Source organism: Helianthus annuus, chromosome 16 (genome assembly GCF_002127325.2).
Source record: "Helianthus annuus cultivar XRQ/B chromosome 16, HanXRQr2.0-SUNRISE, whole genome shotgun sequence".
Lineage (NCBI taxonomy): Eukaryota > Viridiplantae > Streptophyta > Magnoliopsida > Asterales > Asteraceae > Helianthus > Helianthus annuus.
Window position 1 is genome coordinate 172,920,359 of NC_035448.2, and position 67,977 is coordinate 172,988,335.

The window sequence follows — 67,977 nt, forward strand, 5'->3', positions numbered from 1 at the left end:
ACCTAACTAGTAACGAGGACCCCGCGCGTTGCGGGGGTTTGTAATTCTATACGTAATTTATGTAAACCACATGGACTATCCAATGTAACATGTGTTTAGAAATCTCGAAAATTAAGTTACCTATACTTAAAATTTAGTATGTAAAATGTGGGACCATATCAAACAAAGAAGAAACACTTGAAACTACCTATACATATAGATAAAGTTTGTAGGTCATTTTTCATTAGAGTAAATTACACTTTGTGTCCTTTAAGTATATTAGGAATTATGAAGCGTGCCCTTTAAAAGATTTAATTTCAGTTTAGATCCAAAATCACCATGTTATGTAATAGTTTATGTCCCTTGATTTTAATTGAGTTAAGTATACCAGTTATGTTAAATTCTCTTAGGGGCAAAATGGGTATTAATTACCTTTCAAAATCACTTTATCAGTCATCACTTCTTCATTAACCGGTAACCTTCCGGTCAATTAACCTGTCCATACCAAACAACTACTTTCAACCTTAACTCATCACATACCTTCTCTCGCAATCCCCCATGAAACCTGCAACTGACCCTTTCATCTCCAAATTCATCCTTAAAAACGACTCACAACAGGTCCTCCAAATCCCACAAAGCTTTCAAACAAGCTTCACACAACCTGCACCGAAACCCTAACCCCTCACAAACTGATAACAACACACTTGTTTCGACAGCATCCGCCTTTAATGCACTTCTCGAGCTCGAACACAAATCGGAATCAATCATATGCAACGACCCGCACCTTATTACGTTGTCTACTCACCTAACCGTTCCTAAAACTCTCATCTAGAGCTCGTGCAACACTCAACAACGTAAACACGGACTCATGGGACTCCGGTTGAATCTGAAATAAAATAGGAACTTATTTTAATCGATTTGATTAAAGATTATGAGGAATGAATTAGTAACGGATTCGATTGGAAACTGTAGGATTTGATTCTTAGATCTAAAGTTTTTAATAACCTCGAGTCGAGTTCTGGTTAGGATGTGGATGAAACAGTTATGATAAATGGTGCTGGTGGAGGCGAAAGAGGTGGGGGAGTTTGTGGTTGTGGTGGTGACGGTGACGGTGGAGATGGATGTGGGGCAGGTGGTGGTGGCGGCAGTTGGTGGAGATGGATGTGGGGTGGTTGGTGGTAGGTAGTGATGGTGGTGGTAGTAACTGGTGAACAAAGATGGATGTGGGTCTTACGCATTTATCTGTGTATTACCAATAATGCCCCTGCCATAAATAACCCTAACTGAGGAAATTAACTCAGTTTGGTGAAAAAGATGTAAAGTGTTATATAACATGCGATTTTTGGACATAAACTGAAATTAAATCTTTTAAGGGCACGTTTCATAATTCCTAATATACTTAAAGGAGATATGTGTAATTTACTCTTTTTTCATTATTAAAAACTAATTTTTTAAACATGTTACATTTAAAACTTATAATAACTATTTATATTTTTATAAAATTAAGTAATAAATTTAACAAAATACAAAAATAACATGTAAGAAATATTTAGACTATAACCCTTCTCTAAAAACCAACAAATATCACCAGTTAAGCCAAACAAATAATTAATTAAATATTCATTATGCCAACGTGCATTCCTAAAAAAACTACTTCCAACCCACCGACTCTTAAGAATTCAAATTTTATAAGTTTCATGAGTGCTGATGACTGTCGTAAAGGTCAATCAAAAACCTAATTAAAATACGTAGATAGCGTAAGTAGGGTATCGTATCCACGAGAAAGTTGTGGTCAGCGTAAAGATTTTACTAAAAACTAAAATTACCTAGATTGAGGGTTTGATTAATTGATTTGAAAAATAACAAACTGATTAAGAAAGTTGTGATCAAGATGAGAAAAAACATCACCCACCCGGAATCCTGATTTCTCGTTTTAACACAAAAACCCGTTTATAGATTCAAAACACCACATAGACATGGCCTTGGGATTAATGAATTTGATTAATTATTAGAGATAGTTTTTAAGATTCACCATACAATCTAAAAATCCATTTGATTATATAAATTACCCGTCAATTTACCAACCCGCTAACAACGCAAGGAAGTTGCCAATACGCTTGATAAAAAATAAACAATTCAAATATAATAAACATTTCACAAAATCAACCCAAGTAGTCAAGATTTACCAGTTAAAAAGAATCCACAAACAAAGTTCAATGCAAAATGAAACAATCGTTCATCCGGGTGGAAGTTACAAGCGTTTAGCCGCTCATAATCATCTTCACAGCTTCAGTTATCATTCCGAATCAATCTGACATGCACGAACAGCCTTGGAGATGTAATAAAGGTTCTAAATTCACCTCTAGGTTCGTTTATGATGTCTGGAATACAAATTATGAAAATTGGTGACCTAAAAATAAAGTTTTTGCCGTTTATAAAGGTTTCCCGCAATTGAATCTTGCCATGCGTCACGACAAGTAACCACACACCCCCCGCGTGTCGCGGAGGTCTCTTGTTTAACCGACTTGACTCGAGCATCCTGGCGTGTCGCGGAGGTGTCCCAAGAACCCGTCGCGTGTCGCGAAGCTTGATCAGGCTGACTTTTTCTCGTTACACATCCACATTGGCCCATTAAACCTATTTTTTCATCCTGTTTTTTCTCGTTAACCTTTGTAACACCTGTTAAGCAAAACATACCGACACATAATAAATATATAAACGAATACGACATAATAAGTTTAACACGCTAAAAACTAACACTAATTGTTGTAGGATCGTGTTTAGACCCAATTGAGTCTATTCAGAAGAACTTTTCCTGATTTGAGCGGCAGAAACAAACAAATCAGGTTCAATTCAGCAAGTATTCACCTTTAAACTGTTGATCTATTGATTTAAACGACGTTTACAATCCTGGCAACACTTCGGCAGCACTTCGTGACAGTCGGAATGACTCTGACCTTAACTACTACTCTATTTCGCTCTAAAAGACATCTATATATAGTGCATGTGATTTCGCTCCAACAAACATGAACAACAAGAGCGAAATCAGACATTTACATAACGAACGAAATCAGCATATAGCACTATGAGCGAAATCAGAACAATAACACTTCTCGGGCGAAATCAGCTTATTAGGATTTCGCTCCAAATGACAGCATGTCATTTGGGGCGAAATTACATTCTAATCTTGTTTCTCGAATTCCGTGCCTTGATCTAATCTATTTGATGCAAGACTCGATACAAGACGTAGTCGACAAATGTGGTGCACTAACAGACTCCCCCTCAGATGTTGACAAGTCGCACGTGTCGAGTCGTTGACAGTGTAGTGTCTTCGCATCTTCAGTCTTGATCAATCTTTGAGCTTTACTTCGAAGTATTTGACATTGTAAGCATCCTCAATCTCTATCTCTTCTCTTTCTCTTTTATCACCAACAAACTTCTTCTCTTAGATGTTGACATCTTTAAATTTATCATCATTAACATGCACTCCCCCTCAAATGTTGACTCATCCTGCATAAAACTCTACCACAAACATAAGTTTTCTGATAATAACTTGTAAAAACATTCTACCCATCTATTAAATCACTTGCAAGAATTATACAATCAAAGAATGATTTTACAATGTAGATCTTTGATGAACCTCTTGAAAGAATATATCTTTTCCAAAAACTTTTTATGACCATTTGTATGACATAACCTCTTAAAACACACTCTCCCAAACCAAATGTCATCATGTTTAGCACTTGGGATTTTGAAAATCAGCTTTTCAATATCAGTTGTCGAAAATCTTTTTGAATTTTTCAAAATTTATGCTAAAACACACCGAAAATCTTTTTGGAATTTTGTGAAATAACCAAAATGAAATGCAGTAAAGAAATATTTACAGACAATCAATCCTTTTTTTTGTGAGTTTGTGTAAGAGGATCATATCAGTTTATGAGACAAATCACCAACACCGTTAAGCTTCATTTCATTTTAAGTTCTAAACAATTCACCTAGATTGTCAGTATATTTGTCCACTTAAATTTTCACACAATAGTTCAACTGATCTGAGATATGTAATTAATGTTTTAAGCTCTTGAACTTATCCGTGTGTCCCACTACTTGAATATACTCCCGTATCCAGATCCCAATATTCAGTCTTACAGGTGAGTATACCACAACTGATATCTGTTCAGGGTTTAATTGCGAGGGCCGTGAGAGCTCAGGTCGATACTTTCGTATACGCAATGAGATGACGGCTTCGACTTTTCGGTGTGTCCCCTTTAGAGGATCTTTTGATTACAACAGCAGTGACTATCAATTTTATTGTTTCATCAACATGCTGAGGGTGAAGCTATATTTCAAGCTTTTGCGGAAAGCATTATCCGGGGACTAGGTCAGTACTTCCATACAGCAGAAGTCCCGTGATAATACCCCAGATATCACTGAGCATAAAGACCTAGTATCTCAGAATAAGGGACCTTTCAAACAAGATTTCAGGGGTTACCTATATATCCAAGAAGTTGCTAACCCACAGAATAATCAAGTTCGAATTTTTAGGTTTATATCTCGTCACAATATGTGTAAAAACCTACTGGCATATCCACAGTGAGATTGTTTATCACATTTTTGACTTTACATATCTTTAGCATGTTGTGACAGTCCACTGATATACTATCATTTCCTCTTTTTCACAACAAAACTCATTTTTGAATTTTTTCATGTTTTTGGCTTTTTCAAATTTTCTAATGTTTTTGGATTTTCTGAAATAATTTTCTACTCCCCCTAAAATGGAAACACATTTCAAAGGAAATTTGAAAACTATCTAAGCTCTTGACCCAATTACAGAAAAGAAAAAACTATACAAAAACTTGACAACTGACATCGAATCGCATCAATTCTCCATCCACTAGGCATAAACAATCAGAACTTCCCCTTTCACAAACCATTTTCTCATTTATATTTCAAAACACTTAAGTTTGTTTTAATCAAAATGATTTTTCCGGAAAATGAGTTTGTTTTACCACTTGTAAGCACTTGTTAAGTACGGGGATATGGTTCATCATCTTGTCTTTCAACCACTTGTAGGAAAAATGCAAGTGCAAATTAATGTCCCTGATTTACCATTTGCAGAAATGCACAATCAAATATTCTTACCACTTGCAAGTAAAACACAAACAAACCTTTTACCGTTTGTATGATAACATTACCGTATTAAATTTCTCAAGAAAGATGCCGATACCTGATCCACGATTACAAACTTGGTATCTCCGGCAAGTCAGGTTTTTAGTCAAAGAAAATATCCACCCAAGCCTGACCAGCCTTGGGTGTCACCGAGTCATCATCACTCGGTTTCTTACTTCCTCTCTTCGTAAAATTCTTTAACCCCTTTGACTTTTCGATCAATCATTTTACCAAAGATATGCTTTACCTTGGGGTTAAAGACCTTCTCAGCATCAAAATCCTGTTTGTCATTATAAAATTGGTTAGAAATTTCAACTTTACCAATTTTCTTCTTATAATTTTCAGCCCGAAGTGATGGAAAATCCTCATCATTCACAATCGGAACTGATTTTTCATCTTTTAAAATAGCTTCACTTTTTGAAACAACCTGTGGCTCATCTGACTTTGTGGAGTCAGATTCATCGCCAGAAGATAGCTCCTCTGATTTTGACCTATCAGAATCATCGCTAGAGCTTTCAACAGCTTTCTTAACAACCCATCTCTGATTGTCAGATTTAGCTTTCTTCTGGTAAAACTTGTTTGAACATTCACCAATTTCAAAAGTAGAATTTTTAAACAGTTTAGTTTTATCAACTGGTGGTTCAAACTCAACCACTTTCTCTTTGAGTTTACGAGATACTCCCTGTTTTGATTTTATTGCCTTAGAACACTCCCTGGCAATATGTCCAACTTTGTTGCATTGGAAACAGGTTCTCGTATCTTTCTTCTGCTCAGACATCTTCTTCATTTCATCTTGCTTCTTTATAAGGAATTCACTGTTTGACTGCCTCCAGAATTCTTTCTTTTCTTTTTCTTCAGCTGATGTACCTGAAACAAATGTCATCTTTGATTTAAAATCTCGAACATATTTTTCATTTTTCTGTTTTTCTGTTGGAATAAATCCCAATCCTTTCTTTTTGAAATTATGGTTTGGATTTGGTTTCTTGTGAAAACCTGAACCAGAACTGTAACTTTTTTCCTTGTTTAATCTCTGTTGTACTCTTGAGGTGTATTTTTTAGGTTTTTCATTAAGACATAAATCTTTTATTTCAGAAATATCAATTTCTGTGAGTTTGAAAACCTTATTTATCAGTTCAGTTTTGACACCTCTTATTGGAAATTCCTTATCAGAATATAATTTGTCAGAATCATTCAAAGTGTAAGCAACTTTAACCGATTCATCATCCAAATTAGATTTTGATAACAGAAATTCTTTGTCATAAACTATTTTGCCTTGTTTTTCTGTTTGACCCGGAATGCTTGACTCAGACTTTGACTCTGATACAGACTCTGACTTTGACTTCTCTATCTCATCATTATCTAACACATGATCCACGACTTTCTTCATCAATTGAGACTGTTGATCAGTGTCAGACGATGTATAAACGACATCAATGTTTTCTGGCAAATTGAAAAACGACTCCGACTCCCACTGCAAATTTGTTGCCTTTTTTGACTCTTTCATCATTTGGATTTCTAGCCAAATATCCATTTTCCAGAGGGGGTGGACACTTGTTGTAACTGACACCTTGTTTCTTACCAGATGTCGTCTCTACAGTGCCTTTCTTCTTTTTAGTCTTTTTCATTGGAGTCTTTTCTTCAATCTTTTCTTCTGAGACTTTCTTTTCTTCAATTACATCATTGTCCTCAAATGCCTTTAAGCTTTCAGCTGTCGGATAAATCCTGTCAATAACATAAGACGAACATGAGTAACTTTTCAACAAACGATTAACTCTTTTAGTTTCAATCCTCTGAAGTTCCAGTTTTTGTTCAAGAGCAGCACATATCTCGATATAATTGTTCACAACTTTTTGCTTAACCATGAACGCTCCCTGAAGTATTTTCATTGCTGTAGCCTACTCTTCACTTGTGTCGTTGTACATATTCATTGCCCTGTTCAACACATCATATGATTCTTTCAGTCTGTTCATGTTGTGGATCAATGAACTGTTCTGTTTCTTTACAGCTTCACAATTTTCACAAGTTATTGGACTCTTTTTCGCAATTGTTTCTTCATTAATCTCGAACTTTGGAACTTCTTTCACTTTTCTTCTCATTACCGACACTGTTTCATCGTCACTACTAACCGGTGTCTTTACCTTTTTCTTTTTCTTCTTTGCCTTCTCATCCTCACTATCGCTTTCTGCCATCATCTTTAGATGTTGTGCCATTTGTCTAGCATAATATTCAGTTCCATCATCATCACTATCTTCTTCGACTCTTGCAATGAAAGCTTTGTGAGCTGTATGGGCTATAGCTTGATCAGGAATATAGTTATCCCAAGTGAAATTCTCCCAGCTAAAACCCTCGGGTAGCTTTTCATCATCTTGATCGATCAAACAAGCTTTTCCATCAGCTGAGACATATTTATCCCAGTTGAATGGCTTCTTTTCATCCTGATTAACCACACATGCTCTCTTTCCAGAATCTTCAATTATGTTTCTTCCATGTGCAGTTTGTGCTTGATGTTGATGCTGTTGAGATGGTTGTTGAGCAACTTGATGGTAGATGGCTTTTCGGTAGTAATCATTGTTGTTGTTAAAAGGATTCTGAGCTCCACTTGCTTCGCGGTTGGTGCACTCCCTCTTAAAGTGACCTTTCTACCTGCAACGAAAACAAGTGACTTTAGATTTGTCAAAACCTAAAGTAGAAACATTAGCCTCACGAAGATCATCTCTCCCCGTGATCTGCTTGAATTTCTCAGCTCTCCTTAACACGCTTGCCAAACACCATTTTATGTCCATCAGTTCCATCTTTTCAGCATCTATCTGGTCGTAATCTTCCTTTGTTAGCATTGGATTCCCAATACGACCTGCAACAAAACAACTATAAGATTCTAAAACCATTCCCAATAAAGACATGTGGTCTTTAGCAACTTCCTCAGAATAATCTTGATCATTTTCAAGATTTAAAACAATATTGCACTGAAGTTTTCTCCCACTTTTTGTTGTTGAAATGTTTGGATCAAAAGATGGAAATGATGAGAAACTTGTGTTGCTGCTTGATCCTTTTGATGAACTTCCAGTTGAATTTTTGGCATTGTACGTAGTTTCTATTCTTGGAGATAAATTTGTAGGATTCTCATTCACCCCTGCTTTGTAGTACAACCCAATATCCTGTTCACCATCGAAATCTTTCATTCAAACAATCTTTCTTTGCTCCATCTCCTGAGCTTCCAACTTCTCAATGAATTTGCTCAAAGTTAATGTGCTAGATCCTTTCTTGTTCCTGAGCATCATCAAGTATGTGCCCCATGTTTCGTGTGGCAAAGCATCTGCTAGCTTTTCTATCAGTTCTTCATTGTCTTTGTTAATGCTTAACCTCTTCATATTCACCAACAAATTGCAATATCTTTCAATGATTTGCTTTGTGCTCTCATTCTTTAACCCTCGAAACAAATTAAACTCTTTCTTCAGAAGTGATTTCTTGTTCTTGACCATCTCCTGACTGCCAACAAACATTGATCGCAACGCTTTCCAAATTGAATATGAACTTCCGTTGTGTTGTAACAAGACCATAATATCTTCCTTCACAGCTTGTTGTAGCAAACTTAGCATCATTTTCTCATTTTTGTATTTCTTCTTGTCATCGGCACTCATATCTTTGATCGCAACTTCCTCTTCATCATCATTTAACGGTCTCACATATTTCGTTTCAACACACTCCCAAGCGTCTAGGTAATTAGCTTGGACCCAATTTTCGAAACGACCTTCCTATGACAACCCTCACTAAACCCGGTATCCGTACGATTTAATTAATAACTAATTGCTGCTTAATTACTGTGCTTACTTGAAATTACTGATGAACTGCTACTTGATTTCTGATACTTGTATGCTCCTGCATCATACTTTGATTTCCGTCACTACATTACTTACATACTGAACTCTAGTGACAAACATGATGCACAAAAGCACAGTAGCACTATGAACGGATAACCTAATGAACATGCTGATAAAGCCAGCATCAGGCAGACACTGCCTCTAAGGCCTGTATGAGTCAGAAATATTTTACTACACCCATAGTGAGTGTAGGGATACAAGGGTTGTAGAACTGCGTCTCTAGGAATAAGATATAATGGCTGGATGTGCCTAAAACGTACTCTAAGCACAAAACACAGCACTTTAATTAACATATCAGCTTCTGGCTAACTAGTAAAGTGCCAAAACATGAGGAAAATATTCCTGACACTTTGGGGAATAAGTTGTGTCACTAAAAATGGTATTAACGACACTTAAAGCTTTGTTAAGCACTTTAACGGATTACTATCCAACCGAACAACCGGACTATACCCGGAACATAAAAATATTGCCATAAATATTATTGGACTTTTTCTGAGCCAGTTAGGGCCCCTGAACACCCTAACACCTGCTTTAAAACACTACACGCAACTAACCAAGTTAATCCCTAAACTTAACTTAGTTAGCTTAACTAAGTGCCTAACTAGTGGTTAGAATTCAACTAGCTTACCCTTCCCCCCATGACCGATTTCGGTCCCCATGTAACAAGTCTTGTACCATTTTTCATTTTAATATTACTTGGTGTCCCATATCTAGACAACACAAGATCCTTTGGTCCTTAATTCCACTTTTGTCTATAAGTATGAGAGATGGCACTAGAGATCATTCACTCCAAGTTTCACAACACAAAACTCTCTCCCTTGCTCCCCATAGCTCACGGCCGAACCCCCTTCCCCCTCTACATCCATTTTTCGATTTTGTTCTTCACATTCCAATCATCTACAAGCTTCAAGGATCACGTATTAGGAAGCTCGGAGCAAACGGAAAGCGAAGGACCTCACTCTCTAGCTTTTATCCACCCGATTTACGTCTAGATTCTTCCCTAGCCTCGAGCTAGAGGTATAATACTTAAAACACTCTCTTGAACTAATCTAAAGTGGTTAATACGATGTGTAACGATTAAAACTCGGAATCTTGCAATTTGAAGCATTAAAGTCTACTAAAAACATGGAAAATGATGGATAAAAGCTCACTAGTTGTGTAAATGTTGTAGTAATTAAAAGTTGTGATTATTTAGACCCGATCTATGATGTGGTAGCTCGGATCATCGTTTAACCCGATTTGATCATGGTCATGGATCATGACATAAGCTTGTTTTGAATGAGACAAGGGTTAAAAGGTGAAACTCTACCACACGCGAACCATGAACTTGTGTAAAAGCGTCTTACTTGTGGAATGGTATTTAAAACTAGCAGATCTACGTATCTGCAAGTGGTATTTTCAAAGGACCAAGCGTCAAAGAAATCATGTTTTTCTAAAAATGGAACTTACACTAACAAGCATGATTTTTATAAACCACAAGTGTGTAAACACTTGTGAAACGAAAAGTTTCGACAAAATAACAATCTTTGTGAAAGAAGACGAGAAGTTGTAAAGATGGATTTACTCTAAAAACGAGGTTTTTATGAGATCAAATTACTTTATATAAAGATCCACAAAATATAATGGGATTTACACTATAGTTTCGGAAAAACTACAAGTTCATGTGATTATGCGATTTACATACTTGTCGACTAGTTTGATGTGTCGGAAATTGTTTGATTGATTAAAGAAATTGTTGAAATTGATTTGGTAAAAGAAAATGATACGCTTGAAAGCGTGGCCACCTCCAGTTACAGAGGAAACTCTGGCGAAATTTTTCTAAAACCTAACACTTAGAATTACTTACAAGTGTTAGAATTATTTTTGACATGTTTTCAAAATATATTTCGCCACGACTTTATTTACAAATATTCGGAGGTGGGATTTTCACAAAACTAAACGTGATAAATATATATTTGGTAAATATATTTTTCACAACACTGTTTATGATTATTTTGTGAAAAATACACAAATATTATTTTTAGAGTAAAAATAATATTTACGAACGTTAACAGATCCAAAATAATACGAATGCCTCTACGATAAACATATAAGTTACAACGGTAATTATTATTACCACACGATTGCTAAAACGTAACTTACGCATTATACGAAAATATTCATGAACGCGTATTTTATCGACGTATTATTTTTGGGAAATATTATGTGAAATGAAAATATAATATTTTGAGAAAAATATTTATATTTTGGAATTGGAAATGAATATATTAAGTGAGACTTAATGGTGTAATTCGAACGCACATGTATTAAATCCCTCATCCTTGGGAAGGAGATTAACTACCAAGTACATGCAAAATGTAAACACGACATAGTTGTCTAACTATTTCCCAAAAACTTAAACTATAAAGCTAAGGCACGGCCGTCCGTCTAATAGAATTAGCACATGTAGGTCGTTGCACAGCTGCCTGATTTGGAGTACTTGGTAGAGACGCACCGACTGTGAGTTCATGTCCCCCTTTTCTCTTAACTGTTTTCAGTTTTCTAAACTGCGGGGGTGAAATACATGTTACTATGATTACAAATATTTCTTACATGGTATGGTCAGCTAAGGAAGGAACTGTTAGGTTATGTGATTCGGGTAGGTGAAACCTTAAGAACATTAGTCCTCGTAGTACGATCGAGGGATACAAGTGATAGGCCTATTTGAGCATAACAAACCCCACCCATGCGCCCTAAGGTTGGACCATGTGGTGACCTTGTCTTAACACCACCCATGCGCCCGCAGGTTGGACCATGTGGTGACCTTGTCGTAACACCACCCATGCGCCCGCAGGTTGGACCATGTGGTGACCTTGTCGTAACACCACCCATGTGCCCGCAGGTTGGACCATGTGGTGACCTTGTCCTATCCCCTCCCATGCGCCCGCAGGTTGGACCATGTGGTTACACATTAACTGATATGTTTCCTTATTTGCTTTCATACCAGAGTTTACAAAATATTCACACTTACAATGGTTATAAAGGTTTATTCGCGCGCACATACTAAACCCATCAACTCGCTCAACATTATTGTTGATTTTTCAACTTACATGTATTTAAGGGAATTAAAGGATCTGGCACGGTATGCCACGTTTTCCCGCTGCACTAGTTTCCGAGGTCATCCGGGGTTTAGGGAATGTGACTCTTTCCTGGACAAGTCACAGTCCTTAAACTGTGTTTATGTTTTGTTTGTTTGTTGAACAAGATTATGGTTGTTAGGGTGTATTCCCGTTAAAACAATGGTACTGTATTTGGTTTTTTAAAAACTTAATGGATGATTCTTGCATGTTTTAATTCATATAGCTTTGTTATGATTAAGCTATGGTATTAAGAAGTCACACCAAATTAACCACGCTTCCGCAAAGCCAGGGTGTGACAGCTTGGTATCAGAGCTCTGATCATAGCGAACTAGGATTCTTTCTCGAGTCTAGACTATGATCACTAGGGCTCTCACGAAAACATTTTTACTGCATACCACTTAAGTCCAGATCCAAAACGTTTTTACAAACACATGTTGAGCACATTTTATTATTTTAGGCTCAGTCTTGAAGGCTGAGGCTCGGTCTTGGAGGCCGAGGCTCGATCTTAGAGATCGAGGTAGATGGCTAGTGAGACTAGGAAGAGTAGGCTCAGTCATGAAGGCTGAGGCTCGGTCATGGAGGCCGAGGCTCGATCTAGGAGATCGAGGTGGATGATAGAGCAGTCTTAGAAACTGGGAGGAATTTGGCTAGTGGGACTAGGAATATCAGTCTGGGAGGCTGGGAGGCTAGTGGGACTAGGAGAATTATTTGATTGCTTATTGCTGACTAACATGTTTATATGTGGATGTGATTGATTGTTATACGTATATGTGTTTATGTTACAAATGTCATGCTTTCATCATGTACAAGGAAGGTGGACACTACGAATCCCATGGCCATGGCATCAGACGACATAGTACATCGAAGCACGAGGTGCACATTTCCGATACTACCGGCACAGACAATGACGACATTCAGCCCTTTGCGCTGCCTAAAGTCGTAGCAGAGCCTACTGATGGCCATCTTGTTGGGAATTTGCCACTCGCGGTGATCCCTGCTCCTGTGCCCCCTTGCCGCTTATCCCATTGTTGATATGCCCCCGACGTGGCCTCTAACGATGATAACGATCTACTAGAGGAGGACCCATTCGAGGGCGAGGCCCTATTGCTGCTGGTATTAGCCTACTGCTTGCGGACGCTCCTGCAGGGGAAACCCATGACCATTTCCCTGTCCCAGACTCATTTGAGTTGCTGACATCCGCATTTTCGCATATACAGGGAGTGCAGCACCATTCACACAACGCCGACCCTGATACGGCATCATCGGCTGCACCGATTCCCGCACATAGCTTTGAGTTTGATCACAGTATTGAGGGTGATCCTGTTCTTCCATCTGGTTTTGATCTAGACCATGACCTTGAGTTCATACGCTTAGGCCAGCCCTTGGAGGATCCTGTAACCCCCCTGTGATGGTTGATCCAGCTGATTTTGAGATGGAGTTTGTTGATCCGGAGCCAGCCGTGGCCCCTGAGCCAGGCGTCGCTCCTAACACCGCATTAGAGCATGACCCTGTTCATGCCAATGCACCTGCTGTTGCTCCTTGATTGATCAGCTGCTTGGACGAGAGGAAATTTGGGGTAACTGTGCAAGACAATTTATTATTACGGGGGCCCACGTAATAACGACTTGTAGTGCACAGAAATCCTGGTGGACTCTACGGGTCAAGCTAATGAAAACCAATGTGGCAGGAAATATCTAAAACACGAATGACCAAGGCAAGGCGATGTAGCCTCGAGTTCATTCTATTACAAGCAACGAGCCAAATTGGCAAACCTATGTGAAGGCTCAGAATTTATTTCCTCACTCATACATTGAATATATTTTCGTGTGAAATTGGGTGGTTACATGATGGCTTATGGTGCTATGTATCTCCTAGACAATTGAGATGATGTCTAACCCGCTTCATGCCACTTCGGCAAAAGAGAATGCCACCCAGGCATGACACAAACACCAGTACGTTGCCAAGGATAGAAGCCGAGCTGCAAAAACGCAACTCACAGGCAATTGCACGACATGAAGCTCTCCGCTTTTAGCACAACAATGGCACTACTGGAAATAACTCCCCAACTGACCACACTTATAAGCAGTTCCTGAACTGCAAGCCTTTGAACTTCGACGAGATAGTAAGCGCCATTGCAAATGTTCGTTGGTCCGAAAAGATTGACTCCATTCTAAGAATGACTAACTGTTCACCCCAACAGAGTGTTACCTTTACCTCGGGGTCATTTCTAGATGGCACACTTTCATGATAGGATCTTCAGATTCAGACCCTTGGTACAGATGCTGCTTATGCACTGAGCTGGGATGAGCTCAAGGAAATGATTAAGGAGAAATATGGTTCTAAGATTGGAATAACAAAAGTTTGAGATGAAGTCCTGGAATTTGAAAATGGACGAACCAGAGATTCCTGAACCTGTCCAGCGATCGCACGACTTGCCTAGGGTCGCCACCTACTAAGTCATTGATGTTGTATGATAAAGTTGGGTACCTGTAAACCTTACATTCTTGTCTCGATTCGTGGCAATGCAATCGCAGTAATCTATTGTTTATGTTCTATAACATGAGATGTTATGTGATTGATTTGTTTATAACATGGGATGTTATGTGTTGATATTGTTGTATACTCACGTACACTTTACTTACTATGACCTGACCCATACGATCATCATTTAGAAGATGCCTCCAAGACGGGATGTACGCATACCCACCAACAAGGCGGAACTTCAGGGAATCATTACTGCAGTCATCGCATAATACGAGGCCCATCACTCCGAGCACAACGGAGGTACCTCAGGAAATAACCCACCCAACGGCTGCACCTACAAGCAGTTCTTAGGCTGCCAGCCCCTACATTTCGACGGCACTGGGGGTGCCGTAGCCTTCGTACGCTGGATTGGGAAGACGGACACTGTTTTGCGTGCGAGCAAATGCGCCCCAAGGGATCAGGTCACGTACATTTCCGGGCTATTCCGAGATGGGGCTCTGTCATGGTGGAAACTTCAGGTTCAGACAATGGGCGAGGCTGCTGCATATGCTCTATCGTGGGACGAGCTGAAAGAGCTAATGCATAAAAAGTACTGTTCGAGAACAGAAAGCCAGAAGGTAGAAACTGAGTTCTGGAACTTGAAGATGGAAGGTCCAAAAATAGCTGAGTATGTGGAGAAGTTCCAAGTTCTATCGCGTATCGTTCCTTACATGGTAGACCCGGAGTTTAAAAGGATTGAGCGTTTCATTTGGGGATTGGCACCCCAAATCATGAGCATGGTAACGGCATCAAAGCCTGCCACAATCTCTGAGGCCATCAATCTAAGTGTAGCCCTGACGGAAGAGGCAATCAGGATGAACAAATTTTCAGCCTCTGAGGAGAAGAAGGAGACTCATGTAGAGTCATCTGGGGACAACAAGAGGAAGTTGGCGAATTTCAAACAGGGTACCCAGTCGAGTAGCGACGACAAGGCCAAAAAGAGAAAAGAGTACACGGGTATCCTACCAAAGTGCGACAACTGTCGACGTCACCATAACGGGCGGTGTAGATATGGAAAATGTGGTAACTGTGGCAAGGTGGGACATGTCAAGGAAACATGTCGGCAAGGTACTGAACATGGAAATAGAGGTCAAGATGGTAACGGAAATCGCGGAGGAAATAACAACGACGACAACTATCAAGGCAGGGATGGTAACGATCAAGGCTGTGGCCAAGCATGTTTTAATTGCGGTGATGTGGGGCATTTCAGGAAGTATTGCCCTAAGAACACTCAGGCACGTGGATGAAAGCTCAACAGCGGGGATAGAATCCAAGCGTGGATATCGGTACGTCTCATAATAGTCAATGTTACGCTCTATTTGACAGTATTGTCAAATTTTAGCTTCAGAAAATATAGTTGTTTTAGTAGTAAGTAACCTAGATACCCAGTTCTCGATAGAACAAGCCTAACGGAAACTTCGACGTGGTAGTAGGAATGGATTGGTTATCGAGCAACAAGGCCGAGATAGTCTGTCATGAAAAGGTTGTCCGTATCCCAACCGATGATGGTGAGACCATTGTGGTTCACGGAGAAAAGCGTGAGACGCCGTTAAGAATTATTAGCTGTCTGAAAGCAAGAAAGTGTTTGCAGAAAGGATGTGCTGCCTTTCTGGCACACATTGCAGATAAGAAAGCTGAAGAACCAAAGATCGAAGACATCCCTATCGTGAGGGAGTACCCAGAAGTCTTCCCAGAAGATTTGCCTGGCTTGCCGCCTCAAAGGCAAGTGGAGTTCCGCATTGACTTAGTTCCAGGCGCCGCGCCTGTGGCTAAGGCACCTTACAGACTTGCTCCGTCTGAGATGCAGGAACTGTCGACGCAACTACAAGAGTTGTTAGACAAGGGATTTATCCGACCAAGCTTCTCGCCTTGGGGAGCTCCAGTTTTGTTTGTCAAGAAGAAGGACGGTAGTTTCCGTGTGCATTGACTACAGAAAGTTGAACAAGCTGACGATCAAGAATAGATATCCTCTGCCAAGGATTGATGATCTGTTCGACCAACTTCAAGGTTCAAGCTTTTACTCCAAGATCGATCTTCGATCTGGTTACCATCAGTTAAGGATACAGGAGGAGAGTATCCCGAAGACAGCCTTCAGAACTCGATATGGACACTACGAGTTTCTCGTTATGCCGTTTGGTCTGACAAACGCACTTGCAGTGTTCATGGATTTGATAAATCGAGTTTGTAAGCCGTACCTGGATAAGTTCGTGATTGTATTCATCGATGACATTTTGATTTACTCAAAGACGAAGACTGGGCACGAGCAGCATTTAAGAGCCATTCTAGAGCTGCTAAAGAAGGAACAGCTATACGCCAAATTCTCTAAGTGCGAGTTTTGGCTAAGAGAAGTCCAATTCCTTGGGCACGTGGTGAATGGAGATGGAATCCACGTGGATCCCACCAAGATAGAGGCGATCAAGGATTGGGAAACGCCAAAGACGCCAACCGAGATTCGGCAATTCTTGGGTTTGGCTGGCTATTACCGAAGATTCATTGAAAACTTTTCAAAGATCGCTCAACCATTGACGCTCCTCACTCAGAAGGACAAGAAGTTTGATTGGGGGAATCAAACAGGAAGAAGCATTTCAGATATTGAAAGATAAGCTTTGCAACGCGCCAATCTTAGCCCTACCAGAAGGAACAGATGATTTTGTGGTATACTGCGACGCATCGCGTCAAGGATTGGGTTGTGTGTTGATGCAACGCCAAAAGGTTATTGCCTACGCGTCACGTCAACTGAAGGTACATGAAAAGAACTATAGCACACATGATTTGGAACTTGGCGCAGTGGTTTTTGCTTTAAAGATCTGGAGACACTACCTTTATGGTACGAAGTGCACAATCTTCACAGATCATAAGAGCCTCCAGCACATATTCAACCAGAAGGAGTTGAATATGAGGCAAAGACGATGGGTAGAGCTGTTGAATGACTACGACTGCGAGATAAAGTATCATCCAGGGAAGGCGAATGTGGTCGCCGATGCCCTAAGTCGAAAAGAGAGAATCAAGCCCATAAGGGTTAGGGCTTTGGAGATGATTATTCAGACCGATCTTCCTTATGCAGTCGTACAGCGCAGCAAGAAGCTCTCAAGGAAAGAAACCTTGAAGAAGAATATCTCCGGGGGATGGAGAAGCAATTGGTGCCAAACGAGGAAGGAACGTTGTGTTTTGAGAAAAGGATTTGGGTTCCTCTGTTTGGTGGTTTAAGGAAGGTTATTTTCGATGAAGCTCATAAGTCGCAGTACTCTATCCAATCCTGGAGCGGATAAGATGTACCAGGACCTTAAGGATTATTATTGGTGGCCTAGGATGAAAGGCGATGTTGCTGTTTATGTGAGCAAATGTTTAACATGCGCCAAGGTTAAAGCGGAATACCAGAAGCCTTCGGGCCTTCTGCAACAACCAGAGATTCCCAAGTGGAAATGGGAACAAATCTCCATGGAATTTGTTACAAAATTGCCAAGAACGCCAAGAGGCCATGACACTATTTGGGTAATAGTGGGTCGCTTAACGAAGTCAACGCACTTCTTACCTATCGGAGGGAAGGATAATACAAGCAAACTGGCCGAAATTTACATGAGAGAGATTGTTACACGCCATGGAGTACCTCTCTCAATCATCTCCGATAGAGACGGAAGGTTCGTATCGAGGATATGGCAATCCTTCCAGGAAGCTTTTGGCTCAAAGTTGAATCTGAGCACTACTTTTCACCCGCAGACCGACGGTCAAAGCGAGCGGACGATACAGACTTTGGAAGATATGCTGAGAGCATGTGTTATGGATTTGGGCGGTAGCTGGGATAAGCATTTGCCTCTGGATGAGTTTTCATACAACAACAACTACCATACCAGTATTGGTGCCGCGCCATTCGAAGCTTTATATGGGCGCAAATGCAGATCACCGCTCTGTTGGTCTGACACCGGTGATAGACAGTTGGTTGGTCCTGATGTAGTCCAGGAAGCCACCGAAAAGATTGCACAGATACGAGATCGCATCAGTGCGACTCGTGACCGGCAGAAAGCCCTCGCGGATCGAAGTAGGAAACCTCTAGAGTTTGAGGTTGGTGATATGGTTTTGTTGAAGGTATCACCCTGGAAGGGTGTGGCACGCTTTGGGAAGCGTGGAAAGTTGAATCCACGGTATATTGGTCCGTTCAGAATTTTGGGAAAGAATTGGGACCGTAGCATACAAGCTGGACTTACCTGCTGAACTAAATGGAGTTCACGATACATTCCATGTATCCTACCTGAAGAGAAGTCCAACACAAGATACCGTTGCCATTCCTACCGACGAAATTCATGTTGACGACACGCTCCACTTCGTTGAAGGACCTGTTGAGGTCACGGATTGGAAGGTAAACAAGACCCGCCGGAGCAGTGTCAAGCTCGTCAAGGTTCGTTGGAATGCCAGACATGGTCCTGAATTCACCTGGGAGCGTGAGGAAGAGAAATACCCGCACTTATTTCCTAAGAACCCTGCTTCTACAAGCAGAACTTAAAATTTCGGGACGAAATTTTTCTAACGGGGGGAGAATGTGACAACCCTCACTAAACCCGGTATCCGTACGATTTAATTAATAATTAATTGCTGCTTAATTACTGTGCTTACTTGAAATTACTGATGAACTGCTACTTGATTTCTGATACTTGTATGCTCCTGCATCATACTTTGATTTCCGTCACTACATTACTTACATACTGAACTCTAGTGACAAACATGATGCACAAAAGCACAGTAGCACTATGAACGGATAACCTATTGAACATGCTGATAAAGCCAGCATCAGGCAGACACTGCCTCTAAGGCCTGTATGAGTCAGAAATATTTTACTACACCCATAGTGAGTGTAGGGATACAAGGGTTGTAGAACTACGTCTCTAGGAATAAGATATAGTGACTGGATGTGCCTAAAACGTACTCTAAGCACAAAACACAGCACTTTAATTAACATATCAGCTTCTGGCTAACTAGTAAAGTGCCAAAACATGAGGAAAATATTCCTGACACTTTGGGGAATAAGTTGTGTCACTAAAAATGGTATTAACGACACATAAAAGCTTTGTTAAGCACTTTAACGGATTACTATCCAACCGAACAACCGGACTATACCCGGAACATAAAAATATTGCCATAAATATTATTGGACTTTTTCTGAGCCAATTAGGGCCCCTGAACACCCTAACACCCGCTTTAAAACACTACACGCAACTAACCAAGTTAATCCCTAAACTTAACTTAGTTAGCTTAACTAAGTGCCTAACTAGTGGTTAGAATTCAACTAGCTTACCCTTCCCCCCATGACCGATTTCGGTCCCCATGTAACAAGTCTTGTACCATTTTTCATTTTAATATTACTTGGTGTCCCATATCTAGACAACACAAGATCCTTTGGTCCTTAATTCCACTTTTGTCTATAAGTATGAGAGATGGCACTAGAGATCATTCACTCCAAGTTTCACAACACAAAACTCTCTCCCTTGCTCCCCATAGCTCACGGCCGAACCCCCTTCCCCCTCTACATCCATTTTTCGATTTTGTTCTTCACATTCCAATCATCTACAAGCTTCAAGGATCACGTATTAGGAAGCTCGGAGCAAACGGAAAGCGAAGGACCTCACTCTCTAGCTTTTATCCACCTGATTTACGTCTAGATTCTTCCCTAGCCTCGAGCTAGAGGTATAATACTTAAAACACTCTCTTGAACTAATCTAAAGTGGTTAATACGATGTGTAACGATTAAAACTCGGAATCTTGCAATTTGAAGCATTAAAGTCTACTAAAAACATGGAAAATGATGGATAAAAGCTCACTAGTTGTGTAAATGTTGTAGTAATTAAAAGTTGTGATTATTTAGACCCGATCTATGATGTGGTAGCTCGGATCATCGTTTAACCCGATTTGATCATGGTCATGGACCATGACATAAGCTTGTTTTGAATGAGACAAGGGTTAAAAGGTGAAACTCTACCACACGCGAACCATGAACTTGTGTAAAAGCGTCTTACTTGTGGAATGGTATTTAAAACTAGCAGATCTACGTATCTGCAAGTGGTATTTTCAAAGGACCAAGCATCAAAGAAATCATGTTTTTCTAAAAATGGAACTTACACTAACAAGCATGATTTTTATAAACCACAAGTGTGTAAACACTTGTGAAACGAAAAGTTTCGACAAAATAACAATCTTTGTGAAAGAAGACGAGAAGTTGTAAAGATGGATTTACTCTAAAAACGAGGTTTTTACGAGATCAAATTACTTTATATAAAGATCCACAAAATATAATGGGATTTACACTATAGTTTCGGAAAAACTACAAGTTCATGTGATTATGCGATTTACATACTTGTCGACTAGTTTGATGTGTCGGAAATTGTTTGATTGATTAAAGAAGTTGTTGAAATTGATTTGGTAAAAGAAAATGATACGCTTGAAAGCGTGGCCACCTCCAGTTACAGAGGAAACTCTGGCGAAATTTTTCTAAAACCTAACACTTAGAATTACTTACAAGTGTTAGAATTATTTTTGACATGTTTTCAAAATATATTTCGCCACGACTTTATTTACAAATATTCGGAGGTGGGATTTTCACAAAACTAAACGTGATAAATATATATTTGGTAAATATATTTTTCACAACACTGTTTATGATTATTTTGTGAAAAATACACAAATATTATTTTTAGAGTAAAAATAATATTTACGAACGTTAACAGATCCAAAATAATACGAACGCCTCTACGATAAACATATAAGTTACAATGGTAATTATTATTACCACACGATTGCTAAAACGTAACTTACGCATTATACGAAAATATTCATGAACGCGTATTTTATCGACGTATTATTTTTGGGAAATATTATGTGAAATGAAAATATAATATTTTTGAGAAAAATATTTATATTTTGGAATTGGAAATGAATATATTAAGTGAGACTTAATGGTGTAATTCGAACGCACATGTATTAAATCCCCCATCCTTGGGAAGGAGATTAACTACCAAGTACATGCAAAATGTAAACACGAAATAGTTGTCTAACTATTTCCCAAAAACTTAAACTATAAAGCTAAGGCACGGCCGTCCGTCTAATAGAATTAGCACATGTAGGTCGTTGCACAGCTGCCTGATTTGGAGTACTTGGTAGAGACGCACCGACTGTGAGTTCATGTCCCCCTTTTCTCTTAACTGTTTTCAGTTTTCTAAACTGCGGGGGTGAAATACATGTTACTATGATTACGAATATTTCTTACATGGTATGGTCAGCTAAGGAAGGAACTGTTAGGTTATGTGATTCGGGTAGGTGAAACCTTAAGAACATTAGTCCTCGTAGTACGATCGAGGGATACAAGTGATAGGCCTATTTGAGCATAACAAACCCCACCCATGCGCCCTAAGGTTGGACCATGTGGTGACCTTGTCTTAACACCACCCATGCGCCCGCAGGTTGGACCATGTGGTGACCTTGTCGTAACACCACCCATGCGCCCGCAGGTTGGACCATGTGGTGACCTTGTCGTAACACCACCCATGCGCCCGCAGGTTGGACCATGTGGTGACCTTGTCCTATCCCCTCCCATGCGCCCGCAGGTTGGACCATGTGGTTACACATTAACTGATATGTTTCCTTATTTGCTTTCATACCAGAGTTTACAAAATATTCACACTTACAATGGTTATAAAGGTTTATTCGCGCGCACATACTAAACCCATGAACTCGCTCAACATTATTGTTGATTTTTCAACTTACATGTATTTCAGGGAATTAAAGGATCTGGTACGGTATGGCACGTTTTCCCGCTGCACTAGTTTCCGAGGTCATCCAGGGTTTAGGGAATGTGACTCTTTCCTGGACAAGTCACAGTCCTTAAACTGTGTTTATGTTTTGTTTGTTTGTTGAACAAGATTATGGTTGTTAGGGTGTATTCCCGTTAAAACAATGGTACTGTATTTGGTTTTTTAAAAACTTAATGGATGATTCTTGCATGTTTTAATTCATATAGCTTTGTTATGATTAAGCTATGGTATTAAGAAGTCACACCAAATTAACCACGCTTCCGCAAAGCCAGGGTGTGACACTTCCCAACCTTTATATTCTTCTATGTTCATGAGTTTGGGCGGTTTTTGCATTGTTCCTGTTTCGTTTTCGAGCATTGTGTTCTGTGGAATAGTGATCGGGGTAACCAGAGTAGCGAATGCGTTGTAAAATTCCTCGTCCATTTTTCAGATTTTAAAAATTTTCACAACTGTCCTTTTGAGCGAAATCAACACAATAAGTGGGATGACTGTTTGGAGCGAAATCCACCAGTAACTTGGAGCGAAATTACAAAGTTAACAAGAGCGAAATCAACGATGTACTCTTGAGCGAAATCCCAATGATTTTGGAGCGAAATCACTGAATCTCTAAGAGCGAAATTACTTTGTAACTATGAGCGAAATTACCAATGTTCCCTGAGGCGAAATCAGAGTATAATCTGGATCGAAATATGTTGTTAGAGCAAAATTAAAAGTGAACTTCAAGCGAAATCAGCGATGACGTCATGTTACACGAACTTGTTTTGAGCGAAATCACAATTTTGACAAGTTATACTTCGAATTTTCTGATGAAACCTTCAAGGCTTTGTTAGTTACTAATTCCGAGCAATGTGTGTAAAAATCAGATTAATTCGATCATTTTTCCTCGGTCAATTTGCAAAAATCAGTGAAGAAAGGGTAGAAAATCAGAAATTTCGGTTTAATTGGCAAGAGCTCTTCCTCCTTAGCTCTGATACCACTTGTAGGATCGTGTTCAGACCCAATTGAGTCTATTCAGAAGAACTTTCCTGATTTGAGCGGCGGAAACAAACAAATCAGGTTCAATTCAGCAAGTATTCACCTTTAAACTGTTGATCTATTGATTTAAACGACGTTTACAATCCTGGCAACACTTCGGCAGCACTTCGTGACAGCCGGAATGACTCTGACCTTAACTACTACTCTATTTCGCTCTAAAAGACATCTATATATAGTGCATGTGATTTCGCTCCAACAAACATGAACAACAAGAGCGAAATCAGACATTTACATAACGAGCGAAATCAGCATATAGCCCTATGAGCGAAATCAGAACAATAACACTTCTCGGGCGAAATCAGCTTATTAGGATTTCGCTCCAAATGACAGCATGTCATTTGGGGTGAAATTACATTCTAATCTTGTTTCTCGAATTCCGTGCCTTGATCTAATCCATTTGATGCAAGACTCGATACAAGACGTAGTCGACAGATGTGGTGCACTAACAATTGCTATAAAATACACTTGTTTTGACCCGACGTCAAGTGCTTCCCTCACTTGTAAACTAAGCCAAACTATGCATTATCAACTTGTAAAAAAACGAATAGTAAAAATACCTCATAAAATCTCTATAACTATAAATAAAAATAAAGTACACTTGTTATAATTTTATGCTCTTTCCTTAATTGTAGGTTTCTATAGGTTGGACACGTGGCAGGTTGTAGTTCCACCATTATAATTTTAGAAAGCTCTAAAAAGTTTCCGAATAAAATTGTTTAGTCATGTTTAAAATAAGTTTTAGGTATATAATATAATAATGACGGTAATAGATGCCAACAATATTTGTGGTTGATTTGAAGATTATAATACTTTTCTTTTACATGTTTTTTATTTGAAAAAAAAATCAGGTCGTTTATGTAATGATAACAATGTAACATGTCACACCCCGACCGCGTTAAAACAACAAAACGCGGCGGAAACGTCGGGGAGTGTCGTAACAGAATCATTGTTTCACAACACATGGATAAAAGTTTTGTTTTATTGAATTAAATTTTATTACATTGCATTGAAATTAGAAACAAAACATGAACAAATAGACTTTCATTGTTATTAAGTCACTAAGGCCTCGTCTATTCCTATGTGAGCATGCACCAATATCATCATCATGCACCAATATCATCATCAAACATCACCAACTATGGTACCTGAAACATATGTGAAAATACGTCAGCATAAAAATGTCGGCGAGTACATAGGTTTTATGTGAGTGTCGGATTCATGGCTCGTTTACATTTTGAAATAACTCAAACAACTTCATTAATTGATATTAGAAAACCTAGTTTTGTAAAATGTTTGTAATGTAAATTGAAATAACCAAGTCAAAACGGATTAGTTATAGTTTACAAAACCTCGATGCCATGAATCTTAACTCAAAACATTTGTTTAAGTAAACCCAGACCGTAAATTGTTTTTGTAATAATACTCGAATGGTTTATATTGTTAGAAAAACCTTGTAATATAACTTTGTTTTGATAACCTTTGCCCAAGTGATCTAGATAATGCAACGATATATAATGTGTTAAAAGCACTTATATATAGGAAGTACCAGCGGCGTATCCACCATCCTTTTATAACATTATACCCGCCCCCGTTACCTAGTCACTTCCCTAACCCAATGGTTCAAACAGTTCCAAATGGTTCACATAGATCAAACAGTTCCAAACGGTTCACATAGATCAAACAGTTCCAAACGATTCATATAGATCAAACAGTTCCAAATTGTTCAAACAGTTCAAATGTAAAACAATGTGTCCATATGCTGGATGAACATATGCAACAAAATATAATATAAGAAAATCCATGTGCTAGCATGCTAAGTGAACATACATAGCAAAATGTAATGAAATCATGTACTATATGCGTACTAAGGAACATAGCAAGTATATGATATAAAAGCATGAAAAGCACGAAAGTAACAAGTAGGCACATGTGTTTCAGCCCAAAATGTTTGAAAACAGTAAAAGAGGGGACTATCTACTCACTTGAGATAGCCTAGAAGTCTTAAATAACAACCAAGCAAGGCAAAAGGGATCACAAAATCAAACGACACCTAATATAGATAACTATATAAGTACCGGACCTAAATCAGAAGATCGGATAGTATGAAGTTTCGTAAACCAAATGAGTATTGGAACTCATATGATATGGTTTAATAAAGCCTACATACTAAAACGAAACCTAACCTATGTGCTTACGACCCATTACGACTCGTTTAGGTAGCTTACGCTACTTTTAAGGCGTCGTTTGCGTAAAACGCGTTCGAACCGCCTAACTAGTACTACGACAAGTATTATATGCCTTAACATGTCTAATAATGTTACCAAATCAGTTTAGCTGTAAAAATTTAGATTACATATGCTTAAAATGAATTTATGCGCAAAAAGGGCATTTTGGTCATTTTCCTAAGGCATATAAACTACTTATCATACAACTAACTAAACGAAGTGGCCATAAGGTATAACCTTGGAGGTTATTCCCTATACATCTATGGTCACTAAACATGCTTGGTCGGATCCTAAAGATCGACCAAACGGGTCGGGTTCGAAAGTCTAAGCGGCTGTTTAGACCGCTTATCTCACGACCCTATATAAGCACTAATCTAAAAGTGACGAGTTAAATATGTTAAAACATGTTTAACGAAGTTTGAAAACAAGTTTGATATCAAAACAAAGGGTTTTGATACCCAAGAATAGTTTGGTTGCAAAATACGCATTTTGACCGAAACTATGACTCGTCACTACACCTAAACAACGTGGTAATCAGTAGGTATAGTCACAAAGGACTATGACCATCGTGATTACGCTCACGTAGCGAAGTTCAAACGAACTTCGTGTTGACCATTGACCGGTCAAAGCAGAAAATCAAACACTGTTTGACTTTCGAGCTTAAAAACGCATAAAAGATGAAAGAATACTTACAAAAGGTCCAAGCAATGGAGATTTAAACTCAAAATACTCAGGTATGAAGCTTGAGAGCTTCAACTTAAAGCAAAATGAGAACAAATGTGTGAATGAAGGTGATGAAGATGGTGGGTATTTATAGAAAGGGAAGAACCGTTAGGATCGTTCCTCGATAATTGAGCTTCGATCTGGACCTTACACATAAGGCACAAGGTTTTGGAATACTAGGGGTGCCCAAAACCATCACACGGTATTGAGAAAAGTTACACAAATGACCCCCAAGTTCAACCTGTTAGTCAAAATGAAGTTTCTGCCCAGATGAGGCCGTGGCTTCACGCCACGGCAAAACCATATAGTGGTGGCGCAGCACCACCACCTACCAGTGACCAAAAACTTTGCTAAATCGTCAGGTTTGGTCCCTACAACACTTTTGAGCCATTTTCGATGCGTTTAAACCCCGTTAACCCCATTTCAAGGCTCTAAAATGAAGTTAAAGTATAGGGAACATGAAAAATACTCAAAAATATGTCGGATGTCGGTTCGTTTGGTCGTACGGTTGCGTTGTTCGGTTAATTACGACGAAACACGAACGGACGCGAAAAAGGATCTAAATTACACGACGAATGGAATTTTATCATGCCAATCATTAAAATAAAATATTTTAATGATTACATAAATTTTTGGATGCGCGGATATATTCAGAACGTAAGATATGCGCGAAAATGCAAACTTATGCACTTTTTGACGCTTTTAGTCCCTATTGATCAAAAAGTTTATTTCTTGCACACCAAACACCTCAAAGCCTATTTCTAAACTATGTAAAGGATATTTAGGGCATATTTAACTTATGATCAAGTTCTAGAATGTTCGATACCATACGAATCGGTAGACTTTTGCAATTTGACACAAATAGTCCCTGCGATCGAATAAACTTGATTTCGACACACCAAACCCTCCAAAACATATTTGTACAAATCCCAAGTATGAAATACAATATTTCATTAATTTGGTATTTGTTTGATGGTTGAAGTGACACAGATATCACATAACATAAAAATGAAAAATATGGTATGACTTGTTAAATAAAAAACGAAAGTGAAAAATCATCTATTCTTTAAATTCTCAAATGAAGTCGTCCAAGAAATTAATGAATGTTTGTTTTGGCGAAAAAAGAGAATACATATGTTCATATAATTTTTCATTAGGAAAAACTCAATGAACCGTTAGATCAAAGTTTATATTCTCCTGATGTTTTCAACGGTCTTAAAATATATGGTTGCCAAATCTTATGTTAGTTTTGAAGGTCGGTGTTCCAGTAATGTTATTAAGAAATATTGACCAAAGAAGTTATTTATGTGTTGATATGAGACTAAAAATACTATCACTTCACAAGCGGGTTATAGAAGCTAAAATCATATCTGAATGTAATATTGGAATCTAGATTTTCATTCCAAGAATTAATTTGATACCTTCAAATAAAATGATTTCTTTGAAGTTCAGAGAATACAATTTCCATTATAAATATTTTTTGCAATGACTATTAATAAAAGCTAGGGACATGCATTATCTAAGGTTGGTTTCTTTCTAAAACATCCAATTATCACACATGGATAATTGTATGTAGCATTGTCAAGAATTAATATTAATAGTAAAAACGAAGTTAAACTACTAATATCTGAAAGAGATGAGACAATGATAATTAAAACAATACATGTTGTATACAAATTATATTTAGAGAGTTATGAAGTACTTTTGTTTTTTTAGTTTTATAAGCATTAACTCTAATTACAATTTTATATTTTTTTTTTAATTTAACGTTCTATATAATTCACTTCAAAATATTTATTTATAAAAGATATTAGTTAACCCATGTAACACACGAGTTACTGTTGGTGCATATGTCTGTCGACTTCGTCTTGTATCGAGTCTTGTAATAGATTTGTTAGATCAAGACACGTAGATCGAGAAAAACTGGAAACTGGCCAAAACAAGCCAGTTCACACGAAGTGGCCAGTTCACATGAACTAGACAAGGTCACTTCATGTGGACTGGAACATGTCCACTTCATGTGAAGTGGCTGGCCTATATATAGTGGTCTTGAGTCTTTCATTTGTAACTTTGTCATTCCGGTAGCGAAGCTCTGCCGAAGTATCTCCATGTCTGTAATCGTCATCAAATCAATACAAGAGATAGATTAAGTGTTTCTAGTGTGTATACAGCTGAAATAACTCTGATACGTTTGATTCCGCCTCTCGTATTTGACGAGATCTCTTCTGAACGACTCGTTTGGTCGTGCAAACGATCCTACAAGTGGTATCAGAGCTCAGGAGGAAGAGTTCTTACCGATTTCAGCCGTTTTTCACCGGAAATTTCTGATTTCTACTCACTTTCTTCACATTTTTCAAAATTAAACAAGATTTTACGGATAAAATGGCTTGATTTTCACATATAACGTGCGAAATACTGTTTTATCAAATCCTTGAAAGTATCAGCACTTAATTCAACCTAAAACCTAATCAATTTGGTCAAAAACCGAGCCGATAGTATGACATCATCTCCAGTTCGCATGGTTTGGACACATCAGTTCGCATGAAGTGGATTTAGACCATATCAGTTCGCATGGAGTGGAGTATTAAGTCCAGTTCGTGTGGAGTGGAGTATTAAAGCCAGTTCGTGTGGAGTAGAGTATTAAAGCCAGTTCGTGTGGAGTGGAGTATTAAAGCCAGTTCGTGTGGAGTGGAGTATTAAAGCCAGTTCGTGTGGAGTGGAGTATTAAGTCCAGTTCGTGTGGAGTGGAGTATTAAGTCCAGTTCGTATGAACTGGATCAGTTCGCATGAAATCAGAGCCGTCCCCGAAAATGATAAAAAGCTTTTGGGCCTCGTGCGAGACAAAAGAATTGGGCCCCCTCCTATAATTTTTATTGATTGAATCTTGGTTTCATTCGGTGTGGTACGATACGAGTACTCGATATAAATAACCTAAGAGGTTTTTATAAGCATAAGTAAAACGTAGTATACCAAAATCGTAATATTACATTATTACATATAACATTCTTATATTTTACTCCTATATTTTATGATAACACTCATGTTTAGATGAAGGTATGTCTATAACTTGGTTAAAACAATAGAAAACTAAAATGATGATATAAAGATGTATAAGCGATGTGCATCATATTTACATAACTCAAAATTAATTACTGTGGAATTAAGAAAAACAAAAAATATTGGAAAGGAAAGAAAGCACTGTAAAATTAAGAAATAAGGACCAAAAGAGTATGTTAGAAGGAAAGACAGAGAATCAAACCTATTCCCATGATCCCATCCATTATTTTGTTTTAATAAAAAAACACATATGCCACATATTAAATTGAGATCGCTTCCTACATTTTGTAGGAAAAACACACTTTATAGTGCAACCTCACCCTATATATAAACTTTTTTATTTTGCAATATATGCATGTTTCGTGTTGCATCACACAAAATAGTTTCCCCTAGTTCATATTTATACATCAACAAACTAGGATAGAAACCCGTGTATTACACGCATTGAATAAATAAATTATTAAACCGCTAATAATAACTTTTTAATAAATATAAAACAATTTTGATATAAGATACAATTGAAATTGACCTTTTTAAATTAAGAAACAAAATACAAATAAGAGGCTGTTTGGCAACTTCTGAATGGTTAAGTGCTGAACCAGTAAGAGATCTGAACCATTAAGGTGCTGTTTGTTTTTTCAAAGGTAAAATGTCTGCAGTCTGCGGACCACATCTGCAGACATCTGTAGCTGAAGAGGTGGACCAAACCTTTGCAATCTTCAAGAATAAGACTGTTTGTTTTTAACCACATACAAGTTTCAAACAAACACTAGTCGACATATGAATTTACATCAAGTTTTAACCACATACGAGTTTCAAACAAACAACACCTAAAGCTCGTTTAAGCTTGGCTAAACTAGAGTTTTTAAGCCGGTTGGTTACGAATCTAAAGCTCGTTTAATCGATTATCATCTATTATTGTTCATACCAGACTGATTATAAAAAACAACACCTAAAGCTCATTTAATCGGTTACAGGTAACACGAAAACCTGTACCATATTTAACTTACTTGGGTTCTCAGTGGTTATAGCACTTAACAGATTTCGATCTCGGTCTCGATCCTTACCCGAAGAAAACCGACAAATTAAGGACTGACCCGAAGGCTTCCAACTTTTAAAAAAGATAAAGTGAATCGGTGTAAATTCATTAACAGGTCAAACAAAATCAATGTAATCCATATATCATATGATCAAAACAATCAAATTTGATTATCTTAGCTTAAAACACCAAACAAATAATACCTGTCAATAGTTGAAAGTTGTAATATTGTAACTCTATACAGGTAATTCGTAACAAGAAAAACCCTAAGAGGTTGAAGAAAAGGGATCACAGGGTTGAACGAAAGAAAAAGATGGAACATGTTAAAATTTTAAAGTTACCTGTGGAGAATCGATGGAGGAGGTGTCGACACTGCTGAGCGTCGCTGCTGTGGAGAACGAAAGAAAAAGATGGAACAGGTTAAAATTTTAAAGTTACCTGTGGAGAATCGATGGAGGAGGTGCAGCACTGCTGAGGGTCGTTGCTATGGAGATCTCGACGGAGGTCGGGAAGAAACGATGGAGGGTCGCTGTTGTGGAGATCTCGACGGAGCTGACGGCTGTGGAGATACGATGGAGTGTCGCTGTGTGGAGAAGAGGATACTAGGGTTTTGAAAGAGCAGAAGAGTTTAGAAGAGGGGTGAAGACGTGAGGCCAGGTCTGTTTGAGGAAGAGGTTTGGAAGAGGTTTTTTTTAATGAAATCACTTCCAAAAAACAAACAAGCCGCAGACTCAAACGTCTGCACCTGGTCTGCGTAGGGTAGACATAAGAGGTTCTGAAGTGTTTTTCACAAAAAAAACAAACACCCAAGTGTTGAACTAGTAAGAGATCAGAACCACTAAGAGGCAGTATAATGTTTAATCCTTCATAGGCAAATGTCTGACCAATTCAGATTAGAGGTTTTAACCATTTGGACTTTGTATAATACTTAACCATTCAGAGATAAATGTCTGAACTATTCAGACATCTGCTAATAAAACAAACCATTAAATGTTAAACCAATAAAAAATCTAAACCATTAAAGGAGGTAAACATTCAGCTCCTAAGTGAAATAAGATAAACGTTGCAACATTGTGTGAAGAACCATATGTACGTTGCAATATCAAGTCCCATGGTGTTTCTGTTTTTTCTTTAAAAAAAGGTGGTACTCCTAAACAACAAACGCCGTTGTTTTCCCAAATAATAATCACCCGAGTTTTCTAGACCTCCCGCAAACGCCATTTCCACCGTCAATCTTTCAATCGAATTTCACCGATTTTCTTCTTCTAGGGTTTCTATTCAATCAATTCGTTCGTTCATACCTCAATAATCCCAAAAAAGGTAATCTTTTTCTTCATTTACACCCATCTTTTTCATGTAGTTATGTTTATTTCGTTAATCTACACATCGTTTTTGTCTAATTTCATTGTAATGTCGTCGATCGTTTACGAATTTGACGTTAAAAGGTTAGTTATCGTAATTTGTGTGAATCTTGAATTTTTTTTATGTGTTTAACGCGAATTAGCAGATCTTTGTTGAGACTTAACGGTTAAGGTTCGATTTATATTAGAATTTATTTTAATTTGATATTTTGTGATAATTGATTGAATATAAGTTTTGGTTTTGTGGGTTGATTTTGATTGTAACAGTTGGTGATTACATTTGTTTGTTTGTTGGTTGGGAATGTATGTTCTTTATGAATTGATCGGGTTTTTGATCGGTTACAATAAGATCTGAGACATGGTTTGTGAGCTAGGTCAAAACCCTGAATTGTCACACCAAGTGTTTGATTAAATGTCTCTTAGAGGAATACATTTTTGGGTGTTTGATATCCAACATCATGCAGAACTGAGAACACGTATTCTTGGTAATGGAATTTAGCATAACGTTGTAGGCGTTACTTGAAAAGGCAAACGCCATAGCCGGAATAGGAAAAAGATAGGAACTTTATGAAAAAAACTTTTTTTAAGTTTAGGAATGGGGAATATTGATTTGTTCCAATCGGATATGGATTCGGAATATTATTACAGTTAATGATGCTAATATGCTATACTTACTAACTTACTCTTCTTATCTACCATCGAATATGATTTCGAATATTATTACAGTTAATGATGCTAATATGCTATACTAACGTACTCTTATCTGCAATCGAATATGAATTCGGAATGTCATTACTCATTACAGAACATGGAGGCGCAGATCGATTTTTTGCAATGGCTTGAACCCGACATGGCACTCAAGATACTTACGTATCTGGATGACTCAGCTGACCTCATTCGTGCGTCTGCTGTTTCTCGATACTGGCAAAATATCGGTGAGTATCACACACACAGTCTTTTCCATCGTTATTCTTTAATGATGTGTTAGTTAACAACCTTTCATATTTGGATCTCTATTGTAGTGGTCTCTAACGGACTTAGCAAGCACCTCTGCATTACAAGATTTCCTGAGCTTGCTAGCATCACTCGCGTAGACGAAGTGAGTCATGACAACTCGGAACCGAGTCACAACTCGGCGGAGATAGAGCACCGAGCCTATGCTTCTCTTTTCCGGGCCCTGACATCATTCCCGCAAACTTATTGCATTGCCGATCCCGTGAGTGCTTCAAGCACCGATAATTACCCAGAAGAAAGCATCATAAATACGCTAGACCCAAGAGACAGAATCCTGCATCGGGACTCGTATTGGTCAAGTACAGGAAGTGATGATCCAGAAGCACCCGAGACGTTGATATACAACTTAACAGCTAGTCTTTGCGTTATATCAGAAATAGTTTTGCATCCATTTCAAGGTTGGTTTATTTTTACCTTTTTTAAGTTTTGTTTTCAGTGCATCGTCTAACTGACATTTGTGTACGCAGCTTTATTTCAGATGGATTTCCCAATATACTCATCAAAAGCTGTGCGATTCCGAATGGGGCATCCGAAATCTAGGGATGAGTTAGACCATGATTTCATGGAGACACAAGAATGTGCAGACGACAAGTTTATTTGGACGTATACGTCTCCAATTTTCCCTGTGGCACGGGTGAGTTCGTGTTTCGTTTATTATTACTCCCACATAAATGAAATCGTACGTGTAAAAATCGTTTTTAGCATTTAAAATTGGCTAAATCTTAGTGTGAGATATAACTTTCAGTGCATGAGTTAGATATTTAGATCACTAGAAAAAATATAGTTTTCTTCGTCTGTTCTATTTTGTAGTCTATCCAAATATGGAAATATAGGATAGGTGCCGATTTTGACCTATGTTTTTATAAATGAGTCAATGGGGTTATATTTTATATCGAACAAGTGATGAGTTGAATGGGTTTAAAAGTCACCCCGATTGTATTTTTATGCATATGCTATCCAAAAGGTATTTTTAATGATTATATTCGAAAATTATTATTTTTTAAATATTAGAAAGAGTTTATTACGTTTTTTCGTCCCTGTGGTTTGTTGAAAATAACCATTATAGTCCATTAGTTAAAAAAATGTCAAAACAGTACCTATACTTTCACTTTTGTAACAATTACAGTCTACCTCCGTTAACCCCATCCAATTTACCGTTACGTTTTTGTGAAGGACGAAAAATGTAATTAATTCATTTGTTTATATATTGTTTTTTAAATGAGGGGTATTTTAGTCTTTTCACCAAAAACTTAACAATTACAGTCCGCTTCGTGTTTTCTTTATTATTAACTTACACCATCCTGCACACATGTATCTTTTGATATATAATTAATATATGCATAAGCAAACTTTATGGCAACAGGAAAATCGCTTACAGAGGTTCAAGTTACCCGAGCCCGTAGTCTGCATCGGTGGTTTTTTGCAAATTCAGTTGTTAGGTCGGGTTCAGGTACAAGCAGCAGATGGCAAATACTATATCTGGTCAGTAAAATATTCCTAATATTTTAGTTAATATTTCAAAGCCTAAGTTCTTCGAACAGTCGGTTAAAAACTTAAAATTACTCTTTTGTTACAGTGTGGCTCACGTGCAGGCGATAGGACGCCGATTATCACCTGCGTTTAGCGTCGAGTTTTCTGAACCGTCGAATAGTGTGTCTCTGAAGTATGATGCTGTGGAATTTGGAGTTGCAATGAGTAATGTTTCCAGTGGACGTAATAATTCGCTTAGTACAAGTTTACTTCCGGTACAACCTCCTCGACAACTAGCTTGGGGCAATTTACAAGACTTTATGCAAATGGTACAAGCGCATCCTGATGGTGTTGAATATGAATGGGTTGATGATGATGAGTTTGAGATTGTTTGAGAAGTGTGGTGAACATGGGTATACTGTGTTTGTCTTGTGCAGTATAACTTGGTAGTAGCTAGTTTCTGGTACTAGAAGCTTCTTCGGTCTTGATTTCGTGTTGACTTTAAGACCGTTGTTTGACTTCCTGAGCTGAATCCGTGCAAAAAATGGCTTTTTTTTACTAAGATTTCTAATGTTTGTGTTCTTGGGTAATCATTTAAAGTTTTTGTATTTGTTGGCACACCTTCACAAAGTTTGAAGCTAATTCAACCCGACCAGAGGGACTTAGCGTCACGTTTAACTTTCTTCACAAAGAACCCTAATCACGTATTACCGAGATCCACCGGATCTAACATTTGGAACAAGATATTGTAAAAAGTAAGCCTCTTGTGTTGGGTTCCCTGAAATGAGCGGAAAAAATGGTTAAATCAGCAAGTTTAATAAGCTCCTGTACCCATGGTTAGTTTATACCCTAACCCATGGCACACAGAGTGACAGACAGTCCTAACCAACACATGAATTAGTGGTTGATACACACCATTCCCTTCACACCTAGACAACAAGACTTACCCCAGAGCATGCACTAAAATTTGTCAGATTTCGCTTTGCCGGCGAGTCTAAAGTTTAATAAAGCTTTTTTTCATATCACCTAACAACAATTCTATGCGAAAACCTAGCCCAAAGCCTTAGCTAAACCATTCATACCTTTCATTTACATTTATGTGATTTAGATTCATGAACCACTGTTACCCTCGCCCATTCTTCAGAGCAATCACCGTTTAGCACATTTGGTTGTTAGGCCATATTAAACGTTTTCCCCCGACATACTAATCACGCCTCTTATTCCTAATGGTTACTCCTAAAGATCTAAGGGATGCCGACGTTTAACGTCTAAAAGTGTTTTTTTTTGACTCGCGTATTACTCCCAAAGAGTGTTTAATCTTGCCTTTTACCTCCAAGGATGTCAAGTGGCATGTTTTCAGTAGCCCACCGGCATATTACCAATGTTTTCAGACCCGGACCGGAGGTTCGGCCAAAAATTTTAGATGTCGTTTTCCAAGTGGTTTGTTAAGTCAATCTTTATGGGTGAAAATTCAAAAAACATCTATTTCTTTAACGAATTTTCAAAGGCAAAATAATATTATAAAACGACCAACGAAAGACCCAGAGAAGGTAGTTTAAGTAGCACCCGTTGACCTGAGTAAACGCCATTTCCACAGTCAGTCTCTCTTCAATCGAAACACGATCTTCCTTTGTATCTTTTGAAGCGTTCTTACTTCAAAGAACCCTCACAGGTAATTGTTTTACTCTTTTACATTGCTTTTTTCATGTAATATTGTTCGTTATTCTGAATTTTGAGGTTGAATGGTAGTAGTTTTTATAAGTTTAACGTTAATTAGCAGATCTTTGTTGGAGACTTTACGGTTATGGTGTACGTAAATTTAGATTAGAAGCTGAAACTTAACCCTTTTGGCATTTGAAGTTGACTTATAAGTCAACGTTCATTTCAATTAGTTATTTTCTTAAATTTGATTGGAATATGAATTTGGGCTTTGGGTCTATTTTGCTTGTAACAATTGCTGATGAGATCATGTTGGCCATTAAAGTAAAAATCACTTAAGTGCAATTTTAATTTTGACCAAGAAAATTAATAAGTTGGCCATTAAAGTTTTTATTTACCAAAATAACACATTCAATAGTATAGACACATATTCATTTTTGTTAGACTCTGGGGGTGTTTGGCTTAGGTTTTTGAAACAACTTATTAACTTATTGGCTTTTTTAGATCAATAAGTCAAAATAATGTTTGGACAAGTGAAAAATCATTTTGTATAAGGTGAAAAAGTCATTTTGAAAAGCTAGGAAACCTTGACTTTTTAAAATGACTTTTCCACATTATACAAAAAGTTGTTTCAAAATGTCTTTTTCACTTGTCCAAACATTATTTTGACTTATTGGCCTAAAAAAATCAATAAGTCAATAAGTTGTTTCAAAAAGCTAAGCCAAACACCCCCTCAGTGTAACATTGTTACAAGATCCCCATAGTCTTGTGGCATAAATAAAAAGAAAATTTTTGAGCAAAAAACTTAATTATTAGTATTTATTAATACCCTCAAAAACCATAAAATGTTTAAAAACCTAGTTTTTGTAAAAATACTTAAAACTAAAAATTTTAAAACTTATAATTATTAAAACGTACTTTAAATAACTATGTAAAAAAGTTAATTTTTGAAATATATTTAAAACTTAAAATGATGAAAACTTGATTTAAAAAAATTAAAAACTCAACATTATTAAATCGTTTAAATTAGCTAAAACATCCGAGGACAAAAAAAATGCCACGTCGGCACAAGAGATATGCAAACCTTGCGCCATAAGCTCGTTGGGTCTATGACTACATTGGTTAAAAAAAACGAGTCAGTGGCCAATTTTGTAATAATCTTGGTTAACGGGGCTAATTTGATGATTTTCCCTTAACTAAATGTATCTTAAAGGACTACAACATCATGCAGAACACACTTACCATTTTTTAGTAAATACTGTACCAATTAATAATAATTCCTCTGTTTATACTCACAATTTCCACTTAGATAACCAGTATTTCAGATTGTTGGTTAATACAAAGTCAACCCTTAGTAAGGTTTCCTGCATTATTTTAGAACATGGAGACTCAGATCGATTTCTTGCAACGGCTTAAACCTGTCACGGCACTCAAAATACTTGCATATCTTGATGACTCAGCGGACTTCATTCGTGCATCTGCTGTTTCTCGACACTGGCAAAATATTGGTGAGCATCACACACATATTCTTATTCATTCATTTCGTCTTCACAATTAATGATGTGTTACTTAATTACCTTTCATATTTGTATCTCTATTTGAAGTGGTCTCCAATGGACTTAGCAAGCAGCTCTGCATAACAAGATTCCCTCAGCTTGCCAGCATTACTCGAGTAGACGAAGTGAGTCACGACAACTCGGAACTGAGTCACAACTCAGTGGAGAGCGAGCACCGAGCCTACGCTTCTCTTTTCCGGGCCCTCAAAACATTCCCACAAACTTTTTGCATTGCTGATCCTGTGAGTGCATCCAGCACCGATAACTACCCACAAGAAAGCATCATGCATACTCTAGACCCAACAGACAAAATCCAGCATCGGTCCTTGTATTGGTCAAGTACAGGAAGTGATGATCCAGAAACACCTGAGACACTGATATATAAGTTAACAGCAAATCTTTGTGTTATAACAGAAATAAACTTGCATCCATTCCAAGGTTTGTTTGTTTCTTAAAAAAACTTATGTTGATTTTAGTGCATCGTCTCCTGAGTACTGACATGTGTGTACACAGCTTATTTTCAGTCGGACTTGCCGATATACTCATCAAAATCTGTGCGATTCCGAATGGGTCATCCGAAATCATTAAACGGGTTAGACCACAATTTCATGGAGGCACAAGAATGTGCAGATGACAAGTTTATTTGGACATATACATCACCGATTCTCCCCATGGCACAGGTGAGTTTGTGTTTGTTTATTACTAATTTTACACAAATATGCTTATACCATCTTGCACTTGTTCATGTATGTATCTTTTGATATCTTCATGAACAAACTTTATGGTGACAGGAAAATCGCTTACAAAAGTTCAAGTTGCCCGAACCTGTAGTCTGCATCGGTGGTTTTTTGCAAATTGAGTTGTTAGGTCGGGTTCAGGAACAAGCACTAGATGGCAAATACTATATATGGTCAGTTTATTATTCCTAATATTTTTTGTTAATAATTTAAAGCCTAATAAGTTCTTTGAACAGTCGGTTAAAATTACTCTTTTTTATCAGTCTGGCTCACGTGCAAGCGATAGGGCGCCAATTATCACCTGCATTTAGTGTTGAATTTTCTGAACCTTCCAGTGGTGTATCTCTGAAATATGATGCTGTGGAATTTGGACTTGCAATGAGAAATGATTCGAGTGGACGCGATAGTTCGCTTAGTACAAGTTTACTTCCAGTACAACCTCCTAGCTAGACCACTGGCTTGGGGCAATTTACAAGACTTTATGCAAATGGTACCCGCGCATCCTGATGGTGTTGAATATGAATGGGTTGATGATGATGATGATGAGTTTTAGATGGTTTGAGAAGTGTGGTGAAATATGGTACATTGTGTTTGTCTTGTGTAGTATAACTTAGTTGTTTGACTTTCATGTTGACTTAAGATCGTTGTTTGACTTTCTGAGTTGAATATGTTCAAGAAATGGCTTTATTACTAAGCTTTCTAACGTTTTGTTCTTGGGTAGCCGGTAGTCGTTTAAAGTTTTGGTTATTGTTGGCACACCTTCACAAAGTTTGAAGCTAATTCAATCCGACCCGACATGAGAGACCTAGAATCCGAGGGACTCAACCGTTACGTTTAACACCTTCACAAAGTGAAATCATAAGAATCTCATTGCAAGTTGCATCTTTAAGATATAACATTACAAAAACCAAAGATCACATTTTAAACGAATGTATTACTTCCCCAACTTTTGTGTTAACTATAAATAGGAGTGGACTTGAACCATTCTAGTTACCTTACATGGACCTAAATCACTTCTCAACACCACGTGGACCGCAACCACTATGCCTACATGTGTCAATCCCTAACAACAACTCTATGCAAAAACCTAGCCCGAAACCTGACCACCTGATGTCTGGAGCACCCAACGCCTGAAGACTCAGATCGATTCTTGCAACGGCTTACACCTGTCACGGCACTCAAAATACTTGCATATTTTGATGACTCAGCGGACCTCATTCGTGCATCTTCTGTTTCTCAACACTGGCAAAATATTGGTGAGCATCACACACATATTCTTATTCATTCATTTCGTCTTCACAGTTAATGATGTGTTACTTCATTACCTTTCATATTTGTATCTCTATTTGAAGTGGTCTCTAATGGACTTAGCAAGCACCTCTGCATTACAAGATTTCCTCAGCTTGCAAGCATTACTCGAGCAGACGAAGTGAGTCATGACAACGCAGAACTGAGTCACAACTCAGGGGAGAGAGAGCACCAAGCCTATGCATGCATTGACCGGTGTTCTTATGAATGAGTTATGTTTATATGTCACAGATCAAAAGGGTCAAATAGAAAAACTTAAAGATGTGTTTTTATAACGCTATATTAAAAAAAAAAAAAACATTTCTGATAAAAAAATATAGTTATTATAATCAGATGTTAGAAAACTGGCAAAAAATGTAATTACATACTATAACACAACCCAGCGTGGGCAGCACTCCTATTTCGACCATAACCTATTTTGACCCGTTAATTACCCAACCAACATCCTACCACTTTTAGAAGTATGCTTACACCATCTTGCACTTGTGTGTGTATCTTTTGATATATTCATGAACAAACTTTATGGCAACCGGAAAATCGCTTAGAAAGTTTCAAGTTGCCTGAACCTGTAGTCTGTATTGATGGTTTTTTTGCAAATTGAGTTGTTAGGTCGGGTTCAGGAACAAGCAGTAGATGGCAAATACTATACATGGTCAGTATATTATTCCTAGTATTTTTAATTAAGAATTTATAGCCTAAGTTCTTCTAACAGTCGGCTAAAATCACTCTTTTTTACAGTTTGGCTCACGTGCAAGCGATAGGGCGCCAATTATCACCTCCATTTAATGTCGAGTTTTCTGAACCATCCTATGGTGTATCTTCGATATATGATGCTGAGGAATTTGGACTTACAATGAGAAATGTTTCGAGTGGACCCGATAGTTCGCTTAGTATATAAGTTTAGTACCAGTAAAACCTCCTAAACAACTGGCTGTGGGGAACTTACAAGACTTTTTACACATGATGGTGTTTTTCCGTAATAAAGGTGTATGTTTATTTTGTAATAACAAGTTGGTGATATTTATTTTACCGATAACCGTACTGATATTTTCGATACCAATACCGGTTGACACAAGCTTATCTAACTTAAAAAGTAAAGAAAAATTATTAAAAAAAATATTCTACTGTTCAAAACATTGGTTTTTTAATATATAGGTCAATGGATGTTTTAATTCAGACTTTAAGACACCAGAATTTACAAATTGGTCAAATGTTTTAGTTACAGGCATAATTTTGTAGAGAGAAAATGGACAACAATTTTATATGCACATAAAAGTTTTAATATTGTTGTCTGAAAAATGTTATTAAAGTATCAAAATATAATATTATATTTATAAAACGAAAATATAAAAAGATGAAAAGTAAAGATAGTGGAGAATCAACCTAGACATATGCAGCAACTATATTAATTATGCTGCTTTTGTCACCCTATACACTATGTCATCAATCTATGAAGATCCCATTTTACCTTACATCACCTCAAAAGCCACTCTCATATTGTATATATGATTATACATGTGCTGTTATTATGATTTTTACTGTCTCTACATACAAATTTTAACAAGAGAATTCTCTCTTTCTTTCTTCCAGTATGTGCTCACAACACTACATACACTGTAAAAGTGTGTTTAAAACAATTACCTTATGAGGGTTTTTTTTTTTAATCTCAAATATGATTAATACACTGCATGACTTTTTAAAAATTATACTATAAAATCTAGAATATTTTTTTTTTGTTTATTACAGTATAATATTGGTATATTAAAAAACGCCTTTTAAATGTTGATGCATTGTTGATTACAACGATGAGTGTGTATGATTCATTAGACCACCCGTAGTGGGGCGTGATTTTTAAAAAAAATTGGAAAAAAACGCCCCATAACGCCCCCCCTTCCATTACACTAGGCGTTATAGGGCGTTATATTTGAAAAAAATGGGTCGAGCGTTTTAATTAAAACGCCATGCACAAACAATCCTATCCAATCACTTGAGAGCACATGCCTGACAACTTTGACCAACCAATACTATCCATCCATATGTTTGCTTTTTTTTTTTTTTTTTTAATAATTGAATGGGGCATTATGGGCATTATGCCCACTACACCACTTTTGCTATAATGCCCTCTTGCTGACTAGGACGCCACGTGTCGTATAATGCCCCATGGTGGGGGCATTATAAGCTTCTACCACTACACATGGTCTTACAACAATGCGTCTAAGTCTGTCGGTCTTTATTCATTTTTATAACGGGTTCCGTGCACTGCACGTTAATTTTTTTTGTACCGGTACAAAGTGCGTTAGATCTAAAAACTGCAAGAATAAAATCTAGCGCAGCCATTAATTAGATCAAGAACTAGTATTGATGTGTTAGGTTATATGTAGGTAATATTCTTACACATAACTGCACATGTATAGGTTGTTTAAATAAACACAATTTTTTAGTATATGTATTTTTCTAATTTCAAGATAGACGATTAAATGAATTATATTTAAAAAAATTAAAATAAAAAAGGTGAATTATTTATATTCTTACCCTTCTCGTGTTAATTTGTTTTCTGAATTAAACCATGAATATGGAGGTTGCACTATAAATCACAGAAGTCGTTTACTCTTTTAGTTTATTAATATTTAGGTATGATTTTTGTAATGTTAAAAACTGTGACATATAAACAAAGGAACATGGGCACCAACTTTATATGTTGTCATAAGCATATCCTAAGGAAGATACTTAATATGCTTTCCCCTACTTTTCTTCACATTCAAGAACACATATTACTATATATACATGAAATCACATCTCCATATTTTCATTCTTCATATAACTCCTCCTTTCCATTCTCTTAACTAGATCAAGATGTAGATCCAATGTTAGAAAAGCATCATCTTTGATAACTCTAGTTGTTAATCTCGAAGGCAACTAGAGGTGCGGTAAGGGGTGGTGTGGAACATGTGGCATCATGGCTATGTGGTGTTGGCAGCAGCGGTGGTGGTGTTCATTGTCATGAGAATGGAATCACTTTGATTCCATTCGTATCATGGGTGGTGTAGTACCAGGGCAACCTCAATCTTTGGCATAATTATTCGCTTTTCGTTTATGTAATCTCGTACTATAAATCACTAGATTTGTTTGTCGTTTTCCGCTATGAAGATGGAAACGTCTTAGATTCATATCAAGGGTGGTTTTAAGTTTTAATAAGGCAACCTGATCCTTTGTAATGATTCTTGGTTACAATTTTTAGTATTTATAACAAAAAAACTTGAACTACTATTATGGTAGTTAGGTTCTTATGTTAGTTTGTTGTGTTACAGTTGGTTTGTTAACTTCAACAGCCTAGCTGCTATAACTACTCCGAAAGAACTGTCTCGTTGATTGAACATTGGTCATCACTCGCAACAGTTATAGCCGTTAGGTGATTACAATAGTTTTTTTGGTTAAGTTGCAGTTGGTTTGATAACAACTTATGGAACATTGATCCATAACAAAAAAAAATGCATAAACCTTTGATCTCTTGGCACAAATTCATTTGCATTATAGACAGAAATAGGAATTATTTGATTACATTTTACAACATTTTATGGATCGATCGGTATCACTTTTACAATCTCACCTCGCTCCCTAGTACGATAAAATAAAATAGAATAATTTTAAACTTTAAACGACCAACGCGAATAAACCATGGCATCTTGCTACTAGGTAAGGACAATAGGAGGTAGGAGCTTTCAAAAAAACTCAAAATTGTAAAAGAAGACTACTCAAATAGTCAAGTTTTCTTGAATCCCAGAAAACGACCCGACAATTTGACCACCTACATCCGGGAATTCTTCACATCCCTCAAGAGATCGAACCCTACCCATCCGGTCAACCCGGACTGGATACTTCATGAGATGACCTCTCATCTCTGATGTCTCATTGGAAGCAAACTGGGTCCAGTTTGCTTCTGCCATAGATCTAACTTTTCTTACACACTCAAGTGTCTCGGGGTGGGTGAATTTCTCATCAATAGTCCCAAGATGCTCAGCCCATAAAGACATTCGATATCCGTATATCTTCAAATTAAAATAAAAAAATCAAAAAAAAAATTATTAGTGTTGTAATGACTAAAAGGGATTACCTGGCCGCGTGGATCCATGAATTTCCTTGCCCACGTGTTTTGAGGTTGATAAGCTCCCATTGCGATCTCAGTGTCTCGAGTTCCTTCCATCGACCGTTGATTAATGTTTGCAGATCCTATAATCACATATTCGTCATCAACAATCATTCCTTTTGAATGTACATAAATCATGAATCGCCGGTTTTTACGAGTCAGTGCCTGAAACAAATCAAAAATTTCCTATTAAGAATATTAGCATAATTATTCCCTACTAAAGTAGAGTTATGTGTTGACTTCAAAAGTCAAACATACCAAACTTCAGCTTCAAAATAGATATAAATACTTGAAGTTTTTGAGAAATGACCTCAGGAGAATAATCAAAATAATAATCATGCTTCAGGCCCGAGTCTTCACGATTCCCAAGACAGAAAAAATTCAAATAATCTTGTGGTGAGTGTGCTTCCTCAAGTCCAACCTCCAACAAAGCTTTGTAGATAGTCTCATACATCATTTGCATTGTTTTGTTCTGTAACATCCTTCTATTGTCATTAAATTATAACACAAATTTATTAAACCATGTAACTGTAAATACCTGCCAAAATAAAATTCTTTGGGTAGCAGAACCTGTGGGGACACCCTCGGGCCACATAGGGATAACGATATACGCTGCAAATCTTTCGTGTGCTCTGATTTTATTAGCGATTTTTAGCGCAATCTCCATTGGAATCAAATTGTTGGCACCTGAGAATACTCATAAAAAAACATGTTACTGAATATTAAACCTTGTATTGTATTATAAATATTAAATATCACTTGAAAAGAAATGTTTCTTACCTAATTCTCTATAAGAACTCCAATTGAAAGATGATCCAATAAAGTACTGGTTCTCGATATAAATGAAATGCTGCGCAGCACGAATAGCGGTCACGTATGCAGAATGTATGCTCATGTCAATAAGCACATTCTTCCCACATGCCAAATTCTGTTTATACAAAATATTATAATCAAATCAGAATTTTCATAGATTTTTATTTTACTTGTCACATTTTCACTTATAGGTGTGCCAACTAGAAGTAAAACTATTCAACTACATAGGGTGCAAAAGAACCAAACGTTCAGCGAACAGTTCGTGAATCGTTTGGTGGGAAGTTCGTTTGTGTTTGTTCGTCTAATAAATGAACGAACATGAACAGAGGTCGCCTTCGTTCGTTTATGTTCGTGACCGTTCAGTAACTTGTTCGTTTATGTTCAATAGTTCATTAGTGTTTTTTATTTTATATTTTATTTAAACACTTTAAAATTCCAACAAACAAAAGATTTAATAAGTATCATTGTATTATATATTCTGTTCATGAACTCTTCTTTGTGTTTGTCTGTTTTCATTTGTGTTCGTTTGTGTTCGTTTGTGTTCGTTACCTAAAATTAACAAATGAACACGAACATGAAGAGGTTCATTTCCTTAACGAACGAACACGAACATGAAGAGGTTCATTTCCTTAACGAACATAACATAAAATCTCATTCAGTAAGTGTTCATAACAGTTCGTGAACACATACATGTATTACCTTAACAAGCGAACACGAACAATAGATCTTGTTCGTGTTCGTTCGGTTCGTTTGCAGCCCTACAACTACATCTGCATATAATTTCGGTCATTGTTCACCAATATAATACCATTTAGTCACCTTGGCTGTAGCTTCCTTGGGATCCTTAGGGAAGCCTTTAGCCGAATTTGAATCAATCGAACGAAAAATCTGCAGAAAATGAAATAGATCCTGTCACACAGCGTTTTAACGAAAAAAAAATATATATTTTGCGAAAAGGGTTGCAATAAACTTATCTACCTGTACATGCCACCCTTCGGGATCCTGGTCACTAAGGCAAGGTTCATCATTTACGGTTAAAAACTCTGGCATGTTGTCGATTTTTAGTAAAGATTCATCATATAACGCCTTTAGTTTTTTTATACCGCTGACTTTAGATGCCTTTAACCACCGTTCCTCAAAGTTTTTCAAAACATCATATGCAGCTGGTCCGTCTATTTTACTATGCAAGTCGTGCCATGGTTCTCGTGGACAACCCGCAAGATTCCCCTGTTAAATGTAAACCGTAAATTATCTTAAATAACTAATACTGCATTAATGATCCAGTTACAAATTTTAGCTAGAAAGAAAGAATCGAGTGTTCACCGTGAAAGTAGGATTATGAAAGTCATCTGCATGTAATGTTTCTAGACTTTTGAAAATCGGGTGCGTGGGATTATCGTATCGACCGTTACATAAGTCAAGTCCTCCGATAAAAGATACGATTTTCCTTCTACCGTTTCCAGCATCAGCATCTATAATCACAGTTTTCTGGTGATGTGTATAGATAGATCCAACTTCCTAAGATAAAAAAAAAAAAAGAAAAGAAAAGAATAATAGTTGTAATAACCGCAACTTATCTGTACATACATAAATTTACTATTATGACTATAGTATTATCATGGCATACCTTCTGCTTGACCCAACTATGTTTCTTCCCAGCCATACGAGGACAAAGCAACACTTGCACCAAAGAATTCTTAAAGAAACGCTTCGTCTCTTCATCATGGGTGGCCATGAATCCATCCTAAAACATTAAACTTTAGGCTAAAATATTTCATTTTTAATAGAAAAATGTCATTTTCGTCTCTGAGGTTTGGCTAGTTTTTGCGACTTTCGTCCAAAGGTTTGTTTTTTCGCATCTGGATCCAAAAGGTTTTTATTCTTGTCATTTTCATCCGGCTCGTTAACTCCATCCATTATTCTCTTTTCATTTAGGGGTATTTCCGTCTTTTTTGTTAACTTAAAGGGCAATTCGAACCAGCTGGGGTAGCCCAGTTGGCCACCGACACCCACCTCTTACCAAGAGGTACCGGGTTCGATTCTTGGGGCGAACATAGTACCCTCAAGCGTTGGCTCGGCAAGGGTATTTACTGCCAGGCTCAGGCTTGTCGGGTGGCGGCCTGGGAGGGGTTATCCCCTCCGCGGTCAGGGGTACCGTGCATTACCTTTTTTTTTAAAGGGCAATTCGGTCTAACGGATTTGGTCAGGGGTATTTTAAATGCTTGTACATAAAGTTAAAAATACCAAATTGCCCTTTTGGATCCAGATGCGAAAAACAAACCTTTGGACGAAAGTCGCAAAATTGGTCAAACCTCAAGAACAAAAATAACATTTTACTCTTCGCGAGTAAAAAACTTACCACATTGTAGCCCATGATATTCCTTGAAGTAGGATCATCCCAAACAAGAAGCAAAACTTTAACACCTTCTTGTGATTTCTTTTTCAAAAGATCTCCAAGTGTGTCTTTTGGCGGATCCTGTGTCTCACGGACCAACTTCACTTTATGCCACACAGACCAACCCGTGATGTAAACAAGATGTCTCGCATCCTTAATTGCATCAAAAACGTCAATCCAACATGTACCATGAACATAACGCATATCACCATCAAGCTCAGTATTCGGAAGACTATTATCATGTACATGTGCGTCTTGATACAACGTAACTTTCCCACCTTTTCTTAACGGAAAATAAGTGCCGGGAATCCCAAAGTCAGGGCCCGCTCCAACGCCATTGTTATACGAACTCGATTTTTCAACAGGAAAATACTGCATTGCGAGTCCCAAACTAGCTCCAGTCTTATAAGGTTTCCCATTTGGATTCAACAACGGAAAAGATCCATCGATTTTTGATCCATTATATATAAGGTCAACTGAGATTGCCACAACTCCTATAACTTGAGATCCCACTCTATCACTATCTTTCACTAGAAAATGAATTTCAGAAGCATAATGCGCGACATGCACGTTAAACTGTTGATTCCAAACAGGGTTCTCAATGTTTTTAACCACATAAGTTTTTCCAATCACCGCACTCGTTATAGCGATGGAGACATACGGATCGCTAGTATTCTTATCTCTATAAAAATTAGGGAACATATCCATGTTCGGAAGGGCTTTCGCTTCGTGGACCCAAATGTTTAAATTCCCATGTAGTAAATAAACCTTTAACTTCTTATTCGACCCAGACAGCATGGGGCATATCTGAGTTTCGGGTGAGTCAACCAGCGAGTTTGGGTCATGTGACCCGCATTGAGAACGATATTCTCTGGTTCTTGAAAGAGTAGGAGTAGGTTGCTGGCTAGCCGACTCGTTAGGCTTGTTTGAACCGTGCGAGCATTCAATCGGTGATGTCCGTACTGCAGCGGGTGCAGGTGGGGGTGCAGTAGCAGATGCTTCATTCTCAGACATAAGCAAATGATGTAATCAAGAACCCTGATATATCTGGATATATACATACACATATATCTATACACAGAGGCTAAAAATTGGGATCCCCAAATTGATGGTGCTTCCTCTAATGGGTCAATAAATTCAAGATTCTACAACCGATCTATGAAACCCTGATAGGAAATTGTTTCAAGAAACATAAAACGAAATCGGAACACACCTTTAATCGATGAATCTGGAAGATGTTGATGATCGGAAAGTTAGAAAAATTGGAGGAACAAAAATGGGATGCGAATTAAACGCACAAAACATTTAGTTACCGAATTTTTAGCAGTATAAACGAGCAATTGAAATTATTAGGACATATTGGTTTCGCTGATCCATTGGATTGTCGAACATCTAGCAGAGGGTAAATAACCCGCCAACACGGTTTCAAATTCTCAACGTTCCCATTAAACTATTTATAAGTTCATCTAATGCCTTGTATGAAATCTCGGAGGGGTTGTGTTCGGGTAAGGCATTTCGGGTACGCATGTAGTTATTTTACTAATTTCGTGAAAATAACGTTAAAAGCGGCGGACAACTAATCATGCATCATGTCGTGGCTTTAATAACCAAAAGATGAAGGGTACATGCACACTTCGGCCTTTGTCCCGATTGCTGAGTGTTATGTGCCTCATGTCTAGGGCTTGATACAAAACTACTATCGAGCCGAGGGTCTCACTGAAAGCAGGTATATGTCACCGAATGTTGGAGATGGTGAGAGAGAGAGAGAAGGGCATTGAAGTGTGGAGAAAGAAGAGTAAAAATAGTGAGTCCATGGTTTTAGGTTATTGAGAGGAGTATTATCTAGGGATGAGCTCGGTACCAGTACTGAAAATGTTTTGTACGGTACTAGTATTTGTGTGTAAAATTCGGTAAAATACCGATACCGTACCGAACCAAACAAAGTACCAGTACCGAAAAAAGTGGGTATCGAAAAAAAAAATTCAGTACGAGAAATTCGGTACCAATACCAAGTCCCAAATGCTTATCCCTAGCATTACTGGTATAAGTGATTTTGGGTAGTTGAATGTAAAAGTGATGTGACTTTCTATGATTGATGGGTATTTGGATAGTTGAGAGGAGTGCCTCCTCTCTTAGTTTTGCAAGGCCTGGTGTATGAATGTTTGTAGTGGGTATCACGCCCAGCTCCACATGGGGGTAGATTCCCTTGGCTGTGGCATGGGTCCACATACAAATCCACACATTACATGCTTGTGCTAACTACTATACTTATGCATTTGCCTTGATGCCCAACGAAGTAGTGTTTGGCACCCTCCATGGCTAATATGGGTGCCACATCACTACACACAAACTTATACATACGGTAGAGAGTAGTGTGAGGCGGAGGTGGCTATGTCGGAGAACAGAGAACGTGTTGCCTGCAACATCCCGTTGATTTGTGGTGTTGAGATGGTCTCTAAAACTACCCAAAATTATTTTTTAGGTTTCTTATGCGAAAAATATGTGATATTATTAACTATGTTCGAAATATAAACTAATAGTGGTGTCAGTCAGGTCATGTTGCTAGATGGATTTTGGATTGAATTGAATTGATGAACCCAAACACGACCAATATATTTATTAATGTCAAAGCCATCAACACAATTCAAACATACTTAAAAGTGTTGTGTCTAGAATATAATTTATAAATTTAAGATGTTTTAAATGATGCTTCAGCCTTCAGGATTTAGCTTGTGTATGTGATCATGTTCCATCCTTGTGTAAGCAACGAGAAACAAAACCTCTTTCCATTCTTGTGACACTGATGACGAGGGTAGCCCAAGATCAAATAAAAATGATTTAAATACATGTTCGAAAGGTTAAACCGTTCGAAGGTTAAAAAGCTGGGAGATGGGAAAAAGCAATACGAGAACAGTAAGTAGTCACATCTCTGGATTGCTTCACCAACCCACCAGCCGCAAAAGCAACTCGGACACACAGAGAACACTCTTTTACCGGCAGGTCAAAGCCTTCAAACCCCTAAAAGAGGAAAACCCCCACTGCAAGCGAGGTCATTAGTCAAATACATTCCCCTTCTAGAAATGCCTTCTCCTATAAATTTGACACTTCATTAACTGAAGGGGACATCCCAGGCCAGCTCTGATTTCTCGAAATCCCTGGTCATACATCACGAGTACTTGCTTCTCACAAGACACTTTCTCTCACAATCAACACACACATTCCTTTTGCTAATTCATCCAAATCAGAACATATTTCAGAGGAGGATCTTCAGCAAATTACAAAATCAAACTAGTGAACCTCTATCCACGTCTTGCAAATGTGGGGGGACCCCACGACCTGCGTTAGGCAAAGTTGAACCCTTCAACCCTTTTGCCTAACCGACCCAGCTACTATCCTTGGTCTGTTATTTGTTGCATCAACAAGTTGGCGCCCACCGTGGGGCTACGTCGCTATTTTTCTTCAAACGACCTAGTAGTGTAGCTCCGTTCTCCTGAAATTACCATGTCAGAAAGTGGATCCCCGGGAGAAGTAAATCAGGTTCCAAACACCTCTACCCCGGGTACTAGCCAAGCTCATGTGGCTATACCAACTTCTTTCTCGACTCCCGGGAGCACTCCTGAATTCCTCACTTTCAACACTCCAACTCCGTCCAGATCAGGAGTCCCTTCTCCCAATGTTGGTGTCTCGAACACCCCGACACGTGTTGAGCTTACCCCCGAGGGGGTTGCCAACAATTTCCTTGAGTTGAGGTCTCTCCTCAACCAATATGTAAGTAGGGAGAGAGACAAGGGAGTAAGGATTCGTCTAGATTATGATGAGCCTGAACCAACATTATCTCCCGGACCTCCCGTCCCTCCTTTTACATCTAGGGATGAGGCTGGCCCCAGTAATCCTCCAAATTCTAACCCGTATCTGTATGCGAGGCCAAATCCTGCAGCATACCCTCTCTTCTCATCCCAACCAGCTACAAGCGGTGCTCCACTAGGCCATGAGCTGACCCTTGACCAGCTCCTACAGTCCCCGGTGACGAGCCTTCCACCCTTAACAACAACTTCATGGGAACAGACCTTGTCGGTACTCCCCTTGGCACGAAGCGCCGTTATGAGCACTCCCTTGGGAGTTAACTGCTCCGTTGCACCCGGAAGCCTTCAAGGCTTCAACCTTCTGCCTCAGATGATGACCCAGATGATGACCAGTTTCCCGTGGCAGCACTTCATCAATCAAGTGCTAGCAACCCAAGGGAACAACAACAACGTGGGTGCAAGGGTTAAGGAAGATTTAGCCAAACCTTACAAGCCGAGTAACCTCTCATGCTTTTCACAGCAAATAGCCGATTATGATTTTCAAACGAAGATCAAAATGCCATCCCATATCAAGACATATGATGGGACTGAAGATCCTGAAGACCACCTTCAGATCTTCACTGGTGCCACAAGGATCGAAAAATGGTCAAATGCTGAATGTTGTTTGATGTTCATGCAAACCCTTGTCGGATCAGCCAGAATCTGGTTCAATGACTTACCTGCTCGAAGCGATCGAAGCTTCGATGATCTGAGCAAAGGGTTCCTAGCCAATTTCTCTCAACAAAGGCGTTATGTCAAAGATGCTACAGTGATCTTTCAGATCAAACAAAGAGATGATGAAAGCCTTCGAGAGTTCATAGAAAGATACAAGAAGGAAGGTCTAACTTATGTGGGGGCAGACGAAAAGAGGAGGATGGCCGGTTTCATGAACGCCATTACCTCAAAATATCTCACAAGGGATTTCAACAAATCCCTACCCAAGACCTTGGAAGAAGCTCTCGAAAGGGCTGAAGCCCACATCCGGGGAGAGGAGGCAGTAGACATTAAAGAACAAAGGAAAAGAGGATCCAGCTGGCGAGGCAATAGCCCAGTTAGAAAGAGAGGAAACTTCAACTCATATGACAGACGCCAAAAGGGTTCAGACCATCGAAGGTCTGAAGGCCGGAACCCTCCCAGCAGGGAAAAAGGCATGAGTTTCACACCTCTCACGAAGACTCCTCAAGAAATCCTAGCTACAGAAGAAGTCAAACAAAACTTTCGGCCTCCTAGGCCTCTCCCCAAAAGCAGAAAGAAAGAGAACTCCACACAATACTGTGAATTTCATGAAGAAAAAGGTCACCATACCAATGATTGCTTCCAGCTTAAGAAAAGGATTGAAGAAGCTGTAAAGTCTGGAGAACTTGCTCATTTGGTAAAAGGAGTAAGGGACAAAATGGCTGAAGGAAAAGGCAAGGAAGTCAATATGGTGGATTTTGATGGAAGGATTCCACACAAGAGGCAATGGTTGGAAGCTTTGGAGCTTCAGTGTGTTTGTTTTCCCCCAACAGAGAAAGACCCTCTTTCAAACCCTCTCGTGGTAGAAGCAACTGTGGGAACATTACAAACAAGTAGGGCATACCTAGACACTGGGGCAGCTACTGAAATCATGTTTGAGAAGTTCTTCAACCACTTGAGCAATGAAGAACGTTCAAGGCTTCAACCCTCTGGAACCTCCATAAAAGGTATTGCCGATATACCCCTTAAGCCTTTAGGGCAACTGACACTTAATGTTCGTTTCAGCGAAGGTCAGAAAGAAAGAGCCCAACCGCTCACCTTTGTGGTTATCAATATTCCCTCGAACTATGACTTGATCATCGGGAGGCCAGGACAGTGTGCATTTTACATGGCTGTGCCTGTCGGCCATGGCACTGTCAAATTTCCCACCGAAAGGGGAATAGCAACCCTTCAACCTTCCAGGAAGCCTACATGGTTGAAGGTGAAAGCTCTAAAAGCGAAGAAGACAAGCAAAGGCTAATCATAAATCCTAAGTACCCTGAACAGAGAATAAGGGTCAACCCAAACCTTTCACAAGAAACCCTTTCATATCTTGAAAAATTGCTAACACACTACAGCGATGTCTTTGCTTGGTGTCCGGAAGATATGACGGGGATCCCCCGAAGCATTGCTGAACACGAGTTAAGGATACCACCAGATGTTAAGCCTGTGGTCCAAAAGAAAAGAAGTCTAGCACCTGAGAGAAGCCTGGCTGCTTGCCAAGAAGTTGAAAAGCTTGTATCAGCCGGCATTCTCCGAGAAGTCAAGTACCAATCATGGGTTGCAAACCCAGTTATGGTCAAGAAGCCAGACAACTCTTGGAGGATGTGCATAGATTTCAAAGATCTTAACAAAGCTTGTCCCAAGGATTGCTATCCATTTCCAGAAATTGATCTAAAGGTTGACTCCCTCATCGGTTACCCTTTTAAGTGTTTTCTTGATGCTTACAAAGGGTACCATCAAATACTCATGAAAGAAGAAGATGAGGAAAAGACGGCGTTCCACACTGACAAAGGGATCTTTTGTTATCAAAAGATGCCTTTTGGCCTCAAAAACGCTGGGGCAACCTACCAACGTTTAGTGGACAAAGCCTTTGCAAGCCAAATTGGTAAAAACATGGAAGCATATGTCGATGACTTGGTGATCAAAAGCAAGACGGAATATCAAATGCTCGATGACATTTAAGAAACTCTCAAGAACCTCAGAAAGGTTAACATGAAGCTCAACCCTGAAAAATGTTCATTTGGGTTTGAGGAAGGCAAGAACTTGGGTCATATTGTTGGGAAACAAAGCATCAAGGCTAACCCAAACAAGGTGAAAGCTGTTCTTGAAACCAAACCACCAAAAACCAAGAAGGAGGTTGAAAGCCTGAATGGGAAGCTTGCAGCCTTGAAGCGTTTTATCTCAAAGTTAGCAGAAAGGTCTCTCCCCTTTTTCAAAACGCTCAAAGGTTGCACCGATAAGAAGGACTTCAAATGGACTGAAGAGGCCGATGAAGCCTTTAGCTAAATGAAGCAGCACCTAGCTTCCCTACCTGACATGGCAGCCCCAGAAATGGGAGAATTAATCTCAGTATACCTCTCAGTTGCTGAAGAAGCAATAAGCGCGGTCCTTACCATTGAATGAGAAAAAGCACAGGTACCCGTTTATTTCTTCAGCAAAACTCTAAAATTGGCTGAAACCAAATATCCTCCTTTGGAAAAAATGGCCCTAGCCCTAGTTCAAACAGCTAGAAGGTTTCGAAGGTATTTCCAAGCACATCCTATACAAGTGGTCACCGACCAACCTATCAGGAGTGTGCTTGAAAAACCAGAAAACTCGAGGCGATTAGCCAAATGGGCAGTGGAACTAGGTGAACACAACATCACCTATGTCCCAAGAAAAGCCATCAAAGCCCAAGTTTTGGCTGATTTCATTATAGAAGTCCCTATGCAAACCATCACTGAAGTAAATACAGCCGCCACTGAACCCTCAAACCTTGAAGCCTGGAAGCTTTTTACCGATGGGGCCTCAAGCGTTGAAGGGTCAGGGGTCGGGCTTATTTTGATCAACCCAAAAGGGTTAGAATTCACATACGCTCTTCGCTTTGATTTTCAGATAACCAACAACGAAGCCGAATACGAAGCACTGATAGCCGGCTTAAGAATGGCTAAAGGGATGAAGGTCCAGAAGCTTGAAGTGTTCACAGATTCGTTGCTGGTATCAAGCCAGGTGAATGAAAGCTACATTGCAAAGGAGCCCAACATGAAAAGGTACAAAGAAAAATCCAAAGAATTGATGGATACCTTCCAAACATGTAGTATCAAGCAAATCCCCAGGTCCCAAAACAAGAAGGCAGATGCCTTAAGCAAGCTTGCGTCTCTCACTTTTGCGCACCTTACAAAGAAGGTGTTGGTAGAAGTGTTAAAGGCTCCATCAATTGATGAGTTAGAAGTTCAAGATGTAATCACCGATGAAGATCCAAATTGGATGACTCCAATAAAGAAATTCCTCAAAAACGGTGAATTGCCTAGTGATCAAACAGAGGCTGAAAGGGTTAAAATTAAGGCAAGGCCGTATGCATTACAAGGTGAAACCCTTTACAAAAAAGGTTATCTTGCTCCCTTGTTAAGATGTGTAGGTCCTGAGCAAAGTCAGTATTTGATCAAAGAAATTCACGAAGGTATATGCGGAACTCATTTTGGAGCTAGAACGGTGGTTGCCAAACTCATGAACCTTGGGTATTTTTGGCCCTCAATGCACCGAGATGCCGCTGAGCAGCTAAAGAAGTGTGATGCCTGCCAAATTCATGCACCTGTCCCAAAAAGTCTCAAACATGACCTTGTCCCAATAACCTCAGCATGGCCCTTCTACAAATGGGGCATGGACATCGTCGGACCATTCCCCCCAAGCAAAGGTGGAGTAAAATTTTTGTTGGTGGCCATAGATTATTTCACCAAGTGGCCCGAAGTTAAACCACTTGCAAAAATCACGGGCAAGCAAGTCATTGACTTTGTTTGGGAAAACATTATTTGCCGTTATGGATTGCCGGGAGTACTTGTCACTGACAATGGAAAGCAATTTGCTGAGAAGCCTTTCAGCATTTGGTGCAAAGAATATAGGATAAATCAAGTCTTCAGCTCAGTGGCTTACCCGCAATCAAACGGTCGAGTTGAAAGGCGAATCGAAGCATAGTGGAAGGGATCAAAACAAGATTGGGAAGGTATGAAAGCAACTGGCTTGAAGAGTTGCCAAGTGTTTTGTGGGCAATCCGGACAACCGAAAAAACAAGCCATAAAAGAACACCTTATAGCCTAGTATTTGGGTCTGAGGCTGTAATTCCTGCTGAAATAGGAGTTGTAACACAACGAGTTGTCAACATAGATCCCAAAACAAACCAAAAAGAGACTATGTTGAACTTACAACTCCTAGAGGAAGCACGAGACCAAGCCGCAATTCAAGAAGCCAAATACAAGCAACGAATGGAAGCCTACTACAACAAGAGAGTCAAGAATGAACGTTTCAAGCCAGGGGACCTAGTCCTTAGAAACAATGAAGCTAGCAAAAAAGAGAGTCAAGGAAAGCTTGGCCCAAAATGGGATGGCCCGTACACTATCCTTGAAGCACATAAGGGTGGATCTTACAAGCTAGAAGACCCAGAAGGTAAAAGGCTCCCAAGACATTGGAATGGAAAAACCTTGAAAAGGTTCCATGTCTAAACGAAAAAGATTGGTTTGTATGTCACAATGTTGCATTTCAAGAATTGAACTATGAAAACCTTTTGTAAAAATGTCTCTTGAATGAATGAAGTTGTTTTATCAAATTTGTCTTTATATCCTAAAATCAGGTTGAGAACCTAGCAAGAAACTCCATGGCAAGGGCCATGTAAGGGGTTGAGCTCCCAGGCCATATCGCTCAATAGGTTCAAGGGTTGAATGGACCTATATAAGGGGTGAGTTCCTAGATCAATACAACTCCATGAGACTTATCATAAAAAACAAAGCGATCTCATAGACAGGTTTGAACAGCCTACACCAAATGTTCCTTAAGCCTTATAAAAATAGCAAACAAACAGGCTTACGAAATCAAACAAAAAACAAGAAAACAAATAGGATAGGTGCTATGTCTTCTTGTTAAAAATACCAAGGCTAAGTGACTGCAGCACTAAACCCTTTAAGGTATAAAAAGCATAAAGGCAACACAAACTCGACAAAGACAAAGTTAGAAGAAAGAGATATAACTCAAAGAGTAGTGCAACAACTTGAACAAAAAGTTACAAAAATCAAACCAAGTTAAGCTATAAAATTAAGAAGCCTTTAAGGCTTCAAGCCACATATGTGACAACTCGAAACCTTAAAGGTTTCAACCTATCTACAGATAGCCAAAAAGCTTAAAAGCTTAAAACCAACCAAGCTGCCTTAACAAAATAGGCACAAGTATAAAAACACAACACAGAAAATAGCTAAGTATAATATCATAACCAAGAAAGCCCTGAAAGACTTTCAACCATTCAAACACAAATTAAAACAAGTGTTGGTGCACGGAATGTCTGTTGACTACTTTTGCATTAAGTCTTAGGTCAAGATAAGTCAAGATAGGTGCTTGAAAGTCAAAATTAGGTTTAATGTAATAGGTTTCGCTTATTAGGTCAATTAGTGAGGGGTTTCGCTCTTGTGTACCTAGGGGGTTTCGCTTATGCTTACACATGGGGTTTCGCTCATAAGGAATGTCATATGAGCGAAACCAGTCAAACTATAAATACCCTCATGTGTCATTGAGTTGTGTACGTTGGAGCGAAACCTAGTCATTGCTTTGTAACGAAACTCTGTCAAAGTCATTCCAGAAAGCATAAAAAGAGAAGGAATTGAAAGGAACAACTGTGTTACTTCATCTACATTGATTCTGCCTTTGTATTTGGAGATGAACTACCTTATACTGACTGTTTAGGGGGAGTAGATGTATATAGTATATTTTCAGAAAATACAAAAACAGTAAAAAATGCAAAAATACAAAAACAATAGAAAATTGAAAAAGAGCTTGTGTATAAAGGGAAAATGATAGTACATCGGCTAGACAATTATAGTATGCTAAAGAATTGTAAAGATTAAATGAGTTAAACAGTCTCACTAATGATGTGTCGATAGGTTTTCGCACATTTAGTAGATTTATTCGGGATATAAATCTAAAATTTCAAACTTGCGAAATTCGTGGGGAACACTACTTGGATATATAGGTAACCCCTGAAATCTCGTTTGAAAGGTCCCATATTCTGAGATACTAGGTCTTTATACTCAGTGATATCTGGGGTATTATTCCGGGACTTCTGCTGAATGGAAGTTCTGACCTAGTCCCCGAATAATACTTTCTGCAAATGCTTGAAACATAGCATCACCCTCAACAAGCTGATGACACAATAAAATTGATAGTCGCTGCTGTTATAACTAAAAGATCCTCTAAAGGGGACACACCAGAAAGTCGAAGCCGTCATCTCTCTGCGTATACGGAAGTATCGACCTGAGCTCTCACGGCCCTCGCATTTAACCCCTTACAGATATCATCTGTGGTATATTCACCTGTAAGACTGAATATCTGGGATTCTGGATACGGGAGTATATTCAAGAGGTGGGACACATGAATGAGCTAAGTTCATAAGATATCTAAATAGTATCCTGAGTAGATTGAAATTTGTGTGAGAATTTAAGATGGATCAGTATATCGACAATCGAGGTGAATTGTTTAAGTCTGAGTATGTAATGAAGCTTAACGGTACTAGTAATTTGTCTGAAAAGCTGATATGATTCCCTGACACGCTCACCAAAAATAAGTTTGTATATAGTTTAATTTCTTTATTTTTCTGCAATTTAAGTTTTCTGTATTTCATTTCTTAGTTTAGAACACTTTATTAAAATCCAAAAAGATTTTGTTTCTGTTTTATTTTTGACAAACCAAAGTGGAGAGTTAATCGTTGGATTCTCGAAGACTGAAGCAGATGCAGGAAAACTTCTGAGCTGAAGAATGAGGAGAGCTTACTTTGTTGGAGTTTAAGATGTTTTCAAAGTTAAAAACAAGTTCATTAATTTGATGCTTGTTACATTTTTCAGAAAAGTTTGAAAATGTGTTACAAAGTCAGTCTGTATCGTCAAAAGATCAACCAAGGTCATTAAATTGGACTTCGTCATTCCCACGGAAGCTATCTGTCAAAGCTTGAACCAGATCAAGACCTCAGATTCTAGTATATTGAGAGGGGGAGTCTGTGAAAGGGGGAGTCTGGATCAACGATCAAAGGGAATTCTGAAGATGGAGCCAGGACAAGATTGTGAACCTGTGAAGATAGAATGCTTATGATGTGAAGACAGAGAGTTGGAGAAAAGACCAAGACTGAAGACTCGGAGCTGAAGACCTCGTCAACATCCAAGGGGGAGTCTATTGGTGCACGGAATGTTTGTTGACTACGTTTGCATTAAGTCTTAGGTCAAGATAAGTCAAGATAGGTGCTTGAAAGTCAAAATGAGGTTTAATGTAATAGGTTTCGCTTATTAGGTCAATTAGTGAGGGGTTTCGCTCTTGTGTACCTAGGGGGTTTCGCTTATGCTTACACATGGGGTTTCGCTCATAAGGACTGTCACATGAGCGAAACCAGTCAAACTATAAATACCCTCATGTGTCATTGAGTTGTGTATGTTGGAGCGAAACCTAGTCATTGCTTTGTAACGAAACTCTGTCATAATCATTCCAGAAAGCATAAAAAGAGAAGTAATTGAAAGGAACAGCTGTGTTACTTCATCTACATTGATTCCGCCTTTGTATTTGGAGATGAACTATCTTATACTGACTGTTTAGGGTCGCAAACCGGTCCAACAACAAGTCCTAATGACTTGCAAAGCTTAGACATTGTTCAAACGGCCATACAGGCCTAAAAGCACAACCACATGACAGGAACCTTAAGGGTTCCCGCAAACATAATATTATTCAAAGTTAAGGTTACAAACCACAAATTGTTTTTAAGTGCTAAGAAAGCTACGAATATCTGTTAAGCATCGACAGAAGGCTTGGAAACCCCGGAACCTTCACCCTTCGCCTTCTTTGCTTTCTTCAGCTTCTTCGCTTTTGCACCACCATCACCACCTACCGCTGAAGCCTCCAAGCTTGCATCCTTTGAAGCATCTGGTCCACCTGAAAGGGTGTCATCACTATCTCCAGAATAGGATCTCTTCCTCGAAACAGATGCCAAGACTTCAGCGCAGACTTTTTCATTAAGGCCCTCCGGTTTCAAATCCTGCAACATAGTAAGAGGCTTACCAAAACAAGCAGAAACTTGATGGATATAAGGATAGGTCAGCCTCTCCATCTGTTCAACAGAGCCCTTGAAAACATCGGAAGCTTCAGGACGAAACAAAGGAGACTTCTCCAAAGGATGTCCAGACTCATGAAGTTTATACCCAGCAATGAGGCATTGATGTTTCCCCAAGTTAAGTAATTTTGTGTAAACTTCGCCAAGTGCAGAATTAAACTCCTTGGAGTGGAGAAGGTAGGTAACAACTTGTTGAAAGCCTTGCTCAATCAACCATTGATTATCACCTGTGGTTTGAGCAACAGCAGCCTTCAAACCTTCCTTCTCTGCATCAAAAGCCCTTTGTTGAACAAACAAAGCTTCCCTGTTTGCCCTTAGCTTCAACTGATCGGCCTCAAAACTCTTCTTCAAATCACTCATTTCAATATCATGCCTCCTAGTCAGTTCGCTAACCTTCTTCTCCCATGCTTCTTCTTTCTTAGCAAATCCAGCTATCTCCTTCTTCATTGCAACCATTGAAGATTTCATCTTATCTTTTTTCTTAGAAAATTCTTCATATTCTTGCATCCTCTGACGAAAACGAGCAATACCCTGAGGAAGCATGGCAGCAAGGTTGCAAGTACTCAAAATCATGCGAGATAACATCATGTCATCATCCATCTCATCGATGGTGTTATGAACTGAAGGAGGAGCAATGTGACTCAGAACATCTTCACAAACAGCAGCATCCTTGAAACTGTCATCAATTTTCACCGACCAACCAGGCACATAAACTTTATTCGGATCCAACCCTTCAACATCCGTGCTTGAAGAACCCTGAACAGGGGTAGCAATAACCTTTTTAGCTGAAGCCTTTTTGCCATGAACAACCAGTTTCTTCTCTTTTTCATAACACACTTCAACACCTTGATCCCTAGAGCTTCGATATCATCACTCAACTCCACCGGTTCAGTAGAGGTGGATTGAAGAGCACCCTTCAAACGACGGGTAGATCGTCGGGTTAAAGCCTTGGGAGCAATAGGTTTGGAAAAACCCTTCACATTGGAAACGCTAACATAACCCGAACCATCGGACCTTTGTTCAGCAGTCCTAACTACAACGTTTTCATCAGGAACATATGGGACATCCCCATACACAACATCAGAAGTGTCGTCACTCTTGATAAAATCCAGGGCAGACATAACTACAAATAACAAAAAACAAAACTTATAAGACATAAATAAAGAAAAATGCAAAGATGGCAAAAAAGGAAAATGCATACCCAGGCCACTTCTTATTAGAACCGGATCCCGATCGGCCTTTTCCCACAAATCACTAACCCCTAACATAACTAGCAAATGTTCAGGGAAGGGACGAACCCTCGAAGGGCATTCCCGGATGGCTTTGAGAAAAGTGTCATTCAACTCAGACTCAGAGGGCTCCGGTTCATTGAGAACGGCATCCGGGTGCCTCCACACCATTTTAAATGGGAGAATGCAGTTAGAAACCCAGAAAAAGCGATCCTTCCAAGTTCCGAGTGTTGTAACCATAGACGAAATAAGACAAGCATCAACCTTGGAAGTTTCAAAGGTGAACCAATCACCGTTTTTAGCCAATCGGAAAAAACGGCGAAAAAGCAAAAGTGAAGGATCATACCCAAGGGCACGGCATAAAACTTCGAAATGTAAAACCCTAGCCATACCCTTTGGGTGAATCTGGCCAAAGGAGACTCGGTAATACTCCAATAAATACAGAACAAAGAGGGAAAACGGTTGATGGAGATTCGAAAACTCAAAATGACGACAGTAAAGAGCAATAAAACCAGCCGGATATTTGTCAATCGGAACATCACAAGCAGGAGCAATCGGTTTAAACATTTTCCCAATACCATATTCCTTACAAAATAATTCTACCTCTTCTTGGGTTAATCGAGAAAAGGACTTTGCCAAATCCTTACGAGCACCCATTTTACAAGAAAATATGAAGTAAGGAAGGAAATAAAGATGAAGTCGGAACTAACCTTAAAGAGAAGAAGGGAATCGCAGAGAAAACTTGAAAGGATAATGTGGAAATTGAATAATATTTCAAATATAAAAGAAAATAAAACCCAAAATAGTGGTGACAATTGCAAACAGTTACTTTTCTGCAAAACCACCGCCCTATGAACTGCCACACATCAATCAAATCAGTTGTTATTTATTTAAAATTCAAAAATTAACTAACTGCAACCCTTTAAGCCTTCAAGCTTTGAACCCTTGAAACCTTCAAGCAAAAATACATGTATGAAAGTCAGACGTCTTTGAGCTCACTCCCCAAAAACCTCTAACTTGGGGGGCTGATGACGGGGGTAGCCCAAGATCAAATAAAAATGATTTAAATACATGCTCGAAAGGTTAAACGGTTCGAAGGTTAAAAAGCTGGGAGATGGGAAAAAGCAATACGAGAACAGTAAGTAGTCACATCTCTGGATTGCTTCACCAACCCACCAGCCGCAAAAGCAACTCGGACACACAGAGCACACTCTTTTACCCGCAGGTCAAAGCCTTCAACCCCCTAAAAGGGGAAAACCCCCACTGCAAGCCAGGTCACTAGTCAAATACATTCCCCTTCTAGAAATGCCTTCTCCTATAAATTTGACACTTCATTAACTGAAGGGGACATCCCAGGCCAGCTCTGATTTCTCGAAATCCCTGGTTATACATCACGAGTACTTGCTTCTCGCAAGATACTTTCTCTCACAATCAACACACACATTCCTTTTGCTAATTCATCCGAATCTGAACATATTTCAGAGGAGGATCTTCAGCAAATTACCAAATCAAACTAGTGAACCTCTCTCCACATCTTGCAAACGTGGGGGGACCCCACGACCTGCGTTAGGCAAAGTTGAACCCTTCAACCCTCTTGCCTAACCAACCCAGCTACTATCCTTGGTCTGTTGTTTGTTGCATCAACAGACACGTATATTAAAGGCATCATCAAAGGTTGTGTTCTTACTGGATGTGTATAACTAATACTCTTAAAAGTTGGCTAATGGTTCAATACATACTGCATACGACTTATAGCATTATACCAATAGTGAATTATACACATCAAATTAACTTTTCATGTTCATTTTCAACTACGAGTACTAGATAGTGCCCAACACTTATAAAACCAATTACTCCAACTAAAATGTTTTCTAAATTTGTTTTTATTCCTTATCACGCTCCCTGATAACAAATTTAGATTTTGGGTAACCTACTGATATTCGCTAATTTACACATATTTTAGTCCCCCGTTTTACCCCCATTTTATGCGTTTTCGGCCGTAAAACCGTCAGTCGGATACTTAATTATCTACATTTTGGTTTACAGGCCTAAAACAGCATACCAGACGAGATGATACCAAAAACGAGGACTTTCCGGACAAAACGATGAAGCTGCGAAGATTCTGTGGAAAAAGACTGACCTGGGCGTTTGGCACGGTCATGCGGCCATATGCACGACCGTGCATATCCGACAAACAAGAAAGTCCCGGCGATGAACCAGGCGTGCAACTCACCGTGCAAGGCAATGAAGGCAAACCCGAAAATGCACGGTCGTTCCTCATGGAGAACGGTCGTGCGGATCCGAGAACAAACAACATCTCGGAGTGGAACGACCACAAGTCAAGGCGTGCAAGCCAAATGCCGGAAAGGAACGGTCGTGCCAAGCCAAGAACGACCGTGCGTGACCTAAGACCAGTCAACGATCTGTGACGTCACGCAGTATGATGGCCCACCACCAATAATGCTTAAAGTGCACGGTCGTGCGATCGGAAGAACGGCCGTGCGACTTCGAAAAAGCATTTAAACAGAACAGCACCATTTTAGACGTAACTCTGGACATTTTGGGAGCTCTGCAGGCGATTTTGAGGCTCCGAAGGCTGCTGCTTTCACTCGGATTCAAGCCACATTGCCCGGTTTTGCTCATTTACTATCCAGATTCTCATTCTTATGCTTGTTTATGGTTTGGTTTCTCAAATCTTTCCATACTTTTGTTATATTTCAAGCATTTAGACTGATTATTATGTATTAATGTAAGCCTTTGGGCAAAAACACAACAATCCCTTGCTTGATTAGTATGTTAATCTATGTTTGTAATGACATTTTGAAGTATTTTCTATGATTATCTTTGATGATTAGTTTGCAACCTTGTTATTGATATTGATTTCTTGATTATAAGTAATTGTGTTGGATGATTGGTGCTTGGTTAGGTAAGATAGTTGCAAAATGAAGCTTATTTAATCATGTATTAGTAAACTTTTAATTTGGTTAACTAGTTTAACTTGGTTAAAATGTAGGCACCATGATACTCTAACGGGTTAGTGGTTTAATAAAATGCAATTATTATTAATCTAGAAAGCTTGCCCTCACGGAAGGACTCTAACGGGTTAGATGGTGTTGTTACGGATTCTTGCCATGATTTGTTAGCCTAGTTAGTAGTTTCGGCCAAAATTGCTATCTCGGTGAATTTATGTGTAAGATTTGTAAAATGAACTCGGTTGTGATTTAATCTAGTTTATGCTTGTCTCGGTGGTTGCATTGTGTTTATCGGTGTTGCTTTCCTTGATTAAGTGAGGTTAGAAAACTCCTAACGGATGACTAACTTATTTTTAGGAGATTTTTGTAGACATTTATCAATCGCACGTTAAAGAACAATTTTAGGTGGTTAAAGTGTGTTTATCGTTTTAACTTTCCGAATGATTGTCATGTTAGGATTCCCGAAAGGGATACTAATTGTCTCGAAATGGAAAATTGACCGAATGCTTCTAAATGCCAAAACTGACTTAGTTGACATGCCGTGGTTATGTATTAAGCAAGGCTATTTATATATAATTTACTATGATTTATAAGTATTTATTTATGCTTACTTTAGTTTAATTAAAAACCAAAACAAATTATGTTTTTACCGGTAATTTAGTGACAAAGGTCTAGTATTATTTCTCCGCCCATTTCCGTGGATCGATACTTGGTTCTTACCGATACTTTACTACATATATGACGGGGTACACTTGCCCTTTCGTGTGTGTTTTGATGTAAAAGTAATAATCACTTTTATAAATTTAAAACCAATTCGTGTGTAATTTCATTGTAAAAATATGTATAATCACGCACGTACCAAGTTTTTGGCGCCGTTGCCGGGGAAAGGCGAGTTTTAGGAACGGCCCGAGTCATTGTGTTATCGGTGTATATACTTGTTAATATTTGTGTATACTTTCGTGATTATTTATTCGTTGATTTATCTGTTAATATTTCTTGTTTTTAATTTAATTTATTCATTTTCATGATTGTCTTGCACACTTGTAAATTTTTATTCTATTTATTTGTTCAAATCCGGATTTATTGATTCATTTATTCTTTGAGTTTTCGGCTCTTAAAAATCGTTTTTAAACTAGCCGATTCGATTATTTCCATTGCTTTAATTTTTATAAAAATTTCGGCCCATTTTCGGATTTTTATAAATTTTACAGCCTATATTTATACATATTCTGCTTTTATTCAGCAAAAAAAAAAAAAAAAATTATTTTATTAATAAAATATTCATTGTGTCAGTTTTTCGTTTGCAGGTTGATGTCCTCAACTCCCGCACCCGCTATTGCTGAGCCGACTGACGAACCAGCGCATAATCTTAGAAGAAGTAGGAGGCTGCGCGAAAGGTCACTCGTCGTTGCACAACGCATTGTGATGTGTGTAAAATGCAACATATAAAACACATCAATTAAGGCATAAAACTAACCCTTTTTAAGTACTAATGTTGGAAAAAGAGTGTTTTTGTCTTCCTTTTGTATTTTCAGGATGAAATGAGCTCAAAATCACAAAAGAAGCAAAAAGACCACTAATTCTATCATAAATACAAGAAAAGGAACAAAAGTAAACTGCCCGGACCCTCAACGGCACCTCCCAAGACAAAGAGAAGAGAACAGAAGTCTGAACACGCCCCGTGTCCAGTGAACACGGGGGCGTGCCCAGGAAGCAGCAGAAAAGACAAACCAGTAGAAGCTTCCATTGCTCACCACGGGGCCGTGCCCAGCGGACACGGGGGCGTGTTGAAAGTACAGCAGGCGCATTAATTGTAATTCGCAATTACAATTAATGAAGAGAGAGAATGTCAGACGGGCACGGGGCCGTGTCCAGCGGACACGGGGCCGTGTCCAGCGTTCTGTTCAGCCTATAAATAGAGGAGCTTGGTTTCATTCTCTCTCATCCCTTGGCACACCACCTCTCTCACACTTCATCCACCACCCATCACCACCATAACACCATCATCCACCACCATCATCCATTGTCCATCATAGAGTGTGTGAGTCGTCTCGGGATCCAAGATTGATCGTAAGAGTTCTTGACAATCAAGGCCATGTTTGCCTAAGTCTCTTACATCACTTGGTGAAGACAAGTGTTTAGTATAATACTTTTTATTTTTAATCTTTTGCACTTTTTATTTGGTTTTGTATTAATGACTTTAATAACTAGTTACTTATGTTGAAGGTGATCTTTCCTTATCGTTTGTCCGTGGTGTCTTGGCATTATTTTACTGTCTATATAAAATAAAAGATTTTCACCATTCATATCTCCACGGTCTATATGGAGGTATGTTGACTACCTGGTCGGGGGTTAAGGGAACGGTTTGGTAAAGGTCTTGCCCTTGTTCAGCGTTTAGAGGTCCTGCTTGGGACCTGGGTCAAATTTAGTAGGATCTCCTTCAATGCCCATAGGTATTGGATGGCGGGGATCCAAACTCTTTGACCCCCTCATAAGCTAACTACTATTAATACTATAATCCGGCTATTTAGGACTGTATCCCTGCTGACTCAGACTACTTAGCCGAGGGTAACGTCACCGCCGAAAGCGGGGCCTACCATAATTTGCATTAATAACTTAATTCATTATCTTTCAATAATCCGACCCTTTAGGATTGTATCCTTGCTGACTCAAACTACTGGGTTGAGGGTAACGTCGCCTTCGAAAAAGGGGCCTACTACAATAACTAAGATAATCTCTTAAACAAGTGCAAAAGTGCGAAAATAATCAAAGGTTATACTAATACACGTGTCGGATCCAAGTGATTCATCTTGTCTATCTGTTTTTATTTTATTTTTATTTTTCAGCATTTAGTTAGTTTTTATTTTTCTTAGTTTAAAACATTTTTCTAACTTTTTGATTTGATTAGACGTTGAGGATAAACCGGTATTAAAAGCTCTTGTGTCCTTGGACGACCTCGGTATCTTACCAACACTATACTACGTCCACGATGGGTGCACTTGCCCATATGTGTGCTTAGTGTTAGTAAATATCGTGTTTTATAAATTTAAAACTTGGCTAAAAGTGTAAAAAGGGCTTAAATAAACATCTAAAAATATATATACACTAACACGCATCAAGTTTTTGGCGCCGCTACCGGGGACACAAGGATTTTAAGAAAGCTTAAAATCGACGGCCTAATCAGTTTTTCAAAACCTTTTCAAAACGCGCGCATTTTTTTTCTGCATTTTAGTTTAGTTTTGCATTTACAGTAGCTTGAACACGGGGCCGTGCTCGCTGAACACGCCCCCGTGCTGCATATTTTTAGAGTAGATACCCAGATACAGAGTCTGACCACGGGGCCGTGTTCACTCAACACGCCCCCGTGCTCAACGTGACCAGTTAATTTAATTAAAACGCCCAGATACAGTCCCTGAACACGGGGCCGTGTTCACCCAACACGGGGCCGTGTCCAGCTTCTGTTTCCGTCTTATTTTTGTTTTCTGGTCCCGAGACTCAGTTGTAGTCTGTTGAGTGATTCCTATGGATCAATACTCAAGAGATTACAACTACACCTATGATGAGGATGATTATAGAGGTAATTATTGCACTAATTGTCGTAATGCACGCTCGGTTCAATATAATAACTCATATCAACCATCCAATTCATACAACCATTATGAGGAGCCCAGGTACGAGCCACCAACTTCATACACATCCTATGAAGACCAAAGGTATGAACCTCCTTCCTCATACTCATATTTTGATGAACCAAGGTATGAGCCTTCATACTCATACTTTGAAGATTCAACATATGAGCCACCACCTTCATACACTTATTATGAGGACCCATGGCGTGAACAACCCACCTCATATGAGTACTATGAAGAACAAAGTTTCGACCCTTATCCATCATATACTTATAATGAAGAACAATGGTGTGAACCATCTACTTCATATGAGTACTATGAGGAACCAAGGATCGAACAACCGGATTCAAGCTTAGAGGATCCAAATTCTTTCAATCTCACCGAAGTAACTAATAGGATATTAGAACACATTAAAACTATCGAACGTTGCATGAAAGAATCTCGCGCAAGGGAAGAGGAATCCCGTGCAAGAGAAGGCTAAAAA

At 38.6% G+C, this 67,977-nt stretch overlaps 3 protein-coding genes across 4 annotated transcripts; 2 read left to right on the forward strand and 1 right to left on the reverse strand.

The window, feature by feature from the left end:
* Positions 1-31,632: 31,632 nt before the first annotated feature.
* Positions 31,633-34,966, forward strand: LOC110917376 (F-box protein At4g00755). Its single transcript, XM_022161948.2, has 6 exons — positions 31,633-31,860; positions 32,707-32,836; positions 32,924-33,313; positions 33,383-33,549; positions 34,279-34,397; positions 34,492-34,966. The coding sequence occupies exons 2-6, from the start codon at positions 32,710-32,712 to the stop codon at positions 34,778-34,780; spliced, it is 1,092 nt and encodes a 363-aa protein (XP_022017640.1). The 5' UTR covers positions 31,633-31,860; positions 32,707-32,709; the 3' UTR covers positions 34,781-34,966.
* A 1,001-nt stretch (positions 34,967-35,967) lies between these two features.
* On the forward strand, positions 35,968-39,040 carry LOC110917375 (F-box protein At4g00755). The gene is made up of 6 exons (XM_022161946.2): positions 35,968-36,057; positions 37,423-37,552; positions 37,649-38,038; positions 38,114-38,280; positions 38,392-38,510; positions 38,601-39,040. The coding sequence occupies exons 2-6, from the start codon at positions 37,426-37,428 to the stop codon at positions 38,785-38,787; spliced, it is 990 nt and encodes a 329-aa protein (XP_022017638.1). The 5' UTR covers positions 35,968-36,057; positions 37,423-37,425; the 3' UTR covers positions 38,788-39,040.
* A 4,113-nt stretch (positions 39,041-43,153) lies between these two features.
* Positions 43,154-48,404, reverse strand: LOC110917366 (phospholipase D beta 1). 2 transcript variants are annotated; one of them, XM_022161937.2, is made up of 10 exons: positions 46,962-48,404; positions 46,230-46,346; positions 45,926-46,120; positions 45,581-45,829; positions 45,422-45,490; positions 44,570-44,717; positions 44,328-44,476; positions 44,100-44,261; positions 43,757-43,954; positions 43,154-43,691 (listed from the first exon to the last, which is right to left on the reverse strand). In XM_022161937.2, exons 1-10 carry the CDS (start codon positions 48,009-48,011, stop codon positions 43,398-43,400), a joined length of 2,631 nt encoding a protein of 876 aa, XP_022017629.1. In that variant the 5' UTR covers positions 48,012-48,404; the 3' UTR covers positions 43,154-43,397. The 2 variants fall into 2 exon arrangements, with proteins under 2 accessions (XP_022017629.1, XP_035840797.1); XM_035984904.1 differs by lacking the exons at positions 43,154-43,691; positions 43,757-43,954 and having other exon boundaries at positions 44,106-44,274.
* Between the last annotated feature and the right edge of the window lie 19,573 nt (positions 48,405-67,977).

What these genes read in the sequence shown, in the direction of transcription:
- LOC110917375 (XM_022161946.2), top strand. Translation starts at nt 37,426, where the DNA reads ATGGAGACTCAGATCGATTTCTTGCAACGGCTTAAACCTGTCACGGCA. An exon ending in CGATTCTCCCCATGGCACAG is followed by an intron (nt 38,281 to 38,391) that starts GTGAGTTTGTGT and finishes TTATGGTGACAG; the next exon opens with GAAAATCGCTTACAAAAGTT. An exon ending in GATGGCAAATACTATATATG is followed by an intron (nt 38,511 to 38,600) that starts GTCAGTTTATTA and finishes CTTTTTTATCAG; the next exon opens with TCTGGCTCACGTGCAAGCGA.
- LOC110917366 (XM_022161937.2), bottom strand. Translation starts at nt 48,011, where the DNA reads ATGTCTGAGAATGAAGCATCTGCTACTGCACCCCCACCTGCACCCGCT. An exon ending in ATAGTTGGGTCAAGCAGAAG is followed by an intron (nt 46,121 to 46,229) that starts GTATGCCATGAT and finishes TTTTTATCTTAG; the next exon opens with GAAGTTGGATCTATCTATAC. An exon ending in CCGAAGGGTGGCATGTACAG is followed by an intron (nt 45,491 to 45,580) that starts GTAGATAAGTTT and finishes CATTTTCTGCAG; the next exon opens with ATTTTTCGTTCGATTGATTC.
- LOC110917376 (XM_022161948.2), top strand. Translation starts at nt 32,710, where the DNA reads ATGGAGGCGCAGATCGATTTTTTGCAATGGCTTGAACCCGACATGGCA. An exon ending in TCGATACTGGCAAAATATCG is followed by an intron (nt 32,837 to 32,923) that starts GTGAGTATCACA and finishes TCTCTATTGTAG; the next exon opens with TGGTCTCTAACGGACTTAGC. An exon ending in AGTTTTGCATCCATTTCAAG is followed by an intron (nt 33,314 to 33,382) that starts GTTGGTTTATTT and finishes TTGTGTACGCAG; the next exon opens with CTTTATTTCAGATGGATTTC.